This window comes from Carassius carassius, unplaced genomic scaffold (assembly GCF_963082965.1).
Source record: "Carassius carassius unplaced genomic scaffold, fCarCar2.1 SCAFFOLD_75, whole genome shotgun sequence".
Classification (NCBI taxonomy): domain Eukaryota; kingdom Metazoa; phylum Chordata; class Actinopteri; order Cypriniformes; family Cyprinidae; genus Carassius; species Carassius carassius.
In genome coordinates this window covers 258,629-321,493 of record NW_026775017.1, presented here as the reverse complement: position 1 = coordinate 321,493, position 62,865 = coordinate 258,629, and the positions used below count along the sequence as shown (strand labels likewise).

Genomic DNA, 62,865 nt, shown 5'->3' with positions numbered 1-62,865 from the left:
TGTGTTTGTGTGTGTGTGTGTGTGTGTAGAGAGTTTGACCATAGATGTTGTAGATCTTTTGGATTAACCTTGTGACCCCGTGCGGCCAGTGAAAGTGTGTGTGTGTGTGTGTGTGTGTGTGTGTTCAGCAGCTGCCACACAGGATTACGGCCTTTATAATGAGATCTCTATCAAACACCCACCCAGTCTGACCCCAACCCTAAAGGCCCAGTCATATGAAAATGAGGGTCAGGTCAAAGGTCAGGGTCAATGTCTGTCTCAGGTCTGTCTGTCTCACTCTCATGAACATGAACTTCAGCAAAAGCTAAATAGTAAATCATAAAGAAAATAATCAAGAAATGTATATAAGTAAGACAACTAATCAATGAAAATCAATAAAGGAAAATAGTTAATGGAAATCATTATTGATTGTTTTTGTCTGTGCTCTTACATCAAAACAATTGTGTATCGAATATTTTATATTATTTTATTTAATATTATTTATAATATAAATAAATTATATATATATATATATATATATATATATATATATATATATATATATATATATATATATATATATATATATATATATATATATTTATATACTCACACACAAACAAACATACATACACGACTCAATTAAATACAAATATTTTAATCTGATTAATTAAACAACAAATCAACAGATTATTTATCAAAATCATTGTTAGCTGCAGCACTAATATATAAGTAAGAATGAAGTTAACAATAAACTAACATCTAACATCAAATCAATATAAATTTCTCCTCAGTGAAGAATGAAGTAAATGATTCGACACTCAAATCAGATGAACTAATGACCGTTAATAGAGACTACATTCAATTATATGAAGTGTTATTAGTTCTGATCCATCATACCGAACATCAATACACTAAAATCAATCAATCAATAAACAAGCAAAGCATTGCTGCTGACAGAGATGAAGGATTTCTGACCAGAGAAAGAGTAAAAGCTGAGACTCACCTGAGACTGTGATGAGCAGCAGCAGCAGCGCTGAGAGTTTCTCCATGATTCCTGCTGTTCAGATGATGTTTTATGAGCTCATGACAGATCAAATCAAATGTGAATATTCCTCAGTGCTGCTTTATTCCTCCTCCAGATATTCCTCACGTTATTCCAATCAGAGTCTCTGAGCGCGTGTGAGAACCAGCAGCTCTGTTGATGCTCTCAGACTCCTGTGGGGGCGGGGCCAAGCATCACCAGCCAATCAGAGAGCAGCTGGAGACAAGAACATAATGCTGATGATTTAGTTGTTAAAATCCAACAGGAAAAAAATCTGTTGCTTTTGTGTTTTTAGGAAATAAAGATGACCAAATAAATATAATAGTTGTGGTGGTGGTTATGGCATATATCTCAAACTACCCTTCCATCTGGCGTCCTCTCATTCCGTACAGTAATCAGTTGAATTTAGGATGGGTTTGTGCTCAGAAAACTACATAAAAATTCTAATAAAGTGTGAGAGAGCAGTTCAGCGCTCAAATAAATATGCATGTGGATATGGCAAATAAATCTAAATAATGCTCTCCCAATGTAAATGTTATTCCCTACAAATTAATGTTAATGTAATGTAGCTTGGTTAAAATAAATTTTAAATAAACCTGAAAGAAGTGTTCAGTAAGTCCCCAGCTGCTTCTCTTCCTCTGCATTGTTCCTGTGACTGTGCCATAGATTTAATGACAGGTATGTCTCCACCTAAGGACAAGTTATACTCGCTTTCAGGTCATGGAGAAATATATTTCTAAAGCTCTAGCAGCTGGGATCATCTATTCTTCACCTGCTGGGGCAAGGTTTTTTTTTTGTTGGGAAGAAAGATGGCTCTCTGCGATCTTGCATTGACTACCGAGGGCTGAGCAATATCACGGTTAAGAATACCTATCCTTTGCCATTGATGTCTTCAGCTTTTGAGCGGTTGCAGAGAGCGTCTGTTTTCACTAAACTGGATCTTTGCAATGCTTATCATTTGGTCCACATTAGGGAGGGGGATGAGTGTAAGACTGCATTTAATATCCACAAAGGGCACTTTGAATATCTTGTTATGCCGCTTGGCCTTTCCAACTCACCTTCTAATGATGTACTTGCTACATCATTAGAAGAATGGCATCTACGCTAATATTAGTCTTTTTCTCTCTTATTCCAAGGTCACCGTAGCCACCAGATCCAGTCTGTGTCCAGATCAGAGGGTCACTGCAGTCACCCGGATCCAGTACGTATCCAGACCAGATGGTGGATCAGCACCTAGAAAGGACCTCTACATCCCTGAAAGACAGCGGAGACCAGGACAACTAGAGCCCCAGATACAGATCCCCTGTAAAGACCTTGTCTCAGAGGTGTCACAGTGTCTGGGTTGTGTTCCCTGGGGGTCCACTAGGTGTCCTCTGTTCCCACGGTGTCGGTCACATTATCATTTCCTGTTTCCTTATTTGGTCACCTTCCTCCTTGTTTAGTTAATTGATTGTTCCCCACCTGTCTCCTGTTTCCCAATTATCCTTTTGTGTATTTATACCTGGTCTGTCTGAGTCTTTGTCACGGAGTCCTTGTTGTATGACTGATACTTCCCAGACTCTGCTCTTCCCATCTGTTCTTGTTTTGTTTCTATGTGTTTTGGATTTTCTGGTTTTGACCCTGCCTGGACTGTTTACCCCTTTGGATTTGCCCTTGTAATAAATCTCACACCTGCAATTGGATCTCTCCCTCGTTTCTTGTATCAACGTACGTGACAGAAGGACTCCGTCACCTTGAGATCCAGCGGTATGTCGATTTACGCTTCTTCCCCAGCCACCGAGTGGGAGAGAAACATTCAATTTGAGGGAACCCGTCTGGTCGTGTTTCGCGGGACCAGGGGAGGGCGCCGAGGAGGAGGTGGGCGAGAGGAAGCCCAGCATCGCTCTCCACCATGGCCCCCCTTTGACTCGGGGCTCACGTGGGAGGGACCAGAGCCGCCGTCTCACCAGGGCAGAAGGAGAAAGCCAGCGACACTGCCCATGATGACCGCGGGTCCAGCACCACAGCACAAGATGGCCGCCAACCCAGTGCAGCTGCGGTGCATGGCCACCAACCCCGCACCACGGGGCAAGATGGAAGCCAGCCTCACACCACAGTGCAAGATGGCTGCCAGCTCAGCACCAACGCCCAAGATGGCCGCTGACACCTTTCTCGAGTACTTCGAGATGTTATCAAGGATCCTAGAGGTTCCCAAGACGGTTCACGTCATGGCTGCTGAGCCAGCGCCTCAGCACAAGATGGCCACCAGCCCAGCGCCACAGCACAAAATGGCCACCAGCCCAGAGCCACAGCACAAGATGGCCGCCAGCCCAGCGCCACAGCACAAGATGGCCGACTCAACGCCTGAGTCTCCAGACATGGTGCCACCGACTCGCCATCATAGAGGACGGAGGAGGAGGAGACAGGCGTCTACTGTTCCTCAAATCCCGGAGAACGCTCCCGAGCGGGCCGCTGCCGTCCAGAAGGACGTTCCCGAGTGGGCCGCTGCCGTTCCGGAGGCCTAGGCGGTGCTCGATGCCGTTCCGGAGGCCTAGGCGGTGCCCGATGCCGTTCCCGAGGCCGAGGCGGTGCCCGATGCCGTTACCGAGGCATAAATCGACATAAATCGACATACCGCTGGATCTCAATGTGACGGAGTCCTTCTGTCACGTACGTTGCCCGATGCCGTTCCCGAGGCCGAGGCGGTGCCCGATGCCGTTCCCGAGGCCGAGGCGGTGCCCGATGCCGTTCCCGAGGCCGTTCCCGATGCCGTTCCCGATGCCGTTCCCGAGGCCGTTCCCGATGCGGTGCCCGAGGCCGTTCCCGATGCGGTGCCCGAGGCCGTTCCCGATGCGGTGCCCGAGGCCCTCCCGATGCGGTGCCCGAGGCCCTCCCGATGCGGTGCCCGAGACCGCTCCCGAGGCCGTTACCGAGGCAGTGCCCGAGGCCGTGCCAGAGGCGGTGCCCGAAGCCAAGGCATCTCACGTCTCCACAGGCAGACCTAAGTCAAGTCAGGTGCCCATTGACTTTCCAGAGTCGAGTCAGTTCCTGTTGACCCTCCAGAGTCGACTCAGGTTCCAGTGAACTCTCCAGAGTCGAGTCAGGTTTTAGTTGACCCTCCAGAGTCGAGTCAGGTTCCAGTGGACCCTCCAGAGTCGAGTCAGGTTCCAGTGGACCCTCCAGAGTCGAGTCAGGTCCCAGTGGACCCTCCAGAGTCGAGTCAGGTCCCAGTGGACTCTCCAGAGTCGAGTCAGGTGTTTGTGGACCCTCCAGAGTCAGGGCTAGTCACTGCTGACCCTCCAGAGTCAGGGCTAGTCACTGCTGACCCTCCAGAGTCAGTGCTAGTCACCGATGACCCTCCAGAGTCAGGGCTAGTCACCGATGACCTTCCAGAGTCAGGGCTAGTCACCGATGACCTTTCAGAGTCAGGTCAAGTCACTGATGATCTTCCTGAGTCAGGGCTAGTCACTGGGTGGCCTTCGGCTCCGCCTTGTTGGACTCCGGCATCGACCACAGGGGCGTGGTGGTCATCTGCTCCACCCTGGGGGACTCTGGCGTCGACCACGAGGACGTGGTGGTCCTCTGCTCCGCCCTGGGGGCGCTTGCCCTGACTACCCGGTTGTGGTGGTCTTCCGCTCCGCCCTGGGGGGCTTCATGTTTTTTTTTTCCTATTGTTTTTGTGTTAATTTCTGTCCCTGTTCCTTTCTGTTAGTCTGTCCCTCCGTCCCTCCCCCTGAACCTCCTCCGGTCCTCCTCCCTCCTGGTCTCCCTTATTTGTGTTACATTCTGGTGCCTGTTCCCCTTGTTTTTCTTTTCTGACCCTCCGTCCCTCCCCCTGAGCCTCCGCCTGTCCAACTCCCTCCTGGTTTCTGTTTTGTCTATCGTGGAGCGTCTGGAAGCCGCTCCGTAGAGGGGGGTTCTGTCACAGTGTCTGGGTTGTGTTCCCTGGGTGTCCACTAGGTGTCCTCTGTTCCCACGGTGTCTGTCACATTATCACTTCCTGTTTCCTTATTTGGTCACCTTCCTCCTTGTTTAGTTAATTGATTGTTCCCCACCTGTCTCCTGTTTCCCCATTATCCTTTTGTGTATTTATACCTGGTCTGTCTGAGTCTTTGTCACGGAGTCCTTGTTGTATGACTGATACTTCCCAGAGTCTGCTCTTCCCATGTGTTCTTGTTTTGTTTCTATGTGTTTTGGATTTTCTGGTTTTGACCCTGCCTGGACTGTTTACCCCTTTGGATTTGCCCTTGTAATAAATCTCACACCTGCAATTGGATCTCTCCCTCATTTCTTGTATCAACGTACGTGACAAGAGGAGCACCAGGACAAGACCACAGGAAACAGATGATTCTTCTGCACAATCTGACTTTGCTGCAGCCTGGAAGTGAACTACTGGTTTCGTCTGGTCATAGGAGAATGGGCCCCCCAACTGAGTCTGGTTTCTCCCAAGGTTTTTTTCTCCATTCTGTCACCGATGGAGTTTCGGTTCCTTGCCGCTGTCGCCTCTGGCTTGCTTAGTTGGGGACACTTCATCTACAGCGATATCGTTGACTTGATTGCAAATAAATGCACAGACACTATTTAAACTGAACAGAGATTACATCACTAAATTCAATGATGAACTGCCTTTTAACTATCATTTTGCATTATTGACACACTGTTTTCCTAATGAATGTTGTTCAGTTGCTTTGACGCAATGTATTTTGTTTAAAACGCTATATAAATAAAGGTGACTTGACCTGCAGTCTTCCAAGCATTCATCAATCATCATAGTCGTGGGACAAAACACTGCTTTTCCATTCCGATCGAACATTAAACAGGTTCTCCCCACTCAGTGATGTACCCACTGAGAAATCTGATGAAAGAGACCTAGCTATTGGTGATTCTATTGTACGGAACGAAAAAATAGAGAGACCATTCACCATAGTCTACCTTTTTACTGGGAGCCAGAGTGCCTGACATCTTGGCAAATTTTAAAGTGCTGGCTAATGCTAAACAGGAATGTCCAAATTAGGGGAACAACAGCCACTGTCGCAGATCACGTTTTTCACATTCACAGCCTCACAATGGACGTGGTTTCCAACAGGGGACCCCAATTTGTGTCCAGAGTTTGGATGGAGTTTACTGGGGGCAAGTTTCAGTCTTTCCTCTGGTTTCCAACCTCAGAGCAATGTCAAGACAGACACTAATTACAAGTATGGGTTATCTCACTTGGCTTATATGTCACTATCCCTATCACTGTTTACTTTAACAAGTCATGTGTGTCAAAACTAAACTCTACAGGGGCTTTACAGACTTGCAGGCACGCCTGTTTTACACACGTTACTCAAACACAGAACCAGGAAACAGGAATTAGTTCATGGTGAAAGTGAAAGTGTAGTTGAGCGGTTGTGTGTTCGTGTCTTTATTCATGAAGTAAAATGGCTGAAGCCAGATATTTTCAGGATGATTTCTCTTGTTCAGTGTGTCTGAATCTCCTGAAGGATCCAGTGACCATCCAGTGTGGACACAGTTACTGTAAGATCTGTATTACAGACTGCTGGGATCAGGAGGATCAGAAGAGAGTCTACAGCTGTCCTCAGTGCAGACAGACCTTCAGTCCAAGACCTGCTTTATCTAGAAACACCATGCTGGCTGAAGTGGTGGAGAAACTGAAGAAGAGGAAACGTCCTGCTGACTGTGATGCTGGAGATGGAGATGTGCAGTGTGACGTCTGTACTGGAAGAAAATACGAAGCCGTCAAGTCCTGTCTGATGTGTCTGAACTCTTACTGTCAGAATCACCTCGAACAACATGAGATTTGGTTTAGAGGAAAGAGTCACAATTTGACTGAAGCCACAGGACGACTGCAGGAGATGATCTGCCAGAAACACGAGAAGCTCCTTGAGGTTTTCTGTCGCACTGATCAGAAATATATATGTGTGCTGTGTACGATTATTGAACATAAAGACCATGACACTGTATCAGCCACAGCACAGAGGACAGAGAAACAGGTATTTAACACTGATGAAATATTGGTGACACTCATTTCATATGACTCTCATTTAATATGCACTATGAAAATCTTACAGCATTCACACATAACAGGGCAGCAGAAATGAGCAGCAGGTTCACTGTTGGCTGAAAGTGCACCAGAAACCTTCATCACAATCTTTCACTAAATAGGCTTTGATTAAACAACATAAAATAATGGACTGAACTATTCACCTGTTCGTTGACAAAATGTATATTTTCATCAGTCAAAATACAAGCTCTGCTACAGAACAGAAATTCTGTCAGTGTGAAGCTGTTTCAGTTTAACTTGTATAACACTTAAACTTACATTCATTATGATCTGTTTGTCCTGCAGAAGCAGCTGAAGGAGACGCAGAAGACGCTCCAGCAGAGAATCCAGCAGAGAGAGAAAGATCTTCATCAGCTGAGAGAGACTGTGGAGTCTCATAAGGTGAGTCTGGAGAAGAAGAGAAGTTTGTCTCCGTCTCAGTTCAGACTCACTGAAGCTGAATCACTGTGTGTCCTAACAGCGCTCTGCACAGACAGCAGTGGAGGACAGTGAGAGGATCTTTACTGAGCTCATCCGCTCCATTGAGAGAAGCCGCTCTGAGCTGATACGACTGATCAGAGATCAGGAAAAGACTGCAGTGAGTCGAGCTGAAGAACGACTGGAGCGACTGGAGCAGGAGATCAATGATCTGAGGAGGAGAGACGCTGAGCTGGAGCAGCTTTCACACACACAGGATCACATCCAGTTCCTGCAGGTAACACAGATCTAGAAGAACAGGATCATAGTGGACTTGAGCAGATCCTGCTGTGACAGAGACTCACAGAGAAACATTTCATGAGTGTCTTATTATATAATCGTCAGTCAAGCTCTTAGCTCTGGAAATCTCTTAGGGATCTTTCTCTGAGCTCTTTCTTCTGGAAGATATATTTAGCTGCCAATCACCACTAGTGCCAAAACTTCACTAACATTTCAGCTTTTTACGTTTTTTTTGCTTCTGATTTATTTCATCACGGCGAAATCAGTGAACACATTAATACCGATTCTGAGTAGCATACATCAAAAATCATCAGATGATTCTCACACCTGATAAAAATTATCTTTATTTGCCTGTAACACGTGGATGAATTTGACCATGAAGACCCCAAGCATGAAGTCAGGCTGTATATTAGTAATACTTCAGTATACTGAAACCAAAACAAACCTGACTGTATCTTAAGGGTCCTTGCGAAGTTTCAGTGTCTTTAAGGTTATAAATGATGGTCAATCTAATTGTAGTCTTTGAGCTGCTTTTCCTGACCAAATCTACTCAACCCTACAATGAGACTCCATTGATATGCTTGAGCTGTTACATGGACATTTGTGTTCTTGGCAGATGTTTTATCATACAAACTATGTCCTAGAAAGTTCACATATAGTGTAAGTGTTAAAGGTACAGGTTTGTAGGACCTGCCACTAGAGGGCACACTATCAAAACAATAACATTGCGTGGTTTGATGACGCTAAGAAGGAGCGTGGAATGATGGGATTTGTTGTCTTCTATCCAACCGCTGACAGCCATCAATCAGAGGGAAAGATAAATCATGGATTTAATGCGAGTTCAACGATTTGCGCAAGTAGATTACATACAAAGTCAATGCAAAGATGCGATCAGACTATGGATCAGACACATCCTTGCGCGGGTCTAGAGACGCGGTGCCCCGTGTTTGGAGTGTATGCCCCATAATACTAATCTTGTTGATTGGTGTAATAGCATATGTTTTCTGTAAAGATACGAATTAAAACAACTCACCTGTGGCGTAAAACACAAGCGAGATCGGCATCTCTTTCTAGTTGAAGTTTGTCGCGAAGCTATTTCTGCAGTTGTCCACGACAATGTCATGTGGTTTCTCAGTCAAGTCAACAAGAGCCGCACAAATCTGATGTTCCTGCAGGTGATTGGTTGAAGTGTAGAGCTGATGAGTTTTGATTTCTGTTTTCTGTAGAGTTTTCAGTCTCTCTCAGCACCTCCTGAATCTACAGACGTACATGATGATCTCTTCAGTTCTCTCTTCTCTTCTGATGCTCTGAGAGAATCTGTCCATCAGCTGAGAGACAAACTGGAGGATTTCTGCAAAGAGGAGCTCAAGAAGATCTCAGACAGAGGTAAAGTCCTGGAGATTCATCTGCTCTCAGAAACCAGTCCATCATCATCTCATATCATGGAGAACATCATATTAGAAATGTCTTCTAGATCATGAGAATCACACTGTTCATGTCTCTTGATTTCCACAGTCACATTCACCAACATTGTTCCCAGAACCAGGAACAACTTCCTACAATGTAAGTCAGTAAGAAAACTGTGTTCATGTTCTTCCTGTATAATTCCTGATTCTGACATGTTTTATTTCCATCAGATTCCCATCAGCTCACTCCGGATCTGAACACAGTGAATAAACACCTCCGTCTATCTGAGAACAACAGAGTAATTACTGTCACTTACACAGTCCATCCGTATCCTGATCATCCAGACAGATTTAATGTGTATCGTCAGGTGTTGTGTAGAGAGAGTGTGTGTGGACGCTGTTACTGGGAGATTGAGTGGAGTGGAAATTATGGTGTGCGTATATCAGTGTCATATAAGAGCATCAGCAGGAAGGGAAGTGTTAAATGCTTGTTTGGATCTAATGATCAGTCCTGGAGTTTGATCTGCTTTCCCTCCAGATACTCATTCTGGCACAATAAGATACACACTGTTATCCCTGTAGAGTCCATCATCAGGAGAATAGGAGTGTTTGTGGATCACAGAGCAGGAACTCTGTCCTTCTACAGCGTCTCTGACACAATGAGCCTCATCCACACAGTCCAGACCACATTCACTCAGCCACTCTATCCTGGGTTTGGGTTTGGATCTGGATCATCAGTGAAACTGTGTTGATGAATCAGAATAGACTGATGAGAGATTCTACCCATAATGCTTTGAGCTGCATGATGAATCAGTAACAGTGGGATGTTATAGAGTCTCTCCTTTTCTCTTCATGACATTAGTACTGCAGCTGAACTTCAGTCACTGAAATAATGTCAGGATAAATGTGTAATAAATCCTCATATAGACAGTAAGATCAGTGTGTATGTGAGTCCTGCTGAGGGACCATGTATTTTTGTGCTTTTCCTAAAATCTGTTTGTGTTGATTTAGTTGATGTATTGTCACATCAATCATTTATAATACTACTATCATTATTACCTTTCATTTCAAATGATCACAGACAACAAATCAATTTCACCATTCACCTTATGGAGCTCCGGCCCTTTCCAGTGTTTTGTGTTCTTGTGTCACTAGTCGCTGTATTATGAACTGTGGAATTTTTTTAATTTTTAGGTTACAGCTTATTAATAATTTATTATATTAAAGATCAGTGGGTAAAACCTATAAATTATACATCATTTTAAGCTGTTGAAATTGTATGTGTGTGTTAAGCATGGGAAGATTGCTGGTTTCAAACTATACAGAGATTCGAAAGTTTCACTGTTTCAAAACCACTAATATTTTGCAGTCTAGAGAGTAACACTGACCCCTCTTCCTCCTATTGGTGCGAGCGAGCTGTCAGTCATGTGTGTGTAGGATGACCGAACTTAAGGGCCAGGTACAATTCACATTTAGTGTTGTGAGGGTCACTGCAATCACCCGGATCCAGTACGTATCCAGACCAGATGCTGGATCAGCACCTAGAAAGGACCTCTACTGCCCTGAAAGACAGCGGAGACCAGGACAACTAGAGCCCCAGATACAGATCCCCTGTAAAGACCTTGTCTCAGAGGAGCACCAGGACAAGACCACAGGAAACAGATGATTCTTCTGCACAATCTGACTTTGCTGCAGTCTGGAATTGAACTACTGGTTTCGTCTGGTCAGAGGAGAACTGGCCCCCCAACTGAGCCTGGTTTCTCCCAAGGTTTTTTTCTCCATTCTGTCACCGATGGAGTTTCGGTTCCTTGCCGCTGTCGCCTCTGGCTTGCTTAGTTGGGGTCACTTCATCTACAGCGATATCGTTGACTTGATTGCAAATAATTGCACAGACACTATTTAAACTGAACAGAGATGACATCACTGAATTCACGGCATCACAGAGGCCATTCATAAACTCACAAACTGTCCTGACATACCAAAATAGGCAGATTATGAGCATTCTACCTGTCATGTTGCGGCTATGGGGGCTAATCACAAACTCTCTGCCTGTTCCGTCACAGTCAAGTGGTCTGTCCATGTCTCTGCTCCACCATGGCTTCCTGCTCTGCCAGTTGTGCCATGGCTCCCATGCTTCTCTGGATCTAACCTGGTGGACTTCTGCTCCACGGTTTCACTGTCTGTCTCTTTTCCATGTTCCAGGTCCACCATTGGTCCACTGTTTGCTTCTGATCCAAGGCCCAGGTCCTTCATTGATTCACAGTCTGCTTCTACTCCATGGCCCTGGTCCTCCATTGCTGTACAGTCTAGACTTGCCTCTGCTTCATGGCCCAGGTCCACCATGGCTCCACTGTCCAGTTATGCCATTGCCTCAAAGTCCAGGCCCACCACTGCTCCATGGCCCATGGTCATGCCCACTGCTTCATGGTCCAGGCCATGATTCTGAACCTGTTCCCCTACATTCGCCTGGCCCTCGTCCCTCTCCCTATTCCGCCTCCGCTCCATCACCCTCCTGGATTTTTTCAATTTTGTTGGGGTTGGGGTGGGTGTTGCATTAGTGCGACAGGAGAAACTTGATGTATACATTTATTAATCAGTTGGATGTTTCACAGGATCCTATTATAATGTTGTCAATTTATAAGCTTACTGTGGTGCAATACCACTTATGAGAAAATATTGGTAGAACTGTGTCTATTAATGTGTTTGGTACTGTTTTGTGTTGTTTTAGTGTTTTTTTAATGGACTTTGAGTCTGGTAATAAATTTGAATTAATATATGTGTATGTGGGTATGTGTTCACTACTCTGTGCTGTCTGTTTGCATTTGGATAGATTGATTTCAGAGGAAAAAAATTACGAATATGGATTATCATACTTGGTTTACTTTAATGAGAGTAAAGTGTGTCGAAACTAAACTCTACAGGGGCTTTACAAATTTGCAGGCACGCCTGTTTTATACACGTTACTCAAACACAGAACCCGGAAACAGGAATCAGTTCAGGGAAAGAGAAAGTGAAAGTGTAGTTGAGCGGTTGTGTGTTCGTATCTGTATTCATGATAAATGTATAAATGGCTGAAGCCAGATATTTTCAGGATGATTTCTCTTGTTCAGTGTGTCTGGATCTCCTGAAGGATCCAGTGACCATCCAGTGTGGACACAGTTACTGTAATAATTGTATTACAGGCCGCTGGGATCAGGAGGATCAGAAGAGAGTCTACAGCTGTCCTCAGTGCAGACAGACCTTCAGTCCAAGACCTGCTTTATCTAGAAACACCATGCTGGCTGAAGTGGTGGAGAAACTGAAGAAGAACAAACTTCCTGCTGACTGTGACGCTGGCGATCGAGATGTGCAGTGTGACGTCTGTACTGGAAGAAAATTCAAAGCTGTCAAGTCCTGTCTGATGTGTCTGAACTCTTACTGTCAGAATCACCTCGAACAACATGAGAGTTGGTTTAGAGGAAAAAGACACAATTTGACCGAAGCCACTGGACGACTGCAGGAGATGATCTGCCAGAAACATGAGAAGCTCCTTGAGGTTTTCTGTCGCACTGACCAGAAATGTATATGCATGCTGTGTACGATTATTGAACATAAAAACCACGACATTGTTTCAGCCACAGCACAGAGGACAGAGAATCAGGTATGTAAAACTAGACAGTGATGAAATATTGCTGACACTCATTTCATATGACTCTCATTTAATATGCACTATATTAACTGTTACGATTATCAGCTGGAGTGCCCATAAACTCCTATAGAGGGCACTCCACTCAGGACTCTGGCATCTTCTATTTCCATTCCCAACTCCATTTCCCATAATCCCGTTCTCAGGGCTAATCACAGCCAGGTGTTCCCCATTACCACTCCCCTATATAAACTGTGCTTGGACTCTCAATCACGGCAAAGTCTTGTTTAGCCCCGTCTAGCATTTCCGAGTGTTTTCCTTGTGTTTGTTCTTCCTGTGTCTGATCTTGGATTGTTTATACGGACTCTGATTCTCTGCTGCCTGCCCTGACCTCTGCTTGTTACTGTTATGATTCTCGATATCCCTGACATACCTGACGCCGTTCCTGATTACTGCCTGTCTGACCATTCTCTTAATAAAGTTTTGCACATGGATTCGAACGTCTCTGACTCATCGTTACAGAAGACTTCGCCAAACCAGGATCCAGCAGCCTTAAAGAAATACATCAAGGTTAGTCATGCATTTAGGAGCTCAGCTTAATGTGTCTACGTCAAGGAGTTCGGCCCATCAAGGACTATGTGATGGAGTTTGATGAGTTTGCTCATTTAACCAACATAGACGAGGTATGACTCATGATCCTTTTACAGAGGAGGGCTGTCTGAGTCATTCAGTTTGATCATGCCATTTCACGAACTTCGCTGGACACTTAAAGTTTATATAGATCTGGCACTTCAACTAAGTGGCTCTGCTTTTACTGTGGGTGTTGTGGATGAGGAACATCGCAGTCCTGCAGTATCTTCCATTACAGAAACTGTGCACAAGATGGCCGCCAGCCCAGTGTCTCTATACAAGATGGCCGCCAGTCCAGCGCCTATGCACAAGATGGCCGCCAGCCCAGCGCTTATGCACAAGATGTCCGTCAGCCCAGCGCCTATGCACAAGATGGCCGCCAGCCCAGCGCCTATGCACAAGATGGCCGCCAGCCCAGCGCCTATGCACAAGATGGCCGGCCAGCCCAGCGCCTATGCACAAGATGGCCGGCCAGCCCAGCGCCTATGCACAAGATGGCCGTCAGCCCAGCGCCTCTGCACAAGATGGCCGCCAGCCTAGCGCTACTGCACAAGATGGCCGCCAGCCCAAAGCCACTGCACAAGATGGCTGCCACAGTTGATCTTCAAGAGTCAAGTCAGGTCCCCGTTGACTTTCCAGAGTCAAGTCAGGTCCCCGTTGACTTCGCAGAGTCAAGTCAGGTCCCCGTTGACTTCGCAGAGTCATGTCAGGTCCCCGTTGACTTCGCAGAGTCATGTCAGGTCCCCGTTGACTTCGCAGAGTCAAGTCAGGTCCCCGTTGACTTCGCAGAGTCAAGTCAGGTCCCCGTTGACTTCGCAGAGTCAAGTCAGGTCCCCGTTGACTTCGCAGAGTCAAGTCAGGTCCCCGTTGACTTCGCAGAGTCAAGTCAGGTCCCCGTTGACTTCGCAGAGTCAAGTCAGGTCCCCGTTGACTTCGCAGAGTCAAGTCAGGTCCCCGTTGACTTCGCAGAGTCAAGTCAGGTCCCCGTTGACTTCGCAGAGTCAAGTCAGGTCCCCGTTGACTTCGCAGAGTCAAGTCAGGTCCCCGTTGACTTCGCAGAGTCAAGTCAGGTCCCCGTTGACTTCGCAGAGTCAAGTCAGGTCCCCGTTGACTTCGCAGAGTCAAGTCAGGTCCCCGTTGACTTCGCAGAGTCAAGTCAGGTCCCCGTTGACTTCGCAGAGTCAAGTCAGGTCCCCGTTGACTTCGCAGAGTCAAGTCAGGTCCCCGTTGACTTCGCAGAGTCAAGTCAGGTCCCCGTTGACTTCGCAGAGTCAAGTCAGGTCCCCGTTGACTTCGCAGAGTCAAGTCAGGTCCCCGTTGACTTCGCAGAGTCAAGTCAGGTCCCCGTTGACTTCGCAGAGTCAAGTCAGGTCCCCGTTGACTTCGCAGAGTCAAGTCAGGTCCCCGTTGACTTCGCAGAGTCAAGTCAGGTCCCCGTTGACTTCGCAGAGTCAAGTCAGGTCCCCGTTGACTTCGCAGAGTCAAGTCAGGTCCCATTTGATCTTCATGACTAAAATCAAGTCACCAAGGATCTTCAGGAACAAAGTCAAGTCACCAAGGATCTTCAGGAACAAAGTCAAGTCACCATTAATCTCCATAAGTCAAGTACAGCCACAGGTAAACTTCATGAGTCAAATCAAGTCACCGTTAGTCTTCATGAGCAAAGTCAAGTCGCCAACAATCTTTGTGAACTAAATCAAGTCACAGTTTATCTTTATGAGCCCAGTCAAATCATCACGGATCTTCCAGAGCTTCGTCACATCTCAGCAGATCTTCCAGAATTTCAACAGATCTCAGCAGATCTTCCAGAGCTTCATCATACCGCAACAGATCTTCCAGAGCCTCGTCACGTATCAGCAGACCTACCAGAGCCTCGTCACGTCTCAGCAGAAATTTCAGAGCCTCGTCACGTCTCAGCAGACTCTCCAGAGCCTCGTCACGTCTCAGCAGACCTACCAGAGCCTTGTCACGTCTCAGCAGAAATTTCAGAGCCTTGTCATGTCTCAACAGACCTACCAGAGCCTTGTCATGTCTCAACAGACCTACCAGAGCCTTGTCACATCTCAGCAGACTCTCCAGAGCCTCGTCACGTCTCAGCTGAACTTCCAGGGCCTTGTCACAGCCTGTCTGTTGCACCCAGCAATGTTCTCTCAGCCTGTTGTATTGCTGTCAAGGTGACTGTTACTGCTGTGGAACCTCCAGAGGTGACTGTTACTGCTGTGGAACCTCCAGAGGTGGCAGCAACTGCTGAAGAACCTTCGGAGGCGTCAGTAGTATCCATCCATGAACTTTCGTTGTGTCTTGTCACGGCTTTGGAGGCCGCCTATGAACTCATTGCCTGTCCTGTTGTGGCCACGGAGGCTGGTTAGGAACTCACTGCTTGTCCTGTCATGGCCATCGAGGCCACCCGTGAACTCACCGCCTGCCCTGTCATGGCCACGGAGGCCATCTACCATCTCATCACAGCCACGGGGGCCGCCATTAACCTGTTCATGTTCTCTGTTTCAGTCCTACCTGAGCAGACATGCGCTCCTGTGCCATTGATTCCACTGTGGTGGTCCTCCGCTCTGCCCTGTTGGGCTTCTGTCTAGTCTGCTTGGCTGTGGTGGTCCTCTGCTCTGCACTGGTGGGCTCCAGTTCCGCCTCATCCACCCTGGATTCCTGCTCTGTCTGTACTGCCTCTGTTCACGGTCAATCCACTTTCCACATGGACCTGGCCATCCAGTCCTCCCCCTGTTCCGCCTCCGCTCCGCCGCCCTCCTAGATTGTTTAAAAGCCTGGAAGCCGCTCCTTGGGAGGGAACTATGTTACGATCATCAGCTGGAGTGCCCATAAACTCCTACAGAGGGCACTCCACTCAGGACTCTGGCATCTTCTATTTCCATTCCTAACTCCATTTCCCATAATCCCGTTCTCAGGGCTAATCACAACCAGGTGTTCCCCATTACCACTCCCCTATATAAACTGTGTTTGGAATCAATCATTGCGAAGTCTTGTTCAGCCCTTTCTAGCATTTCCGAGTGTTTTCCTTGTGTGATCTTGGATTGTTTAAACCGACTCTGATTCTCTGCTGCCTGCCCTGACCTCTGCTTGTTACTGTTAATGATTCTGGATATCCCTGACATACCTGACGGCGTTCCTGATTACTGCCTGTCTGACCATTCTCTTAATAAAGTTCTGCACATGGATCAGAACATCTCTGACTCATTGTTACATTAACAGCTTACAGCATTCACACGTCACAGGGCAACAGAAATTAATAGCAGGTTCACTGTTGGCTGGAAATGCACCAGAAACCTTCATCAAAATATATACTTTGATCAGTCAAAATACAAGCTCTACTACTGTACACAGCAGACACACTGTCAGTGTGAAGTTCTACATCTGTGTCAGTTTAACTTTTATAATACTTACACTTACATTTATTATCATCTGTTTGTCCTGCAGAAGCAGCTGAAGGAGACGCAGAAGACGCTCCAGCAGAGAATCCAGCAGAGAGAGAAAGATCTTCATCAGCTGAGAGAGACTGTGGAGTCTCATAAGGTGAGTCTGGAAAAGAAGAGAAGTTTGTCTCTGTCTCAGTTCAGGCTCACTGAAGCTGAATCACTGTGTGTCCTAACAGCGCTCTGCACAGACTGCAGTGGACGACAGTGAGGGGATCTCTACTGAGCTCATCGGCTCCATTGAGAGAAGCTGCTCTGAGCTGATACGACTGATCAGAGATCAGGAAAAGACAGCAGTGAGTCGAGCTGAGGGACGACTGGAGCGACTGGAGCGACTGGAGCAGGAGATCAATGATCTGAGGAGGAGAGACGCTGAGCTGGAGCAGCTTTCACACACACAGGATCACATCCAGTTCCTGCAGGTAACACAGATCTAGAAGAACAGGATCATAGTGGACTTGAGCACATCCTGCTGTGACATTTCATGAGTGTGTTATTATATAATCATCAGACACTCACCTGATCAAATTCTTTTGAAAGAGATGCCACTTACAAATGGCTTTCAGCTCTGGAAATCTCTTAGGAATCTTTCTCTGAGCTCTTTATTATGGAAGATATATTTAGCTGTCAAACACCACTAGCACCAACCAACAGTTAAAAAATTAACTCACAACTTTTACAACTTTTAACTTCATTTGCCCTATTCACTTGTTACATAACGTAATGTTTCAGATGATCCTGAAACCTGATAAAAATTATCTTTATTTGCCTGTAACATGGATGAATTTGATGACGAAAATCCTCTGTCTCTAACTACTCTAAAGTTATAAATAATGGTCAATTTAATCATAGCATTTGAGCTGCTTTTCCTGACCAAATCTTCTCAACCATACAATGAGACTCCATTGATGTGCTTGAGCTGTTAGATGGACATTTGTGTTCTTAGCAGATGTTTTATCATCCAAACTATTTTCTTGAAAGTTCACATATAGTGTAAGTGTTAAACACTAGAATCTGTAGCTCTAATGTGATATAATGAATATGAGAAGAATGAAGCTGAAGCTGTGAAAGTGCTGGATTGAGGTGCGTTACTAAAGATCAGTCAAGTCTTTTACTATTATTTTCATATTTTCTCATTTACAAGCAAGGACCACAATGGAAATAAGTTAATACAATTTTATTGTGTTATCCTTGACAATAAGAGTTAGTAACAGTATATTGCTACTTTTTGTGTCAAATAACTCAAACTGAAACTCAAGAGCCGCACAAATCTGATGTTCTGGAAGGTTATTAAGTGCAGTGTGGAGCTGATGAGTTTGATTTCTTTTTTCTGTAGCGTTTTCAGTCTTTCTCAGCACCTCCTGAATCTACAGACGTACATGATGATCTCTTCAGTTCTCTCTTCTCTTCTGATGCTCTGAGAGAATCTGTCCTTCAGCTGAGAGACAAACTGGAGGATTTCTGCAAAGAGGAGCTGAAGAAGATCTCAGACAGAGGTAAAGTCCTGGAGATTCATCTGCTCTCAGAAACCAGTCCATCATCATCTCATATCATAGAGAACATCATATTAGAAATGTGTTAGGAATAGATGCAGGATCATGAGAATCACACTGTTCATGTCTGTTGATTTCCACAGCCACATTCACCAACATTGATCACTGGACCAGGAACGACTTTCTACAATGTAAGTCAGTAAGAAAACAAGCAGAAAAACTCACTGAGTATGTTTATGTTCTTCCGGTATATTTCCTGATTCTGATGTGTTTTATCTCCATCAGATTCCCATCAGCTCACTCTGGATCTGAACACAGTGAATAAAAACCTCTGTCTGTCTGAGAACAACAGGGTGATTACATTCACTTACACAAATCAGTCGTATCCTGATCATCCAGACAGATTTGATGTGTATCGTCAGGTGTTGTGTAAAGAGAGTGTGTGTGGACGCTGTTACTGGGAGATTGAGTGGAGGGGACGTGTGTTTATATCAGTGTCATATAAGAGCATCAGCAGGAAGGGAGGGGATGATGAATGTTTGTTTGGATTTAATGATCAGTCCTGGAGTTTAATCTGCTCTTCCTCCAGTTACTCATTCATACACAATAACATACAGACTGTTCTCTCTGTAGAGTCCATCAGCAGGAGAATAGGAGTGTTTGTGGATCACAGAGCAGGAACTCTGTCCTTCTACAGCGTCTCTGACACAATGAGCCTCATCCACACAGTCCAGACCACATTCACTCAGCCGCTCTATCCTGGGTTTGAGGTTAAAAAAAGATCATCTGTAAAATTTTGTTGATGAATCAGAATAGACTGAAGAGATATTATACCCATAATGCTTTGAGCTGCATGATTAGTAAAAGTGAGATTTTATAGAGTCTCTACTTTTCTCTTCATGACATTAATAGTGCAGCTGAACTTGTGTCACTGAAATAACCTTAAGAATATATGTGTGCAATAAATCTTCATACAGATCATCAGTGTGAGTCCCGCTGAGTGACCATGTGTTTCTGTGCTTTTCTCAAACTGTTTGTGTCTCATCAATCATTTCTATTATTACAATCATAAGTACCTTTAAATTCAAATGATCATCAAAACACATCTATTATATATCTAACGTGAGCAGCCCCTCAAGTAACACACGTGACGTGAGTAGGCCCTGGAGTATCACGTGTGATGTGAACAGACTCTGGCTTGACAGACATGAAATGAGCCGGCTCAGCTGCCTTGAACTTCCACTGTAAACACAGGCATGCTGCTAAAGCAAAACCATCGAGCGAGTTTTGCTGCCTCTTTAACCTTATCCTGCATGAGAGCAACCAAGGGGGACAATCACAAATATTGCCTTGCTGGACTTTGGCCTCCCCAGTTTCTCGCTAATGATCGGTAACCGTTGATAAATTAAACTTTTCCCAAAAGTTGTCGGGACTAGGGCCACAACATCACCTCCATTCAAAATGTGAAACAAACACTCTTCAGTTTCAGTTGGCAAATGCCGGGAATATGTAGATTGAATAGCATCCAGTGTCTCCATGGTTCGCTATCTCAGACTGAGTACAGAAGCGAACTGAAATTGAGCAGAAGTACGAAGTTCTCCATGACACCCACAGTAAAAGCAGATCCACTCAACTTCGTAAAGTTCATATACTGTTCAGTACAGTCCAGTGTGGGTTATGTAGTGGCATCAAACATATTTCATGAGACTGTACAAAATGCAAAATGAAGTTCACCTGATAACAAAGTTCACAAAGATCAACTTTCAAAAGTTATAAATATTACATATGAGCAACTATGATTTTTACAAGTTACTCCCTTTCTCTTTGCTACATTGACAGCAATAATGGGAACTATGTTATGCTGCTATTTATCGACTATAGCTCAGCTTTCAATACTATAGTCCCCATCAAACTTGCTTCTAAACTCTTAGACCTTGGTCTAAACTCTTCACTCTGCGACTGGATTCAAGACTTCCTCACCGGCAGACCTCAAGTGGTGAAAGTAGGCCAGTTCACCTCCAGCTCCATCACCCATTAATTAGGTAAACTGGAACTGGGAGAACTTCCCATACCACCCAATGTACTTGCTACATCACTAGAAGAATGGCATCTACGCTAATAATAGTCTGTTTCTCTCTTATTCCGAGGTCACCGTAGCCACCAGATCCAGTCTGTGTCCAGATCAGAGGGTCACTGCAGTCACCCGGATCCAGTACGTATCCAGACCAGATGCTGGATCAGCACCTAGAAAGGACCTCTACATCCCTGAAAGACAGCGGAGACCAGGACAACTAGAGCCCCAGATACAGATCCCCTGTAAAGACCTTGTCTCAGAACTGGCCCCCATCAACTGAGCCTGGTTTCTCCCAAGGTTTTTTTCTCCATTCTGTCACCGATGGAGTTTTGGTTCCTTGCCGCTGTTGCCTCTGGCTTGCTTAGTTGGGGACACTTCATTTACAGCAATATTGTTGACTTTATTGCAAATGATTCCACAGATAGTATTTAAACTGAACTGAGCTGAATGATGACATCACTGAATTCAATGAGTAATTACCTTTAACTGTCATTTTGCATTACTGACACACTGTTTTCCTAATTAATGTTGTTCAGTTGCTTTGACAAAATCTTTTTTGCTTAAAGCTTTATATAAATAATATTACATTTCATTACATTTGTATAGCGCTTTTACAAGCACTCAAAGCACATTTTTTCATGTTGTGTTCATATTTCATTTGAACTTCACCAGAGTTCATTTGAAAGCAGACTGAGATCCATCTTTTTAGTGGTCTCTGTTCACTTGGTTGGTACGCACCAGGGTTTGGATGGCAGCATTCACACTTACTTAAATGTACCGTACTAAAAGGAGCAATTTCACCAGAGTTTGTTTTATTAATCAAACCAAACATGACAAGTGTGAACACACCCTTAAATATTCCTCCTGATTGGAAACGGAATGTGTCTGTAAATTAGTTCCTAGGCAGGGGTTATGGGAAATGAAGTCTGGGGTTGAGTGGCAAACGTGAGGGAGGGAGTGCCCTCTAGCAGAGATCATGGGTAATCCAGCTGGTGGTAACAGAACCCCCCCCCCCACCAAGGAGCAGCTCCCATACTCCCCTTAACAGGAATAGACATGAGTCCCAGAAGGAGGTGGAGCAGAGGCAGAATGGGGATGGAGGGCCAGGTCCATGTGGAAGTGGAGGAACAGGAAACTGAGGCCGAGCCAGTGGAGCAGGATGCCAGGATGTTGCCGACCAAACAGGAAGCTAGGGTGGAGTTTAAGAGCACCAGGGCGGAGCAGGCGGTGCAGAAGACCACCACAGCAGGGCGAACAAGACTGGAGATCCCCAAAGTGGAGCAGATGTAGTTGAAGACCACCAGGGTGGAGTCAACAGGAATGCCGATCCGTTCGGACTCAGGGACAGGAGTAAGCCCGGGAATAGAATTGGGGACTGGAACAGGCTCATGAGCAGACTCAAGGACTGGAGCGGGCTCGTGAGAAGACTCAGGGACCGCAGCCGGCTCCAACGCCTCAGAAGGTTCTGCAACTGAAGCTGCCACCTCTCGGGGAGCTACAACAATGTGTGCAGCCCAAATGCATAGAGTGGCCATAGCCATCACAGGCAGGACAGGGAGCACAGTGTCGATTTCCGAGACAGAGGGCGTAGTGACCGGTAAACTAGAGAGTACAGCGACTGGCGGGCTTGAGAGGTTGGGTGTTAAAGTCAAGTCAAGTCACCTTTATTTATATAGTTCTTAAAACAAAATACATTGCGTTAAAGCAACTGAACAACATTCATTAGGAAAACAGTGTGTCAATAATGCAAAATGATAGTTAAAGGCAGTTCATCATTGGATTCAGTGATGTCATCTCTGTTCAGTTAAATAGTGTCTGTGCATTTATTTGCAATCAAGTCAACGATATCGCTGTAGATGAAGTGTCTCCAACTAAGCAAGCCAGAGGCGACAGCGGCAAGGAACCGAAACTCCATCGGTGACAGAATGGAGAAAAAAACCTTGGGAGAAACCAGGTTCAGTTGGGGGGGGGGCAGTTCTCCTCTGACCAGACGAAACCAGTAGTTCAATTCACATTCAAATAAAGGTAAGAGATGGAGCGCCCTCTAGCAGAGTTCATGGGATTAAATTGCATTGCTCTCAGAACCTTGCATTCAGATAACACTAACTGTAGAACATAAAATACAGATAGTTACAGAATAAAAATAAATATACAATTATACAAATATGCAAATAAGGATGTTAAAAAAATGCTAGTGATTATCGCAGTGCGTGTGCGTTTTGTGTGTATATGTGTGTGTGTTTACTACTCACAGCTGTCTGTGTGCACTTGGATGGGTTGAATTCAGAAGACAAATTACGAGTATGGGTTATCATACTTGGCCTATCCCTATTACTTTTTAACAAAACTAAACTCCACTGGAGCTTTACACACTTGCAGACATGTCTGTTTTACACACGTCACTTAAACACAGAACCAGGAAACAGGAAGTGTAGTGGAGCTTGTGTGTTCGTGTCTTTATTCATAAAGTAAAATGGCTGAAGCCAGATATTTTCAGGATGATTTCTCTTGTCCAGTGTGTCTGGATCTCCTGAAGGATCCAGTGACCATCCAGTGTGGACACAGTTACTGTAAGATCTGTATTACAGACTGCTGGGATCAGGAGGATCAGATGAGAGTCTACAGCTGTCCTCAGTGCAGACAGACCTTCAGTCCAAGACCTGCTTTATCTAGAAACACCATGCTGACTGAAGTGGTGGAGAAACTGAAGAAGAGGAAACGTCCTGCTGACTGTGATGCTGGAGATGGAGATGTGCAGTGTGACGCATGTACTGGAAGAAAATACGAAGCCGTCAAGTCCTGTCTGATGTGTCTGAACTCTTACTGTCAGAATCACCTCGAACAACATGAGATTTGGTTTAGAGGAAAGAGACACAAATTGACTGAAGCCACAGGACGACTGCAGGAGATGATCTGCCAGAAACATGAGAAGCTCCTCGAGGTTTTCTGTTGCACTGACAAAAAATATATATGCATGCTGTGTACGATTATTGAACATAAAAACCATGAAGTTGTATCAGCTGCAGAGATGACGGCAGAGAAACAGGTATTTGAAACTAGACACTGATTGCTGACACTCATTTCATATGATAATCATTTAATATGCACTATGAAAATCTTACAGCATTCACACATAACAGGGCAGCAGAAATGAGCAGCAGGTTCACTGTTGGCTGAAAGTGCACCAGAAACCTTCATCACAATCTTTCACTAAATAGGCTTTGATTAAACAACATAAAATAATGGACTGAACTATTCACCTGTTCGTTGACAAAATGTATATTTTCATCAGTCAAAATACAAGCTCTGCTACAGAACAGAAATTCTGTCAGTGTGAAGCTGTTTCAGTTTAACTTGTATAACACTTAAACTTACATTCATTATGATCTGTTTGTCCTGCAGAAGCAGCTGAAGGAGACGCAGAAGACGCTCCAGCAGAGAATCCAGCAGAGAGAGAAAGATCTTCATCAGCTGAGAGAGACTGTGGAGTCTCATAAGGTGAGTCTGGAGAAGAAGAGAAGTTTGTCTCTGTCTCAGTTCAGACTCACTGAAGCTGAATCACTGTGTGTCCTAACAGCGCTCTGCACAGACAGCAGTGGAGGACAGTGAGAGGATCTTTACTGAGCTCATCCACCCCATTAAGAGAAGCTGCTCTGAGCTGATACGACTGATCAGAGATCAGGAAAAGACTGTAGTGAGTCGAGCTGAAGGACGACTGGAGCGACTGGAGCAGGAGATCAATGATCTGAGGTGGAGAGACGCTGAGCTGGAACAGCTTTCACACACACAGGATCACATCCAGTTCCTGCAGGTAACACAGATCTAGAATCTGTGACCACTCTAAAGTTTTAAATAATGGTCAATCTAATCATAGCCTTTGAGCTGCTTTTCCTGTCCAAATCTACGCAACCCTACAATGAGACTCCATTGATGTTCTAGAGCTGTTAGATAAACATTTATGTTCTTAGCAGGTTTTATCATCCAAACTATTTCCTAGAAAGTTCAAATGTACAGTCATGGCAAAAGTTTTGGCAGTGACAAAGATTTTGTGTTTGGCAAAGTTTGCTGCTTAAGCTGTTGTGGTGTTCATTCACATTGTTTCCAGATTATTTTGTAGAGTGATAAGATGCATTTAAAATGATGTTTTATTAACAAGATTTGGGAGGAGCGCGTCAGATACTTAGCCTAATCAACACAGGTGGACCACAATAAAGTAATAAATACCATAGTATAAACAATGTGCCTTGAGCAAGGCATCGAACCCCCAACTGCTCCCTGGGCGCCGCAGCATAAATGGCTGCCCACTGCTCCGGGTGTGTGCTCACAGTGTGTGTGTGTGTGTGTGTGTTCACTGCTCTGTGTGTGTGCACTTTGGATGGGTTAAACGCAGAGCACAAATTCTGAGTATGGGTCACCATACTTGGCTGAATGTCACTTCACTTCACTAGCGGCGCAGACCATTTGTTGTAAATTAATACATTTTCAAAATCGTCATCCACACAGAAATCTCTGAAGACATTACATTTGCCTTGCAGTGCATGTTTAAACCTCACTGAGATGATACAGACATAAGTTTCATGCAATTATTCTGGCAGGACCAATTTATTTAGGGACATATTTCATCATGGACTGGCGTGATCAATCAGAATTTATCTAAAATGCAACTACCCTCGTGTTTTGCAACAGGAAAGCAAGTGTGAGTAAACTTTATGTTGTCTTTTTAGGACAACATAACAACATAGGGGTGGTGTTAGTGCAGTGGATAAGACGCATGCCTGTGGTGTGGGAGACCCGGGGTCGAATCCACTGTGAACCGCCAGTGTGTCCCTGAGCAAGACACTTAACCCCTAGTTGCTCCAGAGGCGTGCGACCTCTGACATATATAGCAATTGTAAGTCGCTTTGGATAAAAGCGTCAGCTAAATGAATAAATATAAATGTAGGACTGTAATACGAAAGCATGCAAAGTAAATATCTTTAGAAACCGCTTGAAAGTGAATAGCACATAACTGCAATTTACTCACACAAAATTAACTGCTATAATCATGTCTATTGGTACAATGTTTTACAAGACTAACCATGCTTCATCGTTTTCAGAAGCCTCTGTTTCCACAGTCCATACTACAACATGAAAACAGCATTCCAAATTTATCAGCTCTGGAGACCATTTAAAAAGGCCGGAAGGGCAAAACGAGAGGAAAGATGCTTTTCCAACAGGAACGTACTAATTAGTGATGTGTCGGATCTGATACCCATATCGTTCGTGAATGAGTTGAATGATTTAGTACATCTCGTTCGTTAATGAAATGACTGAATGGGTACACATGTCTTTCATGAACGAGTTAAATGAATGTATACATGTCGTTCGTGAATGCAATGAACTAGTATAGCTTGTCTCGTTCGTGAACTAAATGAATGAGAGTAAACCGGGTCAGTTGGCCATTTAGCATGTCAATCTCACAAAATGCAAAGCGCAGTTATAGGTACTGTGCTCATATGCTTGTTTTTATATTTAGCATACAGAACATAACTCCACGTTTAATCCACGATTTATGAATGTGAATATATAATATAACTGTGTGACCAAACAATTTAAATGCTACATATGCAAGAAAGCCTCGTGCTTGTTCATCTGAACAACTTAATTAGACTTTATATATTGAATGCGATTATGCACACATTTTAATAAAGCCAAATCAGTTTTGTAACAAGTGAATACGTTCTTTGACTTAAGACATAACACATAAGACATTCTTTTTCGCCACCTGCTGGAATATTTTGTGTAATACGAATGGTCACTGAACGAATCAGTGAATGAATCTAAACAAATCATTTTGGTGAACAAACTGAAAATGAAAGAATCTCTTGAAAGAATCATTATTTCCACCACTAGTACTAATGAGGACAAGGCTTGAGGAATTGTGCTCTTCTGATTCAAAGAAGAAGCAATGGTCAAATCAGGCAACCAATTGCTAAGCTTGCAACACAGTAGGCTACCCAGGCATTTTTAGCTTGCCCCATCAAATGTTACTAACCCTTCTATTTTTCCCGCAGCCAACAACTACAGCAGCTTAAGCAAGCTCCGCATGCAACTCAAGCAGCTATCTCTCCTCCTCCTCTCATGCTCCCCTTTAATTCTCTATGTTCCGCCACAGCCTAACCATCCTTCCGAACCCAGCAAACCAGGGCACAGATTTCATCAGAAGGCAGAGGGCACCAAGACCTATTAGCCGTCAGAACGATTGCATATCAAAGAAGCTCACCGAACCCACATCAGCCAACCCCTCTAACCCCCCAAACTCGTGATCTACCATAGCCAACTCTAAAAAAGAAAACCTTCCCCCTATCCCTCTATAACAGCCCATCCTCACTCCAGCCATCCCAGCAGTGCCCGCTCCCGCAGAAGCCTTTTCCCAGTTTTCCTCACTGCCGCAGCAGTTTCTGCTCCTGCAGGAGCCTTTTTCGTATCTCCCCACTGCCCCACACCTCTTTCATTTTGTTTCTCAACGGCGCCAAGGGTCTCCAAGTCGGTTCTATCAAACCCTAACCCTACCTGAGTTTTTTTCACAAACTGATGTTCAGTGCTCCCTCACCCAAAATAAACAATTCGCAAACCTCCCTCTTGATCAAAGGGATCCAGCGATCCCAGCCCACCCATCCCAATGTCAGACAACCCATAACGCTAGATATTCTCACAAAACGTATCTACACCCTCCGCACAAATTTCCAACCCCTCAGCATAGCTCACACGCTCGATGCCATGTTCATCCTAGCTTTTTCAGTTTCTTAGGTGCTCAGAGCTGATGATCTCTCCAAATTCAATCCAAAAAATCTACCCTACCATATCAGACCTAACCGTACTTGATGACGAAACAATAGCTTTTTAATCAAACAAAGCAAGACAGACCAAGCCAAGAAATGCCCTTTTATTTACATTTTCAATCTCCCCTCCCCAATCCATCCTAGCATACCTACGCTCCAGAAATTCCCAGGCAAAATCCCCGCATGAACCAATATTCATTGACGACTCTTTAAAAAAAAACCCAGTAAATCAATTCCAGTTCCAAAAAACACCTCAGATGCATCCTGCATTTATCGGGTGTCTCTGCAAACAATTTCTCCACCCATTCTCTTCGCATAGGGGCAGCAACTTCAGCAGCCCAAAAAAGGCCTCTCTAAGCAGCAGATCCAAACTCTTGGAAGATGGTCTTCAGAAGCTTACCAAAGCTATATCAGAACTAACCAGTTCCACATAAAGAAAGCCCACCAAAACCTCATCGGCCACCAAAATAAATATATAAAAAAGAAAATTCGACCAGACGTACCCAACCGATACCGCAAACATTAGCTCCCACCAAACACCGGCAAGAGCTTTGCAACTAAACAACCTTCCCTTTTCTATTCTATGGTCAGTGAGGCTTAACCATTCGATGCAAGGAGCCTGAGCTCCCATCGGATGCCGATGAGAGCCTCCTTGCCAAACAACCTTACCTTTACTATTCTACAGCCAGCAAGGCTTACCTGTCTGTTGCCAGGAGCTTGAGCTCCCTTTTGATGTCGGTGAGAACTGCTTGGCTACCCAACATCACCTTTTCCGTCTTACACCCGTAGAGGTTTATCCATTCAATGCATGGAGTTGGAGCTCCCATCGGATGTAGGTGAGAGCCTCCCGGCTAGACAACCTTGGCTTTTCCATTTTTCTGCCAGCAAAGCTTACCCTTTCGATGCCGGGAGCTAAGCTCCTATCGGATATAGGTGAGAGCCTTCCGGCTAGACAACCTTTTCCGTCCTTCAGCCAGAGAGGCTTACCCGTTCGATGCCGGAAGCTAAGCTCCTATCGAACATCGGTGAGAGCCTCCTGGCCAGACAACCGTTACTTTTTTTGACCCTTTTTACCTTTTTATGTTTTTAGGTCAGCAAACGATCTACCCAATATGCATGTACCACCGGAGTACGTAGACTCTTCTGGCCTGCCAACGAGATGTCTTCTCAGAAAAAATAAAATCAGCCCCCACCAGTACTCAATGCTATTTTGGGGGGGCGTTCTTAATCTGGCGGCTGTCCTCTTGTTCATTTGCTTCTTGGGGGTACTCTACGTTTGGGCCATTTCCGACCTCGGAGCCCTTCCCCGGACAGCACGCCAAATACGCATACCATACCTCAGCTAATTATATCTAAGCGTGAACTCGTGAAATAATTGCTAAAAGCTTCATTGACCAAAAAACTTACTTTTCACACACACACAAATCACTGTTTTATTTTTTGACAGACACAAAATGACCAGCTAACATAAATTAACTAATCATGTCAGTAGGATGTGTGAAAGTATGAATGAGTACTAGTCAGGTGAAATCACTATCAAAATAATTAAATTGTAAGAGCAGAAAGATTGCTATTAAAGGAAGGAAGAAGCACTTCCAATTGTTATGTTCTTGTTAGCAATGGTTACCTCCTAAAAAACGGGTGCAGCCATCATCGCTTTTCATCAAAATGGCCTCACATGCAAGAAAATTGCTAAAAAGAATATTGCACCTGTCACGACCATTAACCAGACCATTTACTGCAGTAAAGAAGTCTTTAGGATGTCCCAGAGTGTCCAACAAGCGTCAGGACCATCTCCTCTTGAGGAGTCAGCTACAGAATCATGTTTCCATAATGAGTTTATGAACTACTTTACTTCTAAAATCGATACTATTAGAGATAAAACTGTAACCATTCAGCCATCAGCTACAGTATCGCATCAGACAGTGCACTATAGACCCCCTGAGGAACAGTTCCACTCATTCTCTACTATAGGAGAGGAAGAATTGTATAAACTTGTTAAATCATCTAAACCAATACCATGTATGTTAGACCCTATTCCATCTAAGCTCCTAAAAGAGGTGCTTCCAGAAGTCATAGATCCTCTCCTGACTATTATTAATTCCTCATTGTCATTAGGATATGTCCCCAAAACCTTCAAACTGGCTGTTATTAAGCCACAACTTGACCCCCAAAGAACTAGTTAATTACAGTCCAATCTCGAATCTCCCTTTTCTGTCCAAGATACTAGAAAAGGTAGTATCCTCACAATTATATCCCTTCTTAGAGAAAAATGGTATCTGTGAGGATTTCCAATCAGGATTTAGACCGTATCATAGTACTGAGACTGCTCTTCTTAGAGTTACAAATGATCTGCTCTTATCATCTGATCGTGGGTGTATCTCTCTATTAGTTTTATTGGTTCTCAGGTGCGTTCGACACTATTGACCACAACATTCTTTTGCATAGACTTGAACACTTTGTTGGCATTACTGGAAGTGCATTAGCATGGTTTAACACATACTTATATGACTGCCATCAATTCGTAGCAGTGAATGAAGAGGTATCATATCGATCACAAGTGCAGTATGGAGTACCTCAAGGCTCAGTACTAGGGCTGCTACTCTTCATGCTATACATGTTACCCTTTGGAGATATCATCAGGAAACATGGTGTTAGCTTTCACTGTTATCCTGAAGATACTCAGCTCTATATTTCTTTGCGGCCCAGTGAAACACACCAATTTGAAAAACTAATGGATTGCATAGTCGATATAAAAAACTGGATGACGAATAATTTCTTACTGCTAAATTCTGAAAAAACAGAGGTGTTAATTATAGGACCTAAAAACTCTGCATGTAATAACCTAGAACACTGTCTAAGACTTGATGGTTGCTCTGTCAATTCTTCATCATCAGTTAGGAACCTAGGTGTGCTATTTGATCGCAATCTTTCCTTAGAAAGCCACATTTCTAGCATTTGTAAAAGTGAATTTTTACATCTCAAAAATATATCTAAATTACGGCCTATGCTCTCAATGTCAAATGCAGAAATTTTAATCCATGCATTTATGACCTCAAGGTTAGATTATTGTAATGCTTTATTGGGAAGTTGTTCTGCACGCTTAGTAAACAAACTACAGCTAGTCCAAAATGCAGCAGCAAGAGTTCTTACTAGAACCAGGAAGTATTACCATATTAGCCCGGTCCAGTCAACACTGCACTGGCTCCCTATCAAACATCGTATAGATTTTAAAATATTGCTTATTACTTATAAAGCCCTGAATGGTTTAGCACCTCAGTATTTGAATGAGCTCTTGTTACATTATAATCCTCCACATCCGCTGTGTTCTCAAAACTCAGGCAATTTGATAATACCTAGAATATCAAAATCAATGTAATGGCCTGGTGTCAAAAAGGGCAGCAAACAAACCACTTCTCTCCAAGAAATACCATCAAGGACGGACTGAAATTCAGCAGGAAGTACAATTATTAGACAGCAGAAGATTGGTGCAAAGTTAGCTTCTCTGATGAAGCTCCCTTCCGACTGTTTGGGACATCTGGAAAGTCGATTGTTCAGAGAAGAAAAGGTGAACACTACCATGAGTCCTGTGTTGTGTCAAAAGTGAAACATGCTGAGATCATCCATGTGTGGGGTTGCTTTTCAACCAAGGGAGTGACTCTCTTATAATTCTGACAAAAACACTGCAATTAATAATGTCATCAAAACGTCCTGCAAGAACGACTTCTTCCAACGATTCACGAGTAATTCGGTGATGATCCGTGCATTTTCCAGCATTATGGACCACCATGTCACAAAGTAAGAGTGATTAAAAAAGTGGCTCAAAGATCATGTCATTGAAATTTTGGATTCGTGGCCAGGCAACTCCTTGGATCTCAATCCCATAGAGAACCTGTGAACAGTCCTCAAATGTCGAGTGGACAAGCAGAAGCCCACAAATTTTAATAAACTCTGAGAACTAATAAGGCAAGAATGGATTGCCATCAGTCAGGATTTGGCCCAGAAATTAATACCCAGAATGCCAGAGTGAATTGCAGAGGTTATGACTCATTATATACTGTTTTGCCAATAAAAGCCTTTAAAACTTTTGACATGCTTATCATTGTTTTTCAGTATACCATAGAAACATGTAGAAAAATAATCTAAAAATACTGAAGCAGCAAACTTTGCAAAACATTTGGCCACGACTTTAGTGTAAGTGTTAAAAACTAAAATCTGTAGCTCTAATGTAATATAATGAATATGAGAAGAATGAAGCTGATGTTCACCTAGGTGAATTTTCGTCATCTGCTGCCCCTCTTTTTTTGTGGCGTCCCCCAAGGGTCAGTATTGGGTCCTATGTTTTTTCCTTTATATATGCTGCCCTTGGTATATTTTTAGAAAGCACAATATCACCTTCCACTGTTATGAGGATGATGTAAATTTATTTGCCTGTCAAAACAAATGACAAAGCTTCATTTCTGTCATTACTTAATTGCCTGAGAGAGTTAAAATATGGCTGGATCAGTACTTTCTCTGTCTTAATGAAAATAAGAATGAGATTGTTGTGTTTGGTCGTCCTGGGGATTTAAGTGCTTGTGTAGATGCACTTGGTAATTTAGGTTCGTATGTTTGTCCATTTACCATGAATTTTGTGTGATTTTTGACAGTGCTTTTAAATTTGAAAAACAGATTAGTTCTGTTGTAAAAGCCAGTTTCTTTCAACTGAGACTGTTGGCTAAAGTCAAGGCCTACCTGCCATGTAAGGAGTTTTAAAAAGTGTAATTCATGCTTTTATAACATCTAGACTAGACTACTGTAACTCTTTATATGTTGGTTAGGAGCAGTCATCTCCTCAATGCTTACAGTTAGTCTAAAATGCAGCAGCTCAGCTTTTAACTGGGACTAAAAAGTATGAGCACATTTCCCCTGTCCTAGCTTCACTACACTGGCTTCCTATCCACTTCAGGGTTGATTTCAAGATTTTATTGTTTGTTTTTAGGATTTTAAATGGGTTGGTGTCTGCTTATTTATCAGAGCTTTTACATGTCAATGCTCCGGTAAAGCACTGAGGTCATCCAATCAGGTGCTCCTCAATGTTCCAAGAACTAGGTTAAAAAAATTGGGGGCCGAGCTTTTTCAGAGGTGGCACCTAATTTGTGGAATAGTTTACCTGTAAACATAAGAACTTACCAGACTGTTGGACATTTTAAGTCATTACTTCAGACACACCTGTATTCCTTGGCTTTTATTTTGAGCTGAGCTGAGACATTGTGATGTTTTTACTGTATTTGTCTTATTTGTGTGTGAGTTTTTATTTTATTTTCTGGACATTGTTAAGCCCGTTGGTCAACAATGGTTGTCTTTAAATTTGCTGTATAAATAAATTGAACTGAATGGAACTGAACTGATGCTGTGAAAGTGCTGGATTAAAGTGAGTTACTAAAGTTCAGTCAAGTCAACAAGAGCCGCACAAATCTGATGTTCCTAAAGGTTATTGAGTGAAGTGTGGAGCTGATGAGTTTTGATTTCTGTTTTCTGTAGAGTTTCCAGTCTCTCTCAGCACCTCCTGAATCTACAGATGGAAATAAGGATCCCTTCCCTCCTCTCGTCTCTTTTGATGGTCTGAGAGAATCTGTCCATCAGCTGAAAGACAAATTGGAGGATTTCTGTAAAGAGGAGCTGAAGAAGATCTTAGACAGAGGTAAAGTCTTGGAGATTCATCTGCTCTCAGAAACCAGTCCATCATCATCTCATATCATGGAGAACATCATATTAGAAATGTGTTAGGAATGGATGCAGGATCATGAGAATCACACTGTTCATGTCTGTTGATTTCCACAGCCACATTCACCAACATTGTTCCCAGAACCAGGAACGACTTTCTACAATGTAAGAAAGCAAGCAGAAAAAATTAGTGTGTTAATGGTCTTCCTGTAGAAGAGTTTTATAATTGATGTAAATGATGATTTGCACAGATATCTGGTCATCTGTACTGAGACACTGATGATACACTGAACATGAAAAGATCAAACAGATTCATAATTCCTGATTCTGATGTGTTCTATCTCCATCAGATTCCCATCAGCTCACTCTGGATCTGAACACAATGAATAAACACCTCCGTCTATCTGAGAAAAACAGAGTGATTACTGGTACTGACACAGTCCAGTCGTATCCTGATCATCCAGACAGATTTGATCATTATCGTCAGGTGTTGTGTAGAGAGAGTGTGTGTGGACGCTGTTACTGGGAGCTGGAGTGGAGTGGAGATAATGGTGTGCGTATATCAGTGTCATATAAGAGCATCAGCAGGAAGGGAGGGGGTGATGAGTGTTTGTTTGGATTTAATGATCAGTCCTGGAGTTTGATCTGCTCTTCCTCTGGTTACTCATTCAGACATAATAACATACACACTGTTCTTCCTGTAGAGTCAATCAGCAGTAGAATAGGAGTGTTTGTGGATCACAGAGCAGGAACTCTGTCCTTCTACAGCATCTCTGACACAATGAGCCTCATCCACACAGTCCAGACCACATTCACTCAGCCGCTCTATCCTGGGTTTGGGTTTTATAAAAGAGCATCAGTGAAACTGATGTCCTGCTGAGTGACCATGTGTCTCTGTGCTTTTCACAACCTCTATTTGTATTGATTTAGTTGAAATGTAGTGTCACATCAATCATTTGTATTATTTAGGGATGCATCGATGCCAATAATGGTATCAAGCCCAATACTGAGCTCCTGTACTCGTACTTGTACTCGATAAAATGCCCTGATACCAAACACTGATATCACACAGCATGTGATAAGTGTTTTGCTTGCTTGAGTGTTTCTGCATTATATAGAGTGGCTTTTGAATATAAATCACAGCACGTTTCAGATTAAAAAAAAAAAAAGAAAAGAAAAAAAAACATGCGTCTTCTATTTGTGAAAATATCACAGGAGATTTATAACGAGTGGTTCACTTCATTATTACAGCAAAGCGCGTACCCCTATTTTTGCCAAAGGTGGCCCACATTTGGTTGGCACTATTTGTGCCATTATCCCTGTTTACCACATGGGCCACTTCAGGGTCACATTCAGATTACACATGGCCATAAACACCTCATCTTTACCTACAGAGACCCACATGTGATTTGATACATTTGGACTATTTTTGCTGTGTTACATATGGGCCCCTTCAGGCTTACATCCATTTTTTTCGGGCCATAAGAAGGGCAGCAGTGCCATATCATTGCCTTATTCATTGCCCATTCACATGTTATCTGGGCAGGCCGAATTAACAAAGAAATCAATGTAACCCCCTCATCAGCGAGGGTTATATAAATATAACAGTTTTATGCAAAGTAAGTGTTCATTTATAATGTCCAATTTATAATATCCATATAGTTTATTAGTGAAAGTAAGTTAACAGAACCATATTCTGTTAATATTCGTACTTTTAAATGTTTTACTATGCATCTTGTACAGAAAGTTTGTATAAGTGCTTGCCCCCTTTAAGAGTGAAACTCTAAAGGTTGGTTGATATGTACTTAGACACAAATGTGGGTTTCACTATCAAGTTCGATTGATTCCTGTTTGATTGGATGTTTATTTGTAAATGCCCGTCAATAAAGGTAGGTAGGTTATTCCAGAGTTTAGGTGCTAAATAGGAAAAGGATCTGCCGCCCGCATTTGATTTTGATATTCTAGGTACTATCAAATCAACAAGTGTACCCATATCGACCGAAATTGCACGGATTGAAGAAGTAGCCGATAGTGCCTTTGGAAGAGTACACGTTTGAGACACAAGATGTGGAGCCTCTCCAACTACCCTACTCATGCTGTGTGAATGCAGAGAGGCTGTTGACCCCATATGCTGCCCTATAGAACTAAAGCCCACCGATGATAAGAGCTGGATGATAATTACGGGCGTTGAAAGAGCCCCAACCGGTACTGTTCCCACATGATGTGCTGACAAGCTCTCCCATTTTCTTCGGGATGAAGGGAAGTCCATGACAGATCTACAGTACAAGCACTATTTCCTCCACTGAGTGCAAGTACCAGTTCCCCTGAGTCGATCATTTGTGCAGTGGGTGAGATCCTAGAGAAAACCGTTAAGACCACCAAGTGATAGCAATGTTTACCGTTGCTTACATACGTTCTCTGGTATTGTTCTGACCCCCACAGGAGAAGAAACCATGGAACACTGGATGGTAAAATGATGATAACTAAATATGAATGCTCTGAGAAAGAGAAACGGAGAAGAATTGCGGAAAGCTTGAAGGGACCAGCCCTAGAAATCATTAAAGCTGTCCGTATGTCCAGGGTTGCAAAATCAATGACAGAAGTTGTGCAAATAGGTGGTTTGTATCCCTCCAACGTTGACAAGGCAAGAGTGGAACAACTGATTTGTGGAGCTGTCAAATTCGATATGATGCTAAACAAGCCCCTCAGATGTCAATGTCAATGTCAATGTCACCTTTATTTATATAGCGCTTTAAACAAAATACATTGTTTAAAAGTCAGATTGTGCAGAAGAATCATCTGTTTCCTGTGGTCTTGTCCTGGTGCTCCTCTGAGACAAGGTCTTTACAGGGGATCTGTATCTGGGGCTCTAGTTGTCCTGGTCTCCGCTGTCTTTCAGGGATGTAGAGGTCCTTTCTAGGTGCTGTTCCACCATCTGGTCTGGATACGTACTGGATCCGGGTGACTGCAGTGACCCTCTGATCTGGACACAGACTGGATCTGGTGGCCACGGTGACCTCGGAATAAGAGAGAAACAGACAAATATTAGCGTAGATGCCATTCTTCTAATGATGTAGCAAGTACATAGGTTGTTATGGGAAGTGTTTCCGGTTCCGGTTTACCTAATTAATGCAGCCTAAAAATCCTTTAACGGATTTGGATAATAAAAGCATATTAGTATGTTATGTGTATGCCAGGTTAAAGAGATGGGTCTTTAATCTAGATTTAAACTGCAAGAGTGTGTCTGCCTCCCGAACAATGTTAGGTAGGTTATTCCAGAGTTTAGGCGCCAAATAGGAAAAGGATCTGTTGCCTGCAGTTGATTTTGATATTCTAGGTATTATCAAATTGCCTGAGTTTTGAGAACGTAGCGGACGTAGAGGATTATAATGTAAAAGGAGCTCATTCAAATACTGAGGTGCTAAACCATTCAGGGCTTTATAAGTAATAAGCAATATTTTAAAATCTATGCGATGCTTGATAGGGAGCCAGTGCAGTGTTGACAGGACCGGGCTAATATGGTCATACTTCCTGGTTCTAGTAAGAACTCTTGCTGCTGCATTTTGGACTAGCTGTAGTTTGTTTACTAATCGTGCAGAACAACCACCCAATAAAGCATTACAATAATCTAACCTTGAGGTCATAAATGCATGGATTAACATTTCTGCATTTGACATTGAGAGCATAGGCCGTAATTTAGATATATTTTTGAGATGGAAAAATGCAGTTTTACAAATGCTAGAAACGTGGCTTTCTAAGGAAAGACTGAGATCAAGTAGCACACCTAGGTTCCTAACTGATGACGAAGAATTGACAGAGCAACCATCAAGTCTTAGACAGTGTTCTAGGTTATTACAAGCAGAGTTTTTAGGTCCTATAATTAACACCTCTGTTTTTTCAGAATTTAGCAGTAAGAAATTACTCGTCATCCAGTTTTTTATATCGACTATGCAATCCATTAGTTTTTCAAATTGGTGTGTTTCACCGGGCCGCGAAGAAATATAGAGTTGAGTATCATCAGCATAACAGTGAAAGCTAACACCATGTTTCCTGATGATATCTCCCAAGGGTAACATATAAAGCGTGAAGAGTAGCGGCCCTAGTACTGAGCCTTGAGGTACTCCATACTGCACTTGTGATCGATAGGATACATCTTCATTCACTGCTACGAACTGATGGCGGTCATATAAGTACGATTTAAACCATGCTAATGCACTTCCACTGATGCCAACAAAGTATTCAAGTCTATGCAAAAGAATGTTGTGGTCAATTGTGTCAAACGCAGCACTAAGATCCAATAAAACTAATAGAGAGATACACCCACGATCAGATGATAAGAGCAGATCATTTGTAACTCTAAGAAGAGCAGTCTCAGTACTATGATACGGTCTAAATCCTGACTGGAAATCCTCACATATACCATTTTTCTCTAAGAAGGAATATAATTGTGTGGATACCACCTTTTCTAGTATCTTGGACAGAAAAGGGAGATTCGAGATTGGTCTATAATTAACTAGTTCTTTGGGGTCAAGTTGTGGTTTTTTGATGAGAGGCTTAATAACAGCCAGTTTGAAGGTTTTGGGGACATGTCCTAATGACAATGAGGAATTAATAATAGTCAGAAGAGGATCTATGACTTCTGGAAGCACCTCTTTCAGGAGCTTAGATGGTATAGGGTCTAACATACATGTTGTTGGTTTAGATGATTTAACAAGTTTATACAATTCTTCCTCTCCTATGGTAGAGAATGAGTGGAACTGTTCCTCAGGGGGTCTATAGTGCACTGTCTGATGTGATACTGTAGCTGACGGCTGAATGGTTGCAATTTTATCTCTAATAGTATCGATTTTAGAAGTAAAGTAGTTCATAAACTCATTACTGCTGTGGTGTTGGGAAATGTCAACACTTGTTGAGGCTTTATTTTTCGTTAATTTAGCCACTGTATTGAATAATAGATCAAAAAGAAGAAACAGAAAGATTCTGAAGTTCAGTAAGCAAATGCTTCAGCTGCAACAACAGCTAGCAGTGAAGAGTGTCATTTCAAGTAGTTCAGCTAGTCATGCCCAGTTACCCACAACTGCGTGCTTCAGGTCAGCAGCGACCCAAGCCCTCAAGGAACATGGAAAATTACTTTTGACACCGGTGTGGAGAAGACGAACACATCTCTTCAAAAAAGTGTTATGCACCTTAAAATGCCACCCAGGTGATCCCTATTTTAATCCATTCATTAGGGAAAGCAAAAGGAATGAGCATTGATCCCAACCACAGCAACCCCTTCTGGAAAGCAAGCCTGATTTTTTAAAAACAGTCATGTGCACACCAGTTAGCCAAATGGTCTTCCCAAGGGACTAGTTGGACAAGCCTCGACCGTGGAGATAAAGAGTGGTGGCCATCCCTGACCATTGTCTTTGACTCCTGGTATTCCTGAAACCTACCCGATGTGCCCATCCATCCCCTTGCTAGATTATCCATTCTGGGGTCTTAGCTCATGCAGTCATGCACCATATCAATCCTTGCCTTAGTCTGCCCAGACCCCCAAGTCCCCACACAATTCCCAGTAATCATTGGAACCAGTACCAACTACTTTCAACAACTGACAACCTATAACGGGACTACTAATGGAAAAAAAAACGCACCCATTCGCTGAGAATTCCAAAACCTTCAGTCCATCTTTTACCTCAAAGTGGACAAACCTCTGCAGCAGATCGGCCTGAAGGTAAAGTGATATTGGAAGGGCCCGGAACTTTCAAAGTCCCATCACGAGGGAAGCGGTATGCCTTATGCAAAGTCAAATCTGATAAACCTTTGAGGAAAGATATCTTCCTCATTGAAGATGAGAGTAGATCCACATCCTTCGGGACTGTTTGTTTCCCTTGTAGTAGTGCCTTCATCAGCTGTTGATGTGATTAAATTCAGAGTACTGATTCACAATGAGACAAGCAAAGATCTCTCAATTCCAGTGTGTACTGTAATTGCCCATGTATTCCCTACGGACACAGTTACAGTAGCTCACGACATTCCTTTTAGGGGAGGGCCATGTACCTGCTGCCTGGGAGAAGAGATAACGTTTGAACTTGCCGTTTGAAAATGTCACCCACCTGATCAGACTGAGTGATCCTCGCCCCTTCCAAGAACGCTCATGTCAGGATGATGGACCGTCTATGTGTCTCGGCTTCTGATTGTAAAGGCTTTTCCACACTGAGCGCAATGCTTAAAAATTAAGCGAATTGGCGACGAATTGTGCTTTCACACCGAATGCGAAAAAATTGTATACCTTCTGCTAATTCACACCTGCACACTAGGTGGCGCTGACCAGCGATGCATTTTTCCTCCGATATGTATCTTGTAAATTGATTTAACATCATCCGCTGCTCAATATACAGCATCAAATTAAGATAAACAAGGTTCTACACCAGAAACAAACTATCTACAAGTATAATGCTTACAATAGGCTACACGCTTAAATATAAATAGAATTACAATTAGCATCAAGCTACACTTTAAAATGTATGTAATTATTAATGTATAGAGTTAATAGTTAATAAGTTAACAGAAATGTTATTCTGTATAAAGAACATCCACCACTTTTGCTTTTTTGTGCAACAGCAGCTGGTCTGGTCACGTGATCCTAGCTCAACTCTTATTAGACGGCCTGTGTTTTCGCTTTGTGAAACTGAAAAGATTAGTTGGACTGTTCTGAAAAATAACATTCACATTTTCGGTGTGCGAATGTCAGTGGTCTATGTGGAAGCATCCATTATAATCTATCGTTCTATTCCACTGTGTAATCATGACCGATATTCATTTAGCTTTTTTCGCTCTCAGTGTGGAAAGGCCTTAACAATGGACAAGTGAGGCCATTTTTTGGATGTAACACTTGACACTGGCTAATTGAAATGAAAGCTTAAAATTGTAAATATGGCCTAATACAATTTGCTTACTTTTAGTAGGATGCAACACATTTAACTGATGCAGGGTGAGCTGCTGGTGAGTCATAAGAAGGCTTCATACGCAGCAATTTATTTTTTGAAACATGCTTTTAAATTGCAGTTTTTTTATATATGTGTATTCAATATGAATATGAATTCAGTGATGTCATCTCTGTTCAGTTAAATAGTGTCTGTGCATTTATTTGCAATCAAGTCAACGATATCGCTGTAGATGAAGTGACCCCAACTAAGCAAGCCAGAGGCGACAGCGGCAATCAGAATGAGCTTTATTGCCAGGTATGTTCACACATACGAGGAATTTGTTTTCGTGACAGAGCTCCGCAGTGCAACATAACAGCGACAGAACAAAAAACACAATAAGGAATAAAAAATACAAAAAAATACAAATAGGTGGGTAAGGATTGACAATATACAAATTGACAATGTATGGCAGGTATATTAAAAAGAGCATTTATGTATGTACATGTATATTATGTGGAAAAGTTTTAACTGTACGCTAAGTATGTGTGTTTGGATAAATAAGTGTATGTGTATATAAATATAAATATAAGTAGTGTATTGTGTTCCATGTATGTACATGTATATTATGTGCAAAAGATTTAAGTGTACGCTAAGTATGTGTGTTGGATAAAAAGTGTAGTGTATATAAATATAAATAGTGTAGTGTGTCCCACAGTTATTATCAGCTGTTCATAAGATGGATTGCCTGAGGGAAGAAACTGTTCCTGTGTCTGGTCGTTCTGGTGCTCAGTGCTCTGTAGCGTCGACCAGATGGCAACAGTTCAAAGAGGGAGTGTGCTGGATGTGAGGAGTCCAGAGTGATTTTAACAGCCCTTTTGCTCACTCTGGATAAGTACAGTTCTTGAATAGATGGGAGGGTTGTACCGATAATTCGCTCAGCAGTCCGGACTACCCTCTGTAGTCTTCTGAGGTCAGATTTAGAAGCTGAGCTGAACCAGACAGTTACTGAAGTGCAGAGGATGGAGTCGATGATGGTGGAGTAGAACTGTTTCAGCAGATCCTGTGGCAGGTTAAACTTCCTCAGCTGGCGAAGGAAGTACAACCTCTGCTGGGCCTTTTTCACAATGGAGTCAATGTGAATGTCCCACTTCAGGTCCTGAGAGATAGTGGTGCCCAGGAACCTGAATGACTCCACTGCAGTCACAGTGCTGTTCATGATGGTGAGTGGGGGGAGTGCAGGGGGGTTTCTCCTGAAGTCCACAGTCATCTCCACTGTTTTGAGCGTGTTAAGCTCCAGGTTGTTGAGAGTGCACCAGACAGCCAGCTCTTTAACCTCCTGCCTGTAAGCAGACTCGTCCCCGTCCTGAATGAGGCCGATGAGTGTGGTGTCATCTGCAAACTTCAGGAGCTTGACAGAGGGGTCCTTAGATGTGCAATCGTTAGTGTACAGGGAGAAGAGCAGTGGGGAGAGAACACAACCCTGGGGAGCTCCGGTGCTGATTGTACGGGTGCTGGATGTGTATTTTCCCAGCCTCACTAGCTGCTGCCTGTCTGTCAGGAAGCTGTTGATCCACTGACAGACGGAGGTGGGCACGGAGAGCTGAGTTAGTTTGGGCAGGAGGAGGTTTGGCATGATCGTGTTGAAGGCAGAGCTGAAGTCCACAAACAGGATCCTCACATAGGTCCCCGGTCTGTCTAGGTGTTGCAGAACATAATGCAGTCCAATGTTTACTGCATCGTCCACAGACCTGTTTGCTCTGTAGGCAAACTGAAGAGGATCCAGCAAGGGTCCAGTGATGTCCTTCAGGTGGGCCAGCACCAGTTTTTCAAATGACTTCATGACTACAGACGTTAGAGCCACAGGCCTGTAGTCATTTAGTCCTGTAATTTTAGATTTCTTTGGGATGGGGATGATGGTGGAGCGTTTGAAGCATGAAGGGACTTCGCACAGCTCCAGCGATCTGTTGAAGATCTGTGTGAAGATGGGGGCCAGCTGGTCAGCACAGGATTTCAGACAGGCTGGTGTAACACAATCTGGGCCTGGTGCTTTTTTCCTTTTCTGCTTCCGGAAGACCTGGCGCACCGCATCCTCGCTGATCTGTATTGCAGGTGTGGGGGAGAGGGGGGATGCAGGAGGTGTGAATGGTGAGAGCGCTTGATTGGAGAGGTGTTCAGGATGGGTTGCAGGAGCTGTTAATGGTGTGAATGGTTGTGTGGAGAGGCATTCAGGGTTGGTTGCAGGAGTTGTTAATGGTGTGAACGGTTGTGTGGGGAGGTGTTCAGGGCAGGTGATGGGTGTTCTTTCAAACCTGCAGTAAAACTCGTTCAGATCGTCTGCCAGTCGTTGATTCTCCACAGTGCTGGGGGGTGGTGTCTTGTAATTGGTGATCTTCTTTAGGCTTCTCCACACTGATGCGGAGTCGTTCAAAGTGAACTGAGTCCTTATTTTTTCAGAATAATTCCTCTTTGCCTCTTTGATCTCCCTTTCCAGTGTGTATTTAGCCTGTTTATACAAGACATTGTCCCCCTTCCTGTAAGCATCTTCTTTGGCCTGACGGAGCTGTCTGAGTTTTGCAGTGAACCACGGTTTGTCATTGTTGTAATTTAGTTGAGTCTTGGTAGGAATACACATATCCTCACAGAAACTGATATATGATGTTACGGTCTCTGTGAGTTCATCCAGATCGGTGGCAGCAGCTTCAAAAACACTCCAATCAGTGAGGTCAAAACAAGATTGTAAATCCTGCTCTGCTTCATTAGTCCATCTTTTTACAGTCCTTACTACAGGTTTAGCTGATTTTAGTTTCTGCCTGTAGGTCGGTATAAGATGAACCAGAAGGTGATCAGAACGTCCCAAAGCTGCTCGTGGAACAGAGTGAAATGCATCCTTTATTGTTGTGTAACAGTGATCCAATATATTACTGTCTCTTGTGGGACAAGTAACATGCTGTCTGTATTTTGGCAGTTCACGGGAGAGATTGGCTTTATTAAAGTCCCCAAGAATGATTAAAACAGAGTCTGGGTGTTGTTGTTCTGTCTCTGTTATCTGCTCAGCGAGTTTCTGTAAAGCTGAGCTCACGTGCGCTTGAGGAGGGATGTAAACACTAACCAGAATGAACGAATGAATCTCCCGCGGCGAATAGAACGGATTGCAGTTAATGAAGAGCGTTTCGAGATTTGAGCAGCACGTCTTCTTTAACACAGTTACATCTGTACACCACCGTTCATTGATGTAAAAGCATGTCCCGCCGCCGCGCGATTTCCCCGTTGATTCTGCGTCGCGATCCGCTCTAAACAGCTGAAAGTCCGGCAGATGGAGTGCGCTGTCCGGTATGGTGTCATTCAGCCAAGTTTCCGTGAAACACAGAGCAGCAGAGTGGGAGAAATCTTTATTTGTCCGAGAGAGCAGAAGCAGTTCGTCCGTTTTGTTGGGTAGAGAGCGGAGATTTGCCAGATGGATGCTAGGCAACGGCGTTCGAAATCCGCGTTTTCTGAGTCTCACGAGCGCGCCAGCTCTTTTTCCCCGTCTGCGCGTCCTCTTGAAGCGTGTGATCAGCGCAGCCGCTCCGCCGACAAGAATGTCCAGCAAAACATCAGAATAGTCGAAAACCGGTGAAATATCGGGAGATGTGTGTTGCCGAATATCCAGCAATTCGTCCCTGGTGAAACTGATTGCAGGAATATAACTAAAGACAGGACAAACTAACAAAAACAAGGAACCGAAACTCCATCGGTGACAGAATGGAGAAAAAAACCTTGGGAGAAACCAGGCTCAGTTGGGGGGCCAGTTCTCCTCTGACCAGACGAAACCAGTAGTTCAATTCCAGGCTGCAGCAAAGTCAGATTGTGCAGAAGAATCATCTGTTTCCTGTGGTCTTGTCCTGGTGCTCCTCTGAGACAAGGTCTTTACAGGGGATCTGTATCTGAGGCTCTAGTTGTCCTGGTCTCCGCTGTCTTTCAGGGATGTAGAGGTCCTTTCTAGGTGCTGATCCAGCATCTGGTCTGGATACGTACTGGATCCGGGTGACTGCAGTGACCCTCTGATCTGGACACAGACTGGATCTGGTGGCTACGGTGACCTCGGAACAAGAGAGAAACAGACTAATATTAGCGTAGATGCCATTCTTCTAATGATGTAGCAAGTACATAAGGTGTTATGGGAAGTGTTTCCGGTTCCGGTTTACCTAATTAATGCAGCCTAAAAATCCTTTAACGGATTTGGATATTAAAAGCATATTAGTATGTTATGTGTAAGCCAGGTTAAAGAGATGGGTCTTTAATCTAGATTTAAACTGCAAGAGTGTGTCTGCCTCCCGAACAATGTTAGGTAGGTTATTCCAGAGTTTAGGCGCCAAATAGGAAAAGGATCTGCCGCCCGCAGTTGATTTTGATATTCTAGGTATTATCAAATTGCCTGAGTTTTGAGAACGTAGCGGACGTAGAGGATTATAATGTAAAAGGAGCTCATTCAAATACTGAGGTGCTAAACCATTCAGGGCTTTATAAGTAATAAGCAATATTTTAAAATCTATGCGATGCTTGATAGGGAGCCAGTGCAGTGTTGACAGGACCGGGCTAATATGGTCATACTTCCTGGTTCTAGTAAGAACTCTTGCTGCTGCATTTTGGACTAGCTGTAGTTTGTTTACTAAGCGTGCAGAACAACCACCCAATAAAGCATTACAATAATCTAACCTTGAGGTCATAAATGCATGGATTAACATTTCTGCATTTGACAAGAAGTATGCAAGAATGGGACTTTAATGGAGCAAAATGATTCAAAATAGTGTAAATACTTAAATCATAGACATTAAGAATGTCTTTAGCACTGGAAAGACAACAGCAGGCAGAGAGAGGGGGAATGACTCTGTCTGACCATTAGTCAGACACCGCTACGGCCTAGAACATTATATACTATGATTAAAAAGTAACTCAGCCTCTTGTAGTCTCTAGAGGGTTTTGATCAAATGTGTGATGCTTTCTTGTTCTTTCAAAGTAAAACATGTCATACCTGTCAACATCCTACTTCTATTTACACTACTGAACCTCTGTCTTCATGCTGTGCTCACTACGATGTAGTATACATGCCAGATCAGTATGTGGCACTGTAATTTTGCCACAGAGATACATTAAAAATAAAGAAGACTTGGAGCATGCGCATAAACCTTGCGTGCTATACAAACCATTGTTGTTGTTGCTCTTACGTGACGTAGCGGTGTCTGACTAATGTCGACACGTGGGGTGATGACATCATCGTTTCAGAAAATATACAGGTGTGTCCCCCAACCAAACGAAACACAAAATATGGCGTTTTCAGATTTATCCACTCTGCGACTCGGTTTTCCAAAAACGCCGGATCTGTATGGACGAAACATCTATCCGATATAAAAACATTGTGCGTATTCACAGAAACGCGTCTCCGTGTGGATGGGGCCCTAGTCTTCTTGACCCTTCACCTACCTCTTTACTGAAGAATTGCTTGACTGCTTTGTCACTACCCATCACTCATTTCATTAAGTAGTTATAGCTAGATATTTAGCTATATTTATTTCAAACTTTTCTTTTCTTTTTTTAACCTCTGATTCTGTTGCACTCCGCACTCTCCTTCTGTTAGACCTCACCTCCGCTTTTGACACTGTCACTGTTATCTGCAATTGAAATTACTGGCAAAGCCTTTTGAATGGATTTCCTTCTATTTGAAAGGGAGACAACAATTTGTCATATATCAGAAACACAAATCATTTACCAAATGCATCAGTTCCAGTGTACCTCAAGGTTCTGTACTGGGGCCTCTTCTTTTTACAATTTATATGCTACAAATTGGACAAATAATTATACGCTATGGGTTTAACTTTCACTGTTATACTGATGACATTGAAATTTATTTTAGTACACCTTCTACCTCAGTCAACCACAAGACATTTTCTTCCATGCTGCTCTCTTAAAGGCAAAAGTTAGCCCATTACACCATGGTGTCGGACTGTTTTCCTTCTTCTTTAAGATTGTTTACAAAGCAGTCTTTTGTGGTAAATGTGATGGTTCTACCATATTTGAAACAAGGAGTTGAATTTGCAGCTTTAGCTATATGGAGTATACACAAGACTAGATAAAGATGGGTGGAGTAGATCAACCAGTCAGCTTCATTTAATTCATATCAGCGTCACTATTCCATGGTTGAAAAGGAAGCGTTGACACTACAGCATTTTGCTGTGTATCTAAATACAAGTACCCCACTGTGATATACACGGACAATAATCCCTTGACTTTCTTAAATTCTTTGCAGTGTCCGAACTAGTGGTTTATTCAGTGGTCCCCGTCCCACACTCTGGATGAATAATGCAAGTAGGTTTTTTGGGTTAATTTAGATGCTTTCTTCCTTTGGCGATTTTCAGGAGCTGTCTTTGGTTGTGATTTGGGTATATCATTTGACTAATTTGTTTTAATGTTTGGTTACAGGGATCTTTGTGGAAGTCCCTGTCTTATGTGGTATGACGACCCCTGTAGTTTGTTTGGGGAAATGCAGTTGAGCCAAAAGTTACATCCATTGTCAGCTGATTGTCTCAGATGCTCCTTTTAAAAGAGGCTTCTGTTTGAGCCAGAGGAGGGCTTTGGTTTTCTACATTTTGGTTTTGTATTTGTTTTGGGGTATTTCTGCTTCTACTTTAATTATAACACAAGTGTGTGTGTGTGTGTGTCATCCAGGTGGATGCTGCACACTGGTGGTGGATGAGGAGATACCCCCAGACTATGTAAAGCGCTTTGAGTGCCTAGAAAAGCGCTATATAAATGTAATGAATTATTATTATTATATTATTATATTAAACTCACATGCCAGTGATCTGAAGAGACTCAGACAGAATGAGGGTTCTTAAAATGGTTTTCTTAAAAAAGAAAAAACAAAACAACATTCACAACAAGGGTCAAAGGTCACATCAATATAAATTAGCACAGCAAACACACGAAAACTTAAATATAGCTTTATAATCTCTGTTATTTGGATAAATGCAGATGTTCATGCTGCAGTGAAGCTCGACTGCTTCGCAGTTACTGAATGAGAGCAAAAACTACAGCTTCCTCTTACATCACTTCCTCTAATGCCATTAAAACCCTTCTAGCAGGTTCATATTCCTTGTCAATAAAATTAAGACTAACGAATGTGGTGTATATCCAACATTCACGAGCGTTTCCTCTGTAACACTGATTTTAAACACAGATCACATCCGTTTTACTCCAGGAGAAGAAGCTCAGACAAATACAGAAACCCAAGAAACAGAGATCAGAAGAGCAAACGAGAAAGAGACGCTTCCCGACACAACAGAGAAGCATCGCGGCAGATCGCACTTCACCACCAAACCAACAGAACGACAAGTCTTCTACATTGAGATTTTTGTTAACACTTTACAGTGAGCTTTCATTTGTTAACGTGAACAATGAAAAATACTTCTACAGCATTTATTAATTTTAAGTAATGCAAATTTGAACATTTACTAATACTTTATTAAAATCAAAAGTTGTATCTATTAATATTAGTTAATGCACTGTTAGCATGCAAATACATTTTTAAAAATTCAATTTGTATTAACGAACATGAGCAAAGATTAATAAATGCTGTAAATATATTGCTATTTGCTAATTAACAGATCATTTTAGCTAATGCATTAACAAATGAAATCTTACTGTGAAGTGTATTTATATAGATATAGCAAAACTAATGAAAATTATCCTTAGTATATCACAAATTATTGTTGCAAATTAAATATTTTAACTGCAACTTGGCTCTGTTAGTATTAAAAATGTATAGTGAAATGTACAGGAAGTCAGCTGGATTGACTGTATCTAGTTCCTTCATAGTTTTGTATTATATCCTGGACTCCTACTGCCTATAGAAAGAATAAATCATCATCAGACAGGTTCATGTATTTTAAAGAATTTTGGGAGATAAAAAACTCTGGACCCACTGACTTTCATTATATGAACAGAAAACACAGTCACACAGGTTTGAAAGAGAGGAAATGATGACAGAACTAAGCTTTCTGTCTGTAAATGATCTGTTCTTCACACGAGTGAGAGTTTGGAGGTGAATGCGTTTGATGGTTGTGAACAACATCTCAAAGCTAAAAGCAGCTGGTTTGTGAGTGAACGAGCTGAACGTGATCCTGACGGCAGCACACAGACGTCACAGGAAGTCAGGATTCTCCAGCAGAAAGCCTTTAAAATGACTGAATAAAAAGTGTTTGTAGCTCAACAGCAGTACTGCTTTCTCTCACACACACAAACACAGTTCAGAGGAACTAAATAATCCTATTTAGACTAGTTTATGCAGTAACTCTACTGTCCAGAATAGAGCCGATGGATCTGCTGGTCGGGAAACATCTCACACTAACATGAAGCAGCTCAGTGCAGAATTATCTCAAACTCCCATGATGCCTTCCGGCGTTTACTACCGAATCTTCTTCTTTGAGTTCCAAGAAATCAAACGAACAGAAATAAACAAGGTAAATCCAAACGCCACACTAGATCCAATGAAGTAGTTCGAGGGGTGGCCAGGTGTCAGTTTGCTCGGCATTGTGGGATACAGAAGCAGTTTGGTGAAAGGGTCATGCGTTCCCATAATGCACAGCTGCATCTGCGGTGAACGTACCGCAGAAGTGCTTGGACTGTGTGTTCGCATTTCCTCCTTAAGCAGCATGAAGACGACGATGAGACGAGACGAGCGGAGTGTGTGTGTGTGTGTATATGAGTGTGTGTGTGAGTTTTCAGCACTCCAGTGGCAGCAGGAAGCAGCGTCTGCAGTCGACGGCTTTAGGACTGGGCGGCTGGACTCTCTTCCTCCTCAGCTCTTCTCGGCCCAGAGAACTGCTCAAGCGCACATATGCCGCTTTATAACGCTTATCAAAGGAAGCTGCGGACCACACAAACACAGATGAAACATTGTTCATTTACTTTTTAAATATAATTTGAAATTCTCTTCAACTTAAGGGTTAGTTCACCCAAAAATGTACATTTGCTGTTAATGTACTCACACTCAGGCAATCCAAGAACAATAAAGAATATTTTTAGCTGAAATCATGCTCCTTGTTAGGCTTCTGATGATATATTGAGGTCTTATGAAGCAAAACGATCAGTCTGTGCAAGAAATGTAACATTATTTATAACATTATCGCTATAATTTGATGCTTTAATAATATAATTGCGGAGGTCAGGTTTCAAAGTCACAACTTCTTGCTACTGGGGTCCCTCAAGGCTCAGTGCTTGGACCACTTCTGTTCTCCATATACATGTCATCATAAGAATCTGTGATTCAGAAGCGTGGCTTTTCTTATCACTGCTATGCTGATGACACTGAACTCTACTTCTCATTCCAAACAGACGATCTGACGGTAGCTGCTCGCAATGCAGTCTGTCTGACAGATCTTTCTGACTGGATGAAGGACCATCAACTTTATTCTTTTTTTTTATTATTATATATATATTTTCAACAAGTACATCTTGGATGGTGTGTGTGTGAGTAAATTAACAGCAAATGTTGAATTTTTGGGTGAACTTTCTCTTTAAGTTAGGAGTAATGCATCTACTAAAACAGATATAAAAGACATAAAAATAAAAACAGGACAGGTTCTGCTCGTCTATTGGAGTCTGCTGGTTCTGCGCGACTCACCGACGTGATCTTTGCCCATGGCGGCCACCGTGAGGAAGAGCATCTCTCTGTACAGACTCCTGCAGATCCACACAAACACACATCAGAGTCATGTTCAGACTCACCTGAGCATCACCTGAGCTCTCACCACGCCTCACCTCTGTATCCGCGGAGTGCCATGCTGCTTAGCAACCGTATCCAGGAAGAGTGTGATGGCCTTGTGTACCTCGTTCATGCCGATCCAGCGAAGCACTTCCTCCAGGAAGTTGAGGTTGAAGGGATGGTTGTGATGCCGCCAGCTGTAGCTGCGCATGGGGACGCCACCTGCAGGACAGGAGGGGAATCACAATAAATAACAGAAATCAACAGATTATTAATACTGTAGGACTTGCGCTTGATGAGTTTTACCCTCATAATGCACTGTGAGTGTTTATTTTGCATAATGTTAACATTCAAAACTTTGACATGTTTTCACAATTCATTAATGAGAGGTTGCTGATCAATGTGGTTTTATTTGAATAATATTAACTTTAGATTTTTATGAAATTACGACTGTGGAATGTGAAACAAGTACAGAGATTTTGAATGTATTATGAGTGTTGATGTTAGGCTGTGTGTGTGTGTGTGTGTGTGTGTGTGTGTGTGTGTGTCTGTGTATGTCTGTGTGTGTATGTGTATGTGTGCGTGTGTGTGTGTGTGTATGTGTGTCTTACTGTGAATCCTCCAGAGCATGTAGAGCGCCGGCCACTGCTCTGTATCTGGGGTCAGTGTGTCCCACAGCAGCCTCACCCGCACCGCCGTGCCCTCTGACCCCTGACACACAAACACAGTCAGCTGAGCTCCTCTGTGTGTGTGTGTGTGTGTGTGTGTGTGTGAGAGAGAGACCTGTGTGAGGCGTGCGGTCAGCGGAGACGTCCGCAGCAGCTGCAGCAGGTTACTGGGCAGGCCGAGGCGAGTGAAGTACCAAACCAGATTCCAGAAGAGGATGGAGTGACTGTCCAGCAGCTGGACCTGAGAGAGCACAGCCTCGCCCTCGTTCTCCAGCAGACTCTCCATCTCCTTGCGCACTACCAGTGGGCTCAGGTACGCCACCGTCACCTGCGGGGCTCCGCCCACCAATGGCACGCTGCTCTCTGATTGGCTGCTGGTCTCGGAGCTGGTGTCCGTCTCTCTGACGCCGTTACACTGGAGCTGCAGTGTGTCGCCCGGAGCGGAGCGAGGACGCATGATATTCTCCAGACCATCCTCCACACTCAGGTTACTACGCTCCACACTGCGCACACACACACACACACACACACACACACACACACACACACACACACAAACACACACACAGTGAGAGAGAGACACACACACAGAGAGAGAAACAGAGACACACACACACACACACACACAGAGAGACAGACACACAAACACACACACAGTGAGAGAGAGACACACACACAGAGAGAGAAACAGAGACACACACACACAGAGAGACAGACACACAAATACACAATCATGTGACTCCATATAATGCTGCATTAATACTTTAGACTTTTGGGGATAAAGTGCCATTTTAAACTTTTCTGGTTAACCACTGTGCCAATAAACCCCCCTCACCCCACTTTAATCATTTCCATCCTCTTTTAAGTATTTTCAAATGTTTAGATAAAAATCTGTATTTGATTATCAATTTTTATCACATTTCACATTTTTGATAAATAGTTTTTTAAGATCCTAAAAGTTTATTTAAAAGTATAAATTAGATTTAGACTCTGTGTGTGTGTGTGTGTGTGTGTGTGTGTGTTGTTCTCACCTCATTGTCGTTGATTCGTAGCAACTTATTGTTGAGAATATTGATCACATAAATAGCACATTTTTATTTTTCATTAATAGAAAACTATTTATAAACTTCATATAAAGGAATTTTAAATATTTACATTCATATTTATTCCAGGTCTTGGCTATAGTGGTAAAAAAAAAGCTTAACTATTAAATTTGGGGACAATATTTTAAGATGTTAAGACCTCTTTAAAACAAAACAAAATCTTTTTCTGTTAAAGTCATCCTATATGAGAAAACTGTCTCAGCCGTTTTTGTTAGACATAATAAAACCTCTCTATTATTTCAGTAATTAAACAACATGTGCATCTTCACGGATCTCTGATGTTGCTTTGAACAACAGTTGCTTGTCACAAACACAGACAAATCAAATTGAAAATGTGATTTTTGTTTTCAGCCTCTTAAGGCAAAAATTTTCATATATTTTTAAATTATTAAATTTAGAAGAAATTATTTGAAGTTTTATAATCTAATCTTTAAAACAAATATTAAATTATCCTCAAGGAGAGAAAAGTTCCCCTAATCAAAGACTCAAGCATGTTCGTGTGTTATTTTGTATCAATTGGGCAGTTTCATTAATATTTTGTAATTAGATTTTTTTTTTCATTTTAAAGTTTTAGTTATTTTGTTTTCTTATGTTATCTTATTTGATATAACACAGATGTTTTATCTGGTCACCTGCAGACGGGCCCCGGGTCACAGATCTCTGCATTCAGCAGCGGGACGAACGGAGCGGAGCAGAACGGACAGGTGGTGTTGAGATTGGAGTCGTCAGACGTCCAGCCCGCCATGATCTCCTCATCATACACCAGAGAATTACAGCTGCGGCACAGCGAGCAGCTCGACATCAGCACCTGCACACACACATACACACACACACACACTGAGACTGAAAACAGCCTGCTTCAACGTTACTGAAGTGCATAAAGAGTCACAAACCTCAATGCCCGCCACTTCCTGTGATGAATCCCACGACTTCCTGAGAGGAACTGCCAGTGTCTGTGTGTCCAACATGTCAATGTCACTCCCTACAGACAGAGAGCTCTGCACACACACACACACACACACACACACACACACACACACACACACACACACACACACTGAGTCACTGATTCAACCCATTTGTTCAAAACCATGAATTCATTCAGTAACTAGTTTTATTTGTGAAAACGAGCAAAGACAGACAATATTGACAATGTTTAAAATCTACACTTGACCCTCTTGCATTCTCTATTCTATTTCTATTCTTTTGACTTTTGACTGTTTTGACTTGTTTTCTATTGACTTAAAAAATTTACCCTCTTACACCAGTGTTCTCAATTCTATTTCTATTCTTTTGACTTGTTTTCTATTTATATAAAGAAGTTGACCCTCAAACACTAGCGTTCTCTATTCATTCGACTTGGTTTTCTATTCATTTAAAGAAGTTGACCCTCAAACACTAGCGTTCTCTATTCTATTTCTATTCATTCGACTTTATTTTCTATTCATTTAAAGAAGTTGACCCTCAAACACTAGTGTTCTCTATTCTATTTCTATTCATTCGACTTGGTTTTCTATTCATTTAAAGAAGTTGACCCTCAAACACTAGCGTTCTCTATTCTATTTCTATTCTTTTGACTTGTTTTCTATTTATATAAAGTTGACCCTCAAACACTAGCGTTCTCTATTCCAGGGGTTTTCAAACTGTGGGTCGCGACCCACTCGTGGGTCACGGAATGGAACAAGGTGGGTCGCACAAAGTCACTTGGCTGCAGCTAATTTTGCGTTTCAATGACACACAGACACTAACACAGTTCAGTCTAGGGCTGCACGAATGTGACGAGTGGGGCGGGGCCTAGTGCCATGGGAACAGAGCTAGGCCGGTGGAGTGATTGGGAAATGAGCAACACTCACCGGTCTCAAGAACCACGGAGGAGATCGGAAAGATACAAAAGAGGAGCGATGACAGTGAAGGACGAGAGAGGACCAGGCCTGGGTTTTATTTTGTGTTTGTTTTTTATTTGTGCACGGCAGTCATCCGAGAGGGGCTGTCGCGCTGTTTTGTGTTTATTTGGTTATTAAAACTTTGTTTGATTGTCCGCCGGTTCCCACCTCTTTCCACGAAGGAGTCATCGAGGCGGTGGGCTGGAGTGAGTTCGCCCCCCCCCCCCCCCGGCAACTCACTCCAGCCCACCACATCGAGCACCCTCGGCGGCAGACTCCTTCGCCCTGCTCGATGGCACTGCGGATTCACCCCAGCGGCGAAGGATCTTCGGCAGCGCGCCCCTCCTTCCTCCCTGGCTTCGGCACCAGTGTAAAACATTAAAATCTTCACAATCACAGGAAGAAGGAGGCGGGAACTGGGAACCCACTCATCACAACGATATAGCCCACCAACATTAATAATGAACTGCAATATCCTTAGTGTGATTTTCAAATTGCAATTAAGTCCGTGTGCGTTGCGTGTTTTGAAGGTCTCAGAGCAATGTCATTAAAAGGTTCAATCGGTCTTTTTTTACCTATTTCACAATTATTTTAATCTCCAAACTGTTTTAGATAGTTCTGCTTTGCTTCTTATGCTTTTCTAAAAAAGTGTTGGATTGTGCTCCGTTCTCGCCGACACACACGGAAGGATCATGAATGCAACAAAACACAGCAGCGCAGATCACACTTCACTGGAGTGAGCCTGCTTCACGTTTTTATGGACACTACATATTTTAACGCCAGTAAACAAAAATTAAAACTTGTAAATTTGTAGTGAAATTTTCAGTTGTACTCTAAAATAAAATGGTTATTTTTCTTAAATACTTAATTTCTGTCATAAAAATTTTAAGTAAGATTAGGTTTAAAGTAATTTCACTCGTTGTTTTTTTTTTTTTTTTAATATTTTGGTGGGTCGTGAAATATATTACACTTGTCTAGGTGGGTCGTGGAATGGAAAAGTTTGGGAACCACTGCTCTATTCTATTTCTATTCATTCGACTTGGTTTTCTATTCATTTAAAGAAGTTGACCCTCAAACACTAGCGTTCTCTATTCTATTTCTATTCTTTTGACTTGTTTTCTATTTATATAAAGTTGACCCTCAAACACTAGCGTTCTCTATTCTATTTCTATTCATTCGACTTTATTTTCTATTCATTTAAAGAAGTTGACCCTCAAACACTAGTGTTCTCTATTCTATTTCTATTCATTCGACTTTATTTTCTATTCATTTAAAGAAGTTGACCCTCAAACACTAGTGTTCTCTATTCTATTTCTATTCATTCGACTTGGTTTTCTATTCATTTAAAGAAGTTGACCCTCAAACACTAGCGTTCTCTATTGTATTTCTATTCTTTTGACTTGTTTTCTATTTATATAAAGTTGACCCTCAAACACTAGCGTTCTCTATTCTATTTCTATTCATTCGACTTGGTTTTCTATTCATTTAAAGAAGTTGACCCTCAAACACTAGCGTTCTCTATTCTATTTCTATTCTTTTGACTTGTTTTCTATTTATATAAAGTTGACCCTCAAACACTAGTGTTCTCTATTTTATTTCTATTCATTCGACTTGGTTTTCTATTTATTTAAAGAAGTTGACCCTCAAACACTAGCGTTCTCTATTGTATTTCTATTCTTTTGACTTGTTTTCTATTTATATAAAGTTGACCCTCAAACACTAGCGTTCTCTATTCTATTTCTATTCATTCGACTTGGTTTTCTATTCATTTAAAGAAGTTGACCCTCAAACACTAGTGTTCTCTATTCTATTTCTATTCATTCGACTTTATTTTCTATTCATTTAAAGAAGTTGACCCTCAAACACTAGTGTTCTCTATTCTATTTCTATTAATTCGACTTGGTTTTCTATTTATATAAAGAAGTTGACCCTCAAACACTAGCGTTCTCTATTCTATTTCTATTCATTCGACTTGGTTTTCTATTCATTTAAAGAAGTTGACCCTCAAACACTAGTGTTCTCTATTCTATTTCTATTCATTCGACTTGGTTTTCTATTTATATAAAGAAGTTGACCCTCAAACACTAGCGTTCTCTATTCTATTTCTATTCATTCGACTTGGTTTTCTATTCATTTAAAGAAGTTGACCCTCAAACACTAGTGTTCTCTATTCTATTTCTATTCATTCGACTTGGTTTTCTATTCATTTAAAGAAGTTGACCCTCAAACACTAGCGTTCTCTATTCTATTTCTATTCTTTTGACTTGTTTTCTATTTATATAAAGAAGTTGACCCTCAAACACTAGCGTTCTCTATTCTATTTCTATTCATTCGACTTGGTTTTCTATTCATTTAAAGAAGTTGACCCTCAAACACTAGCGTTCTCTATTCTATTTCTATTCTTTTGACTTGTTTTCTATTTATATAAAGTTGACCCTCAAACACTAGCGTTCTCTATTCTATTTCTATTCATTCGACTTGGTTTTCTATTCATTTAAAGAAGTTGACCCTCAAACACTAGCGTTCTCTATTCTATTTCTATTCTTTTGACTTGTTTTCTATTTATATAAAGTTGACCCTCAAACACTAGTGTTCTCTATTTTATTTCTATTCATTCGACTTGGTTTTCTATTTATTTAAAGAAGTTGACCCTCAAACACTAGCGTTCTCTATTCTATTTCTATTCTTTTGACTTGTTTTCTATTTATATAAAGTTGACCCTCAAACACTAGCATTCTCTATTCTATTTCTATTCATTCGACTTGGTTTTCTATTCATTTAAAGAAGTTGACCCTCAAACACTAGTGTTCTCTATTCTATTTCTATTCATTCGACTTTATTTTCTATTCATTTAAAGAAGTTGACCCTCAAACACTAGTGTTCTCTATTCTATTTCTATTCATTCGACTTTATTTTCTATTCATTTAAAAAAAGTTGACCCTCAAACACTAGTGTTCTCTATTCTATTTCTATTCATTCGACTTGGTTTTCTATTTATTTAAAGAAGTTGACCCTCAAACACTAGTGTTCTCTATTCTATTTCTATTCATTCGACTTGATTTTCTATTTATTTTAAAAAAGTTGACCCTCAAACACTTGGGTTCTCTATTCTATTTCTAATCTTTCGACTTGGTGTTTGTTTGTTTTGTTTTTTTTACAAACAAACAAATTGACCCTCTGACACTAGTGTTCTATTATATTTCTATTATATATATATATATATATATATATATATATATATATATATATTAGTGCTGTCAATCGATTAAAAACTTTAACTAGATTAATCACACATTATTTCTGTGATTAATCGCAATTAATCGCAATAAAAAAAGAAATGTTTTTGTACGTTTTTTTTTTGTACGCCAAAAAAAAGATCAATGCAGAAAAACCCCTGGATTGGTTATATAACGTTGGACAGAATGTTGATCCGGCCATCGCGTATATTCAGCGCACATAAGGTGAACGTTTTGCAAACGTTTTTTAGAGAAATAAAAACAGGTCGACGAATCGATGCGCATATTTTGCGTCAACGTATTTTTTGCGTCGACGTCATCGATGACCTCGACGCGTTGTCCCAGCCCTAATATATATATATATATATAATGTTGATCAGCACGGTCACCTCAGATGTGGCGTTGTACAGCCGATCCTTGGCCTTCAGCAGACTCTCGGTCATCTGGCTCTTGCGGGACGGTTTCTGGTCTGATGTGTTGCGCAGGTGTCCGTTTGCTCCCGGCCGCCGGTCATCCATGCTAGCGGCCCGTCGCACCGAGGCACGGTTCCTCGTGGGCGTCAGCAGCTGCTGCAGTTTCCCGGTCAGACTGCGGCTCGGAGAGGAAACGTTGTTGTAGTTTTCATCCACCGACTTCCTGTTCAGAGTCTCCCTCACTTCCACCGACCTGCAGAACAGGAAAAAGTCCTCTAGCCATCAGTGTTAACCTGTCAGCAGCTCTCAAATTCATATAATAATAGCAGCTTCTGTTTCAAATAAGTAATAAATTAATCAGAAAATAATCAAAATAAGTAAAAACAGATCAACCTTCCTTCTCTGTGAACTCGACACACGTGTAACACACCTAATCAACACTAATCCATAACAATATTCCTCTCATTCATTCCTCTCATTACTCATTTTATTTTACATTTTGGATATAATTAATTGTAGCATTTTTTTTTATTATTTAGCTTAATTACACATTTTGGATTTAATTTTAGCAATTTTTTTGAAGCTATCAGTTTATTTAAATTTAACATTTTTACAATTTTATGGTTTAATAATCAATTAGATTAAAAAAATATATTTTTAGTAATTTATTTTAATCAGATAGCTTTTTTAGGGAGTGAATTAGTGTAACACACTAATACTAATAAACACAGGTGTTTGATCCTGATCGTTTTTATTTGTAAATTATTTATAAAAATTTTAATTTCACAGATTTAATTCATTTGTTGATAATAAAATGAAATAGAAATAAAATATTTTATTTATTTTAATTTGACACTTTTATGCTTTCATAAATTCATAAACTAAATTAAAATAACTAAAGCAAAACTTTATTTTATGCACTATTTAATTTTAATTAACTTGTTACAACTAAATTAAATAAAATGCAAAAAATACATTTTTAGGATTTCAATTAAAATATATATATTTTTTAATTATTTAACTATTTTAAACATAGTTTAAAAAAAAAATCTAGATTTTTACTCATTTATGCAGCCCCACTTTCATTTGGCACAATGCACTTATTGTGTTCATACATGTTTTTACATTGTACTTACATTTTAGAAATGCCTACATGTGATTACACCTGTAATTAATTTCTGTAATTAGATTTACAATGACACTTTGACCCACCTTTAAACCTGTCGCTGACCCAAACCCTTACCTGTATCCCCCTCAACAGCAGCAAAACTGTCGTGATGTCAGTACACAGTAGTTAGAGACACTTCATATAAAGTGGTATCATTGGTCTGTGTGTACCTGCTGTCCCTCTGCGGCTGACCTCTGCAGTCTGTGTCTGTGGTCTCTGCACAGTCTCTGTAGAAGGTGGACAGACAGACGTCACTGCGGCGCACTAACACCGGCTCTGGAGGACTCAGTGTGTCACGCCGGCCAGCAGGAGGCTTGCTTGAGAACGCAGCCGTCTGTACAGCCGTCTGCTTTGACAGCTTCATCTCTGATAAATACAACAAAGACTGAATAAGAGGTCAGAAACAGAACGATCAGACGCGAGTCTGGATTATCAGTCACTCACTGCCTTCTGACGCCTGAACGCTGCTCACACTGTTGCTCTTGGCCAAACTCGTCAGTGACTCGTGGCTCGAGCTGTCACTCAACCCGCTCCAGCTGGACTTACGGAGCACCGCCGAGTGGGGGCGGGGCTTAGACAGCTCGTCTCCTAAAAACAGGAGTAGATCGTGAGAATGTGACTCTGCTGTTGGCTGTCAATCACGTGCTGGAGGCGGGGCCTCTCCCACCTGCGTGGCTGCTGAATGAAGCACTCCTCTGCTGCTGTTTGATTGGCTGCCTGAACTGAGCCACGGCCAATACCACGTTACGAAGCTTCGCCCAGCGAAGACGCCCTCCTTGATTGGTGGATGGCCATTTGCTCTCTAGCACCGCCTACAGACGGCAGAATAAAACACACACGCATGAGTAAAGAGAAGAGTTTTGTCTGTTCATTATATCAGGGATTCCCAAACTCTTTCAGCAGCTGAACCACTTTCCACTGAAATATCTCCTTAAACATATTTTAAGTGTTTTACTTAAAAATATTTATCTTAACCTTTCATTTTTATGATTTCATAAATTAAAGTAAATCCTATTTAGATGTTTTTATTTTTTTTATATTTGTATGCTTTAATTGATTTAGTAAAAGGTTTTGCGTTTTTTATTTTTAAACTGTCTATGTATTTCAATTTAACAATTTAATGATTGAATATTTAGTAAGTGTTTTTTTTTTATTAAATTATTTTAACTGTATATTTTTTTTACTTAAAATGTTTAAATAAATATTTTTGGTGTCTTATTTTTACATTATTCCACTTTTTACTGAGAGTTTTTTTGTATTTTTATAATTTGACATTTTTATGACTTAATTTTCAGTAAAAAAAAAGTTTTTTATTATTAAATAATTTTTTTATTATGTTAAAAAAAAAATTTTTTCATTTAAAATTATTTATCTTTTTTTAATGTATTTTAATTTTACATTTTCATTTCTATTGATTTTGATCATTTTTCTTTTCAATTATTTACATATTTATGATTCATTATTTTATTGCTTTTGCTTATGATTCTTTTTAAATGATTTATCATCTTTTCATCAGCTCATAACCCCAGTTCAGGAAGCCCTGTATGAGTGTGAAATACGTCACTTTATTGTAGTATCCGTATGTGATGGTGTTGGGCGTTATTCCTGCCCGCTTCATCTCCAGCAGAACTCTGACCGCGAGAACCGGCTGACCGTACTGACCACACAGCTGCATGAGGATACGGTAACACACCTGCGACACACACACGATTACTGCGTCTGCATCATATCAATACAGATAGTGCTTTATATAGTGATGTGTGTGTGTGTGAGTGTGTGTGTCTCTCACCTCGTCCGGCAGCACCACCTTGCGTGTCTCCATGTGTTTGAGCACCTCGTATGCGGCGTGCAGCGCTCTCACTTTATTGCTCTCTGCTCTGACGAATGTTGGTAAGCAGATGAACCAGAGTCCGTAGCAGTGACCCAGCAGACATTTAGACCACATCTCCGGCACCGTCGAGTACTTCTGCGCCTTCTTCTGCGCCAGCTTGATCTCCTGCACACACACAGCGTCAGCCGGTTGACCTCTTACCCCATGACCTGACCTTCAGCTGTGGCTCGTACCTGTTTGGTGCGGCGGGGGGCGGGGCTACTGGGGGCACTTCCTTTAGCCGGAGTCTGCAGCTGATCCTGCGGCCGATCGAACAGATCCACCTGGAGGACCGGGAACGTGTCATAGCTGCACACACAGGAAATAAGACTTTAGTAAAGAAATACAGTTGAAAAGCCCCCCAAAAAAACAGAAAACCTGGTTTGATTTGCAGAGGAAGTGAGCGGTTTGTGTCTGATGATTCACCTGCTGTTCTTCTACAGAAGAAATTAACTCAAATTGTATTCTACAAACTTCCGAAGCCTCATAAGTGTGTGTTATGGTCCTGTCGAGCCTGTGTTTGACTGATAAAAACTTGTTCTTTTCCAGCGTTTGTGCTTCATGCCTCACCAGCACCAGTTTTTGTGTATTCAGTATTTTTGATATTTTCTTGTTTGTTTGTTTGAGTCAGGTGGTTTGTAACAGTGGTGTTAATGATGTATTTCAACTTTTTATATTTTGGAAAAGTCATTTTCTGCCTAACAACAACAGCAGCCAAAGGAACTGCTGATAAAATAAAACCATTTGGACAAAATGTCTCTCATCTGATTGTTGATTAAGGTACATGGACTCTACATAAATAAAGAAATAAAACATAAATAAATGCTATATATAGCAATTATCATTTTAGTTATTACTTGATTTCATATTCATAGTTAAAATATCATTTTTTTTTTTTAGTTTTTTTAAACTCTTCTGCTTGCCAAGGTTGAGGACCTACAATAATGTACAGTATTTATAAAATGTGTTTTTTGAACATTAAAGCATGTCAACATATTCTCTTACACCAAATTTTCAATTTTAATAATCCAAAAGCCAATGTAACAATCCTGTAGGGTTTTTGTCTATCATCACATCATCACTGCAGGACTTTAAACATAACCTCCAGTAACCTAAAACAATAACTGGCTAATATTACTCAATACAACACTGCTTCATTAATATTAGTAATACTGGTTAACCAAAGCGTGCAGTGACCTCAGCTGAGAAGGGAAGTGATGTCAGACGTCTGAGTGCGTTTATAATGAACGGACACGACTGATGGTCACACACCTGTAGTGTGCGGGACACTCGGAGCCGTCAGCTTCCTGTGGCTCCTCCGGAGGCATGATGAACACCGTGTGCTCACCGCTGAGACACTCGTCTCGGTCGATCAGACGCACGTCCTCCGGCTTCTCCACGTCCACCTGACACACACACACACACACACACAGGTGTTACCAGAGCGATCTGATTGGCTGCTGTGCTCAGGTGACTGCAGGTGAGCGTCTGACCTTCTGCACACACTCGTCGAAGAACTCGAGGCAGCCGTGACGGTCGCTGACGAACGAACACTCCTCGATGAACTGCGTGAACATCTGCGTTCTCGTGAGCTGTGTGTAAAACTTCTGCTGCGCTCGATCACGAGACTTCAGGAAGCCTGAGAAACACACCGAGAGATTACATCAACTGTGTTTCTGACTCATGCCGAGCGTCACACGTTCTCACTGAATGTAAGTTTTGATTCGTTCGTTAAGTTAAACTAAATAAAAATGCTGTCTTGGCTAGCTAACTAGCTGAAGTACTGACATTTATGGAAGCCCGTTTCCGCCACTGAATAAAAAATACAAATAAAAAAGGATTGCGTGATATTAACTCGCAATTGCGTGTTATAAAGTCAGAATTGCAAGATATAAATTTGCAATTCTGAGAAATAGTCAAAATTGCAAATAAGTCAGAATTACATGTTTTTATATCGCACTTGACTTTATAGCTCGCAATTCTGACTTTTTTTCAGCATTGCATCATTTAAAGTCAGAATTGTGAGATACAAAGTTACAATAACCTTATTTGTATTCAGTGGCGGGAAAGGGCTTCCACAGATATTTCTGATGTTTTGTCAGTCGGTGAGGTTAGTGATGTTAGCGCACCCTGCAGGTTGAAGAGCGAGCTGCAGTCCGTGGTTCGGTCAGAGGGCGCTTGTGTGATGGGCAGCAGGAAGGATCGGTATCCTCCCAGCAGACAGCTCATGAAGCGCAGGAAGGCCTCCTGGATCTCCAGCTCCAGCTGCTTCTGACGGCCGTAGATCAGATCGTAGTCCGTCAGCAGGAACTCCAGCGTGGCCTCCTCCTGACCCGGAGTATAGACTGATGGACCGAGAGAGAGCGTGACGACAGGAAGTGACATCATCAGTCAGTCAGTGTGTGTGTGTGTGATGCTCACTCACTCTTCTCCAGGGTTTTGTGCAGGTTGGACAGAGAGCTCAGCAGGATCTTCCCATGTTTCCTAGGCAAAGATTTCCAGGACAGAGGCTTCTTATCTTCAGACCTGGAGACACAAAGAGACGCTTCTTCTGCTTTATTTGTTCAAAAATACAGTAACATTTTGAAATACTGATCTGCTACTTAAGGTTTTCATTAATCTTCTTCTTAGACTAAATTTCTAAACGCTACTGCTCCAAAAGCTTAGAAGCTAATAACATGATAATCATGCTAGAAACAGGCTAGTATCTTGCTAATCACGTGCTAGTCTTTAGCTAGTCATGCAAGCAACATCCTAGTGACATGCTAGTAACTTGTTTATCATGCTAGCAACACACGAGTAACATGCTAATCAGGCTAGCAACACGTTAGTAACATGCTAATCATGCTAGAAACAGGCTAGTATCTTGCTAATCATGCTAACTACGTGCTAGTCACTAGCTAGTCATTCAAG

General features: G+C 42.2%; 4 protein-coding genes across 5 annotated transcripts in view; 3 read left to right on the top strand and 1 right to left on the bottom strand.

Moving 5' to 3' along the window:
- Positions 1–6,397: 6,397 nt before the first annotated feature.
- LOC132134195 (tripartite motif-containing protein 16-like) lies at positions 6,398–10,404 on the top strand. The gene is made up of 6 exons (XM_059546988.1): positions 6,398–6,996; positions 7,353–7,448; positions 7,528–7,761; positions 8,990–9,149; positions 9,279–9,326; positions 9,401–10,404. Exons 1-6 carry the CDS (start codon positions 6,424–6,426, stop codon positions 9,919–9,921), a joined length of 1,632 nt encoding a protein of 543 aa, XP_059402971.1. The 5' UTR covers positions 6,398–6,423; the 3' UTR covers positions 9,922–10,404.
- Positions 10,405–11,927: 1,523 nt separating this feature from the next.
- LOC132134196 (tripartite motif-containing protein 16-like) lies at positions 11,928–19,338 on the top strand. The gene is made up of 6 exons (XM_059546989.1): positions 11,928–12,809; positions 16,872–16,967; positions 17,059–17,289; positions 18,204–18,363; positions 18,504–18,551; positions 18,646–19,338. The coding sequence occupies exons 1-6, from the start codon at positions 12,237–12,239 to the stop codon at positions 19,161–19,163; spliced, it is 1,626 nt and encodes a 541-aa protein (XP_059402972.1). The 5' UTR covers positions 11,928–12,236; the 3' UTR covers positions 19,164–19,338.
- Positions 19,339–22,860: 3,522 nt separating this feature from the next.
- Positions 22,861–34,524, top strand: LOC132134194 (tripartite motif-containing protein 16-like). Of its 2 annotated transcripts, none has more exons than XM_059546987.1 (6): positions 22,861–23,480; positions 23,837–23,932; positions 24,024–24,245; positions 32,779–32,938; positions 33,079–33,126; positions 33,312–34,524. In XM_059546987.1, the coding sequence occupies exons 1-6, from the start codon at positions 22,908–22,910 to the stop codon at positions 33,839–33,841; spliced, it is 1,629 nt and encodes a 542-aa protein (XP_059402970.1). In that variant the 5' UTR covers positions 22,861–22,907; the 3' UTR covers positions 33,842–34,524. The 2 variants fall into 2 exon arrangements, with proteins under 2 accessions (XP_059402970.1, XP_059402969.1); XM_059546986.1 differs by having other exon boundaries at positions 24,012–24,245.
- Positions 34,525–48,064: 13,540 nt separating this feature from the next.
- LOC132134192 (DENN domain-containing protein 4B-like) overlaps positions 48,065–62,865 on the bottom strand; it is a 34,498-nt gene continuing 19,697 nt past the window's right edge. The window contains exons 11-28 of the mRNA XM_059546984.1: positions 62,378–62,478; positions 62,082–62,297; positions 61,446–61,591; positions 61,225–61,358; positions 60,147–60,261; positions 59,872–60,078; positions 59,647–59,775; positions 58,750–58,894; positions 58,527–58,670; positions 58,253–58,448; positions 56,891–57,167; positions 52,276–52,380; positions 52,015–52,190; positions 50,395–50,782; positions 50,223–50,322; positions 49,668–49,833; positions 49,531–49,589; positions 48,065–48,774 (exon numbers count right to left, since the gene is read on the bottom strand). Of these exons, the coding sequence (XP_059402967.1) occupies positions 48,629–48,774; positions 49,531–49,589; positions 49,668–49,833; positions 50,223–50,322; positions 50,395–50,782; positions 52,015–52,190; positions 52,276–52,380; positions 56,891–57,167; positions 58,253–58,448; positions 58,527–58,670; positions 58,750–58,894; positions 59,647–59,775; positions 59,872–60,078; positions 60,147–60,261; positions 61,225–61,358; positions 61,446–61,591; positions 62,082–62,297; positions 62,378–62,478 (2,950 nt within the window). The 3' untranslated portion in view covers positions 48,065–48,628. The remainder of the gene's footprint in view (positions 48,775–49,530; positions 49,590–49,667; positions 49,834–50,222; positions 50,323–50,394; positions 50,783–52,014; positions 52,191–52,275; positions 52,381–56,890; positions 57,168–58,252; positions 58,449–58,526; positions 58,671–58,749; positions 58,895–59,646; positions 59,776–59,871; positions 60,079–60,146; positions 60,262–61,224; positions 61,359–61,445; positions 61,592–62,081; positions 62,298–62,377; positions 62,479–62,865) is intronic.

What these genes read in the sequence shown, in the direction of transcription:
- LOC132134195 (XM_059546988.1), top strand. Translation starts at nt 6,424, where the DNA reads ATGGCTGAAGCCAGATATTTTCAGGATGATTTCTCTTGTTCAGTGTGT. An exon ending in CACAGAGGACAGAGAAACAG is followed by an intron (nt 6,997 to 7,352) that starts GTATTTAACACT and finishes TTTGTCCTGCAG; the next exon opens with AAGCAGCTGAAGGAGACGCA. An exon ending in ATCACATCCAGTTCCTGCAG is followed by an intron (nt 7,762 to 8,989) that starts GTAACACAGATC and finishes TGTTTTCTGTAG; the next exon opens with AGTTTTCAGTCTCTCTCAGC.
- LOC132134196 (XM_059546989.1), top strand. Translation starts at nt 12,237, where the DNA reads ATGGCTGAAGCCAGATATTTTCAGGATGATTTCTCTTGTTCAGTGTGT. An exon ending in ATCACATCCAGTTCCTGCAG is followed by an intron (nt 17,290 to 18,203) that starts GTAACACAGATC and finishes TTTTTTCTGTAG; the next exon opens with CGTTTTCAGTCTTTCTCAGC. An exon ending in GAAGAAGATCTCAGACAGAG is followed by an intron (nt 18,364 to 18,503) that starts GTAAAGTCCTGG and finishes TGATTTCCACAG; the next exon opens with CCACATTCACCAACATTGAT.
- LOC132134194 (XM_059546986.1), top strand. Translation starts at nt 22,908, where the DNA reads ATGGCTGAAGCCAGATATTTTCAGGATGATTTCTCTTGTCCAGTGTGT. An exon ending in ATCACATCCAGTTCCTGCAG is followed by an intron (nt 24,246 to 32,778) that starts GTAACACAGATC and finishes TGTTTTCTGTAG; the next exon opens with AGTTTCCAGTCTCTCTCAGC. An exon ending in CAGGAACGACTTTCTACAAT is followed by an intron (nt 33,127 to 33,311) that starts GTAAGAAAGCAA and finishes TATCTCCATCAG; the next exon opens with ATTCCCATCAGCTCACTCTG.